The following is a 71,805-nucleotide window of genomic DNA, read 5'->3' on the forward strand; positions in this document are numbered from 1 at the left end:
GTTTCCAGCGTCCAAATGTCCGCATCAGGGATGTATCCCTCCTCACCGGGGCTCTGACCAAACTCAGATCCAAAGCCCGCTGCGTAGAGGAGGGAGTCATCCAGCAGCCAGTGGGAGTAGTAGGTGAGTTTGAAGAGCCCGGCTGTGGACCACGTGACATAAACGCACTGCAGTTGCCGACAGTCCGTCAGTCCTGCGCCTGCGCTCACCGCCCGCCTCACCACGACCTTCAGACACTCTAGTCCCAGGATCTGCAGACCCCTCCGGGTCAGAGCCCAGAAAGAGTGCCTGGGATACAAACTGCTGGGCCCTTGAACACGAGCCTGAAATCTCTGGAAGGAACACAGGGGGCCTCCTAGGAGAGCAGGGAAGAAGAGCAAGTAGCTGAAATAGGGCAGAGCCTTCCACAGACGCTCAGACAAACAGCTCTTGTTCCTGACGCCTCCTGCTGCTGCTGCCGCCACTTTCCCCTCACGAATGTCCAGAGACAGGGATGTGACCCTCTGGGTCAAGAGCATGAGGGAAGAAAGAGTGATGCAGAACCTGAAAGAGATTTTTTTTTTTAATGTAAAAACACTCCACATTTACTTTATCCCCTTGCAGTGCCTCACACAAGACCCAATGGCAGGGACTTCCCTAGTGGTCCAGTGGCTAAGACTCCACGCTCCCAATGCAGGGGGCCCGGGTTTGATCCCTGGTCAGGGAACTAGATCCCGCACGCATGCTGCAACTAAGAGTCTGCATGCCGCAACTAAAGATCCCGCGTTCCACAACTAAGACCTAGCCCAGCCAAATAAATAAATATTAAAGAAAAAAAAGAAAAAGACCCAGTGGCAAATGGGTGGCTCTAAACAATTAAGACCAATCTCATGGCCTGCAGTTCCCCCACAAAGACTCTTGGATTAATCCAGAACCACAGGCTCCTCTGAGCAGGATGGAAAGGTAAATGGAGAAATGAATCATTAGAGAGGCAAATAAAAGAATGACAAGGAATATTACGGTGAAACGTTGATTACAGTATTTCTAAGAATACCTTATAAAGATTAGGATGGAGGATCAGGGAGAAATTTGTCACAGAAGAAACAAGACCTTAGTTCTGTTTGGTCTTAGTTCTTCCTATAGAGACTATAGGAATTTGGAGATTTGGACTATGAACCGGTCCCTGACTGCAAGATTCTGAAGGCTTTGGGATTCGGGCTGAGGAAGAGTGAGTCAAGCTAGAGGTTCAGGGTGTATGCTGAGTCATTAGCAATTTGAGGTGTGTTCTTAACCAATCACCTGACCTGTTCCTTCTTCACCATCACACAGTAGAGAAGATCCTGCTGACCATGGAGAAAATTAATGAAAATTACAGTGGCACACTCTACAATCAGGAACACTGTCCTGTGGGGAGAAAATGGCTCTGTTTCCCAACCGTTGCTGCTTCTGTGTCTGAGAACTTAAGAACAACGGACCTCCTTACTTGACCTATCAAACAGTAAGCGAAGTAGCCACCAAATGCCACTAACCCCTGTTCAGTCCTCTTCTGTTAAGGGCTGAATGTGTCCTCCCCCACCCCAAATTCATATGTTGGGGTCCTAACCTCCAGTACCTCAGAATGTGTGTATTTGGGGATGGGTCTTTAAGAGGTAATTAAGGTAAAATGAGGTCATGAGGGTGGGCCCTAACTCAAGATGACTGGTTTCCATATAAGAAGAGATAAGGACACAGACACACACAGAGGGAAGACCATGTGAAAGCAGAGGGAGAAGACGTTATCTACAAGCCAAGGAGAGAGGCCTCAGGAGAAGCTGAACCTGCCAACACTTTGATCTTGGACTTCCAGCCTCCAGAGGAAATAAATGTTCGCTGTTGAAGCCACCCTGTCTGCAGTACTTTGTATGAGAACCAGAGCAAACTAACACATCTTCCCGCTTCAGCTCAGGTTCAGCCTCCCTCCCGTCCAGCCAGATTCTGTTCAACTTGCTCCTCCAGCCCCTGTCGGGTCCGGGCTTCTTCCCGAAATCCTAAGTCGCCACATCCCAGTCAGTACTCCCCACTCCCTATGCACCCACCATCTCGCCTCTTCTTCAGAGAAGCAAGCCCTGGAGCATTTGGTGAAAACAGTCAGAATAAAGAATAGGATTCTGGGTGTGGGAGGGATGGCAGAGTAAGGCAACCAATGGCAGCTAGAATCAGAGAGGTGACCCCCTCGACAGGTCACCGCTCCAGTTCACCGAGCGACCATGAAGCCGGGCCAATGGTGATCACAGCGAGAGCCAGGAACAACAGGCTTCAGGATGGCAAAGATGCCTGTTTCCCTCTAATCCTGATGATCTCACTGACTCAGGAAAACACGTCCCTAGACTGTAATTAGCGCCCTATTTTTTTTTTTCCTGGATTGAGTGACTTCCCTTTTTCTGGGGGATGGAAGAGCTGAGTGTCAGTGAAAGTAGAACTCTTGCAGAGCAGGTGTGCGGGAAGGCAGCAAAGGTTTACGGTAGATTTATACCTTTCCTGTCCTACTGAAACAGCGGGGAGGCTGCCGGCTATGTGTCTAAACTGCCTACACTGAGGTGTGTGTACTGTGCTTAGTCACCTGCAGACCGGCCTCATCTGTAGGCCCTGGGACTCCTGGTTCACCCCCTTTCTCGGGCACAATGTGAATTACAGCTAGTGCCAGGCACTGTGCCATGCAGGCAGCACATGGTAGTTATTAGGAGATTAGTCATACAATTACACTTATATTCATTCATTAACTCTAACCTAAGAGGCTTGCAAGATAGGTATTGCTATCCCCCCAACACACACTTACACACACCCTTTATTTCAGAAAAAGACATTGAGGCTGAGAGAGGTTGACTGACTCACTCAAGATCACACTGCTGAGATGTGGAAGAATTTGGATTCAAACTCAATGCCCAGGTCCTCCCCACCAGCACCCCGGTGCAAGCAAACCCTGGTGGGCTCCGTAGGAACACAGGAACGGGCTGCTTTACCTCGTGGAAGGAGCTTCTTGCAGATAATACTCTGTATAGTGCAGACCCAGGTGGCACAGCGTCTGCCAGCTCATCTGAAAGAGGAAAGTCAGCCTGTGGACGTCCTGGGGGCCCAGCGAGTGGATCAGGACCACGGTGCACAGAGCGGGGATGAAGACCAGCACAGCGAAGGAACCCATGGCGGCTACTGCCAGGGCTCCTCCTCCCGCCAGGAGGAACAGGTACCTGGAACACAGAACGCCTTGGAGCAGTGCGACAGATGAGTCACTTCCCGTGGCAGCCCATCTGTGGAACCCAATGGAGGTGGGCGCCCCCTCACCCCTACAGAAGTCACACTGTTGTCACTCTGAAGTATTCCTCCTGTTCTTCTGAAGGAGAGAAACATGGAGGGTAGAGGCAGAGTCCATTTGTAAACCACTTCTGCAGGAGACAAATCTTAATTTCTACCTCTGGGACCCTGGGCACCCCTCTATGATGTCTGCCAGGCCAGTGGGGAGACACCTGCCCCCAACAATCCTGTGGGGACCGGTCTGGAATGCTTCCCAATAGGGCCACACGCAGCCCTGCGCTTGCTGCCCTACCAAAGTGATGGGAATCTAGGATCCAGGATCTAGAAGAACTCTAGACATCTCATACAGATGAGTCTCTTCCCCTTTCCACAGAGCTGAACCCCCTGGCCCTCAATGCCTCCCTTTGATAAGTGTTTGAAAACTCAATTACAAAGTCTTTAAGTGTATCGTTTAATAATTTTTGTCATCTGCATACATAGTTTAGCCTATTCTCCAAATTCATACAAATAAAATCATACAGTATTTGCTTATTTGAGTAAAGCTTCTATCATTAGTATAATATTTTGTTTTTTTAATTTATTGAAGTGTAGTTGATTTACAATGTTTCAGGTGTACAGCAAAGTGATTCAGTTATACATATGTATATTCTTTTTCAGATTTTTTTCTATCATAGGTTATTATAAGATATTGAGTGTAGTTCCCTGTGCTATACAGTAGGTTCTTGTTGTCTGTTTTATATATAGTAGTGTGTATATGTTAATCCCAAACTCCTAATTTATCTCTACCCCCTCCCCAGCTATCCCTTTGGTAACCATAAGTTTGTTTACTATGTCTGTGAGTCTATTGTCTATTTCTGTTTTGGAAATAAGTTCATTTGTATCATTTTTTAGATTCTACATATAAGTGATACCATGATATTTGTCTTTATATCTGCCCTTAATCCTTTCTACTGCACTTTAAGTTCTCATGACTTGGTGCTTTTTGTAATGTTGTAAATACCTACATCAATGAAGTGGTTTGTGGAGCATGCCTCCTTTGGAAGCCAGCGGATGCCCTCTGGATCTGCAGAGGCACCAGAGTTCCCATATTATGAGGACTTGGCTCTTCTTTCCACAGTATATGGAGATTTGTTTGTTTTTTCCTTTTAACTGGTGCCTAGTTAATAAATCTGAGCAAAGAGGCCAGAAAAAAAATCTGAAACAGGGACTGAGTGGTCAGGGACAGGAAAAGTGAATGAATCTCTATGTCACAGGGCGTAGATCATGGCTCCTTGGCCTGTGACGCACACGCCTTTGCAAGAATTTCTTTCTTTCTTGAGGGAGATGGCAGGTGCTTCAGTGTGCGAGGCTCTATTCCACAGGCCCTGGCCATTCCTGAGCTGCAGCCTATGCTTGGAATGACTCCTCCTCTACCCGCCCAAGCCTTCGCCTCCCTGCCATCGGAAAATAGGGGAGAACACTTACTCCTTACACAGCAGACGTGAAGCATGAAAGAGTGCTCTTCCCCAAAGCAACTGCCCTGGGGATTTGTAAACATTATTATGTCTACACATGTACAATGCAGGATGCATGATTTTTTGGAGTGCTTATTTTATTCTGGGCATTGGGCTAATAATTCCTTTATATGAAATATCTTCATTTAATCCTTAAAACAATCCCATGACGTAGGCATTATTATTTCCATTTTACAGATGAACTCAGAGAGTTTATTCACATACACAAGGACACTCAGGAAGTGAGGGACCAGGACTCACCAGGCTAACTCCCAAAGCCAGCAATCTTAACCTATGGGAATTAGCCCTTATTTTTGCACTTGTTTTGCTTTATTGTTTGTGATTCTTTCTCAATAGGAAACTTTTTTTTTTAACAACTGCTTCCCTCGTCTCCTAAACAAAGGTAAAGCGCCATCAACCAGTTGTGAAGATGTAATAACCTACCATAGTTTAATCGAACTCAGCCATCCTGGTTGCTAGAAACAGCTAGATTTTACTTACAAATCCCCAATATATAAAAATCCTAGTTTCCAAAATAAGTGAATTATTAAGAGGTAGAACTTTGGCAATGGATTTTCACTTTACAAAAGGATATTCCATAAAACCTTTTTTTAAAAATAGGGACTGTCTCTAATGTATTGAATTTACTAGGTATAAAAAAATCATTTCAATCAAGTTATCAAATCTCTAGTGACAGTAATTTCGGATCCCAGGTAGAGATGAAACTAATGGAACAAAATTTATTTTGACTTTTTTCATTTCTCTGAGAAATCATACAAAGGCATCAAAAAAATCACATAGTTGTATATTTAATAAAATTTAATTTTATTGAAAATGATAGAATTCCATGAAATTAAGACTGTTCAAGAACATCTGGGGCATATGGTTGATTTATAGATGCATCTATTTGGGGAATTCCTATATCACCCCAACATCCATCTCTCCCCCATTTACTTTCATCCTTTTCCCACTTAATGTGACCCTATCAAACTTTGGCTGAGTCAATGCAGACATGATGTCAATTTCCAGTTCCGATTCACTCTATTAGACATAATCATGATCAAGCAATCAATAATCGGTGGCAGTGATGATAACTTAAAAACAACCAGTGTAATTAGTATTTAATATTCACATCTGCACTCCAACCTGGGCTTTTTGATCTACTATAGTATTCATAGATGTAAGAGCAAAATTAGCCATCAAACCTACCTGGCATGAGTGGAAAATGAATCCATAATGCAGAGATAATTAAACAGAAGTGCAAAAGGAAAAGCAGCCCCTTGATAAAGTGATACAGGATGGAGGAAGAACAGCTGAAGCCAATCCATCATGAACTGGAACAAAAGATACTGTCCTTTCCAGAATCCTTAACTGATGCTTTCCTGGAAGTCTCAACCAGGTTCTCTCTGATCTTTTTATACGGTTTAGGGAGGCCTGGCTGAGCAAAAGGCAAACAAAAGCACTGGAGATAAGCAGTATAAAAGTTGGCTTTCTGATAAAGGGAACTCACTATAGAAACCAAAACGCATCTGGTGCTAGATTACCTAGTAAGGATATGTATGAAAAGCATTGCTTTCAGAAGTTCTGGTTTTGTTTATATACTGCAGTATTTGCCTTTCCAGTCATCTGACTTTCATATTCTTCTCACTAAGTAAATGGAAAATCTCATTTTCCAATTGTGGACAGTCAACTCACCCGATTGGGGAGGGGGAGCGAGAACACGAACTGTGAGGAAGGGAGGCGGGTCCCCCTCCCAACCATTTCCTCCTTAGGCTCTTTATACTATTTCCTTATGCTATTTCTTTTTTTTTTTAATAGTACCTAGTCATCACCCTTTATATACCTATTTCTTGATTAGTTTATTGCCCGTCTCCTTGCTACAATGTGAGCTCTGCAAGGGAGGAACTTTGTTTGGTTTATTGCTGTACCCCCCTACACATAGAACAGTGCTGGGTGCGTATGATGTACTCAGTAAGTACTTGTTAAAATTTGAAAGGTTTTAAGGAAGCTAAAGTGTGGAGAGGAACATTTAAAGAGAAGCTCTTCTTTAGGGTGTGGACAAGAAATCCAAGAGACACTGCCTACAAGCAAGACAAGAACAAGAGGCCATTTCTTGGCGGGTAGAGGTCCATCTACTGAGCCCAGAGCATTACAACGCCATCCCAGACCAGCTACTTTTCATCTCTGAAGGCACATGCAAGAGCAAGCAGCCTTAAATAAGGGATGGGAGAGTATAACCTGATTCAAAAGCATCTTAAGGGCAAGGACCCCCTGTTAGTGGGAGACAGCTCTGCACAGAAGAGAAAACATGAAAGAAAGCCTCCAATTAGCTAGGGAACTCTGAGCAAATCAGTCACCTCTCTGAGACTGAACACCTTCATCTTAAAATTCGATATAATAATGCCAGTTATTCAGCAGAATTGTTGTGTTGTCTTCAACAGAACTGTTATGAAGATTAGATAACGTATGTAAAAGCATGGAGGATAAAGCTGGTTGGTTGAATGTAGTTGAAGGTAACACAATTGAATAATAAAAATGATGAGAATTATTGGGCTACCATTTCATTTATTTATTATTTTTTAAAATAAATTTATTTATTTATTTATTTTTGGCTGTGTTGGGTTTTTTTTGTTGTTGCTGCTCGCCGGCTTTCTCTAGTTGCAGCGAGCGGGGGCTACTCTTCGTTGCGGTGCGCAGGCTTCTCATTGCAGTGGCTTCTCTTGTTGCAGAGCACGTGCTCTAGGTGCGCGGGCTTCAGTAGTTGTGGTGCATGGGCTTAGTTGCTCCGCGGCACGTGGGATCGTCCCGGACCAGGGCTCGAACCCGTGTCCCCTGCATTGGCAGGCAGATTCTTAACCACTGCACCAGCAGGGAAGTCCCTGGGCTACCATTTTATGACAGACCTGTGCTAAGCACTTGGAATAGAAGGATGAATAAGATACGGTTCCTGCCCTCAAGTAGCTCTGAATCTACTAGGGAGAAGGAAATGGCAACAAATACTTGCATTAAAGAACTATAGGTGCAGTATACCACTGGCACACTGTAGTGGACAAATAAAGAAGCAATCATCTGCAGAGATAAGGAATTTTTAAAATGCAGGGGAAGTGGAGAAGGGGGAATGCTTAAATTGGCTCTGGAAGGATGTTTCCAAACAGATGGATAGTTTATTCCAGGCCACAGATGGCACAAAGACCTAGACAAACAGTAGAGCAATTAATGGGAGAAAAGGGCTCCCTAAACAATGAATAAGCTCACATCATAGTAAACATATTAAAATGCAACCACAACCCCCATTAAATATACTTGCTAGGTTCAGAAGAATTGAGTTGCACTTAATTTGTTACAGAAAAGGTTATGCTTTTTGTCATTGAATTAAATATTTATTAATTCTTACTTGTACTTTTTGCATTTTGGAATCAGCACATTTTATTTGCAGGTCTCAAACATTTTATAGGTTCCCCGAAAGGCTTATAGGCCCTAGACACTGTAGCTAATATTGATAAAATGGTCCTTTTTACAAGCTTGCCATGATGGTTAATTTTGTGTCAACTCAGGCTATGCTGCCCAGCTCTTTGGTCATCACCAGTCTAAATATTGCAGTGAAGGTATTTTTAAGATGAAATTAACATTTAAATCAGTAGACTTTTAGTAAAACATATTACCATTCAAAATGTGGGGGGTGGACTTCCCTGGTGGCACAGTGGTTAAGAATCCTCCTGCCAATGCAAGGGACACGGGTTCGAGCCCTGGTCCGGGAAGATCCCACGTGCTGAGGAGCAACTAAGCCCATGCGTCATAACTACTGAACCTGCACTCTAGAGCCCGCGAGCCACAACTACTGAGCCCACGTGCTGCCACTACTGAAGCCCGCACACCTAGAGCCCGTGCACCGCAACAAAGAGTAGCCCCCGCTCGCCGCAACTAGAGAAAGCCCGCGTACAGCAACGAAGACCCAACACAGCCAAAAATAAATAAATAAAATAAACAAAATGTGGGTGGGCCTCATCCAATCAGCTGAAGGCCTTAAGAGCAAAGACTGAGGTTTCCCCCCCGCAGAAAGCAATTCTGCCTCATAGAAACCCTGCCTGAATTTCCCACTTGTAGATTGCAAGATCAACTTCTTCCAGCCTGGGGGTCTACATAACCACATGAGCCAGTTCCTTAAAATAAATGTGTGTCTCCCACGGCTTCTGTTTCTCTGGAGAACCCTAGCACCCATGCCATAGAGGTCTTTTTTTTTTTTTTTAACATCTTTATTGGAGTTTAATTGCTTTACAATGGTGTGTTAGTTTCTGCTGTGTAACAAAGTGAATCAGCTATACATATACATATATCCCCATATCTCCTCCCTCTTGCGTCTCCCTCCCACCCTCCCTATCCCACCCCTCTAGGTGGTCACAGAGCACCGAGCTGATCTCCCTGTGCTACGCAGCTGCTTCCCACTAGCTATCTATTTTACATTTGGTAGTGTATATATGTCCATGCTGCTCTCTCACTTCGTCCCAGCTTACCCTTCCCACTCCCCGTGTCCTCAAGTCCATTCTCTACATCTGCATCTTTATTCCTGTCCTGCCCCTAGGTTCTTCAGAACCTTTTTTTTTAGATTCCTTATATATGTGTTAGCATACGGTATTTGTTTTTCTCTTTCTGACTTACTTCACTCTGTATGACAGACTCTAGGTCCATCCACCTCACTACAAATAACTCAATTTCGTTTCTTTTTATGGCTGAGTAATATTCCATTGTATATATGTGCCACATCTTCTTTATCCATTCATCTGTTGATGGACACTTAGGTTGCTTCCATGTCCTGGCTATTGTAAATAGAGCTGCAATGAACATTGTGGTACATGACTCTCTTTTTTTTTTAATTTATTTATTTATTTTTGGCTGTGTTGGGTCTTCATTTCTGTGCAAGGGCTTTCTCTAGTTGCGGCGAGCGGGGGCCACTCTTCATTGCTGTGCGCGGGCCTCTCACTGTCGTGGCCTCTCTTGTTGCGGAGCACAGGCTCCAGACACACAGGCTCAGTAGTTGTGGCTCACGGGCCCAGTTGCTCCGCGGCATGTGGGATCTTCCCAGACCAGGGCTCGAACCCGTGTCCCCTGCATTGGCAGGCGGATTCTCAACCACTGCGCCACCAGGGAAGCCCCATGACTCTCTTTGAATTATGGTTTTCTCAGGGTATATGCCCAGTAGTGGGATTGCTGGGTCGTATGGTAGTTCTATTTTTAGTTTTTTAAGGAACCGCCATACTGTTCTGTATAGTGGCTGTATCAATTTACTTTCCCACCAACAGTGCAAGAGGGTTCCCTTTTCTCCACACCCTCTCCAGCATTTACTGTTTGTAGATTTTTTGATGATGGCCATTCTGACTGGGCCATGGAAGTCTTTCAAATTAATTTAGACAGACATTGCTTAAAAATGAATAGGTGTTTACATGCTTGGAGACAACAGGATGTTCTAAATTCATCCATATATTTATTCAACAATTTTTTTTTGAGTATCAACTATGTGTCAGGTACTGTGGTCAGTGAGTAAAGAGTAGGGACAAACTCATATGGCCTTACTTTCATGGAACTTAGTCTTTGGGGGAGGTAGTAAAAGAAGTACAGCTGGTGATGGATGCTATCCTTATCCCTTGGAGATAACCAACAGTATAGCAAGAGTGACCTATTTTTAAAAAATTTTTATTTTATATTGGACTATAGTTGATTTACAATGTTTTGCTAGTTTCAGGTGTACAGCAAAGTGAACTATTTCTGACTCAGTGGTCAGAGAGGGCTTCTCTGAGAATGAAGGTCAGTTTCTTGTATCAGCTGAGCTGGGCTATAGTTCTCAGTTATTCAGTCAAACGCCAGTCTAGGTAATGTAGTGAAAGTATTTTGTACATGTGATTAAATGCCATAACCAGCTGGTTTTAAGGAATGGAGATTATCCTAGATAATCTGGGTGGGCTCGATTCAATCAGTTAAAAGGCCTTGGGGCAGAGCTGGAGCTTCCTGAAGAAATTCCACCTGTAGACAGGGCTTCACTCCATGTGTTGGAGTTCCGGACTGCCCTGAAGATTTCTCACCTGCCTAGCCAGCCCCACAATCACGCTGACCAATTCCCTGCAATAAATCTCTTATTATCTCCTAGTGGTTCTGTTCCTGTGGTCGAACCCTGGCTGATACGCCCAGTATATGACATCTGAGACTAGAGTCAGAAGCGGGGGCGGGGCAGAGGGCAGGTGGAAGCTGTTTGGGTCTGAGATTCAGCCTGGCTTCCTTGAGAATGAAAGTGTGATTAGATAAAGAGGAAGAGAACATGAAATTAAAGAAGAGAGAACTGGGCAGGGGCTGGATTTTAAAAGGAATGGGAAGTAAAATAATTGAATTCGGTTTTTTTTTTTTAATTTATTTTATTTATTTAGTTTTGGCTGTGTTGGGTGTTCGTTTCTGTGCGCCAGCTTTCTCTAGTTGCGGTGAGCGGGGGCTACTCTTTGTTGCGGTGCGCAGGCTTCTCATTGCGGTGGCTTCTTGTTGCAGAGCACGGGCTCTAGGCACGCGGGCTTCCGTACTTGTGGCTCGCGGGCTCTAGAGCGCAGGCTCAGTAGTTGTGGCGTACGGGCTTAGTTGCTCTGCGGCATGTGGGATCTTCCCGGACCAGGGCTCGAACCCGTGTCCCCTGCATTGGCAGGCGGATTCTTAACCACTGCGCCACCAGGGAAGCCCTGAATTTGGTTTTTAAAGGATGATTTTAGCTACAGGAGAGGGGCTTGGATGGGGGTGTGATTTCAGAGGTCAAGGGTGGAAGGGGCAGACTACAGGGGGAGATTAGAGAGGTGGCAGAGTAAATGATGCAAAGTGTAAGAATGAGATGTAGGAACAGCAGAACTTGCCGGTGAAGTATGTATGGAGAGGTGAGGACTGCCAAGGATGACTGTTGAGTTTCCTGCTTGAGCAACTGGGTGAATGGCGGACTCCTTTACTGAGACAGAGATCAAATGACCAACTTGGAACCTCTGGAGAGAGGGCAAGGGCGTAAATCAAAAGCTCTGTTCCGGACATTTTAGGTTTCATAAGACCTTGAGGCACCCAAGTGGACACGTCAAGTAGGCAATCGAATAATCAGCTCAGCAAGGAGGACAGAATTAGAGATATTAACCTGAGACCGACAGCAGGTAGAGGGTGCTTAATTTATGGGAATAACGAGCTCACACTGAAAGGGAAAAGGGCCCAGGGTTTAGCAGTAGGATGCTTAAGGAAAGGAGACTGAGAATGAACAGTGGGGTATAATGAGGTTACAATGACGTGCGTTGGATCAAACTAAACGGCTGTTTTAAATCCGAGTCCATCGATCCCCGGATTGCGCTAAAACCAGATGGTGGCCACGCACCGCCCCCTGGCACAAGCCCGATTACACCTGCGAAGTGGAACCTTAAACCAGAGCCGGCCCCGCCCCCGGCCCCGCCCCCGCGAGCAGTCCCAGGCTCCGCCCCTTCCCGATCCTGCCAGGCTCTGCAATCGCTCGTAGAGATCGTCGCTTTGCCCAGGCGGTTGTGTAGATCCAACTGGAGGTCAGGCCCAAACCATGGCGGAAAAGACTCAAAAAAGGTGGGTCGCTGTCTGAGAAAAGCCTGTTCTGTCCTCTCCGCAGGGGTGGAACCTGTACCTGGTCGCCTGTGGTGCGGACTTAGATGGTGTCTTATCCCGGGCGCCCGGCTTAGACGGTTCCTAAGGCCCGGACCTGGGCGTCCGCGGAGGGAGGGGGCGACGGAGTAGTAGTAGAGCGGCCCGGGAAGGTATACGGAATGGGGCGGGGAAGCTTCTGGTTCTCGGTTCCTCCGCGACCTCTCCGGCTCTCCTCCGCCACGCGCCTGCGCGGAAGCGGTCTCGGGCGGGGCTGCGAGGGGAGGAGGGTGTTGCCCCCCGCCCCGGACACGGAGGAACCGTCCTCTTCCTTTCCGCTGCCCTCGGGGCCCCTGTAGCTGCTGTGTCCCCGACACACACGGGAGTGCCGGCCGCTCCCCAGTCCCTTCCTTCCTGTCGTGGGCGCTGGGTGTTTGTGTAGACGGGCTCCAGGGAGGCCGCGCCTGGACCAGAACTAGCTGCTTTGTAGACGCGTGGGGACAGGCCCTGGGGCTGCTTCTCCAGTGGTCTTACTGGCTGGGCACTCTGGGTGGAAAGGAGCGGCTGGAATGGGGACACGCTTAAGTTAAACTGTTTCCCACAGCAGCAGTGTTGAGCACCCTCTGGTGACTCCCTCTGAAAAAGAAAACTGACCGACCTTGTTTTGGGTGCCATAAATTAACATTTAGGTTTTTCTTCTCTTTAGGCAGGTAATTGTAATCTTTTTCATAAGATAAAGAGGAAAGATCTGCTAGGAATATTATGCACAGTGTATAGTAGTGTGCAGTGGAGATGAAGGTGGTGTTGATTGTTGTTTTAATAGGTAGGTCTTTGGCTAGGCCTTCTCCCAGCTGCCTGTTTCCCCGTCCGCCCCATCACTCCAAGGTACAGTGAGGTCTACGTGGAGATGTTCGGACCACGTTTTAATTGATCTAGCGGTGAGTTTAATTATTCCTGCCTCACAAAGTGTGCTGATTGTAACACACACTACCTGGAGCCTCTTCCTTGTGCATAAAACTGAAGACAGGGCGTTTTTGAGTCTCACCTGTTCTCGCTTGCCCAGGATAAGTTAAACGTTAGATAATACTTTTTTCATAAAAAAATCATAGCGAGAGAGGCTGAGGGAATGGAAAACTGGGTTGGGAAATCACGTCTAAAATGAGATGTTTTATAGAGGTTAATTTATTTGTCCAGGGCTTAATAAAATTGCTTTTTTAAACACACAAACCAACTTGAAAAAACATTTACAAATGTTGATACATTCAAGGGCAGCATCATTCAGCTGTCACAGAAAGAATATCCAAAATGACAGGATGTTTCCAGGAAACTTTCAGCTAACAGAAAAGAGATGACTGGTGTTAGGATAATGATGTCCCAGAAATGAACTTTGCTTCAAGACATTTAAAGTCTCTGGGCTTCAGTTTCCTCATCTAGAAAATGAGAGGTTTGGACCATTTTCTGTTTTCTGCTTCACGTCACTGAAGTTTTTTCTTTCTTCTATTCAGTAGAAAGGTTTTATATTTTCTGTGATTTCAGCAGACAAGTGACACGTAGTAACCCAGATGGATCATTTTAAAATTTTATTAACTTGTTCCTTGTAGAAAGTCAGTGCCTGTCAAAATGATGGGAGCAGACATAGCTGTGTCTAATCTCAACAACATTTCTTGAAGATAGACCCAGGGATTATTAGTTTTTGGTTTGATATTCTTTTTACTTAGAGCTTTAAAAATACTTTGTGGTAGGAAGGTTTGTTCACCGAAATTTATAGAAGAAAAATTCTTGCACGTCTTTTTTTAGTTTTTCACATCAGTAAGGAAGTGGTGATTTTTAAAAATATTTATTTTTGGTGTTACTTTTCATTTATATTAGGGAATATTTGGGAGGATTCTGGAATATGAATGATGGAGAAACATATTAAAGGGTTTGTACCCTGCTGACTCTTCAGAGCTGTATTTCTGGTCTAGAACTCTCTCATGGCTCCAGATCTGGATATACTGGGTCTTTCTCCATGGATACCTCAAGCTGAGTTCATCTAAAATTTAACCAAATAACTTCATTTTTCATTTTCTTTCTTTTCTATGTACTGATGTTTTTCATATCTTCCCACAGATATGTCAAATGCCTCGTAAAATTTTTTTCCAAATGCTCATCACATAATCTTTGTTTTTTTTCTTTTTTCCTAGAAATCTTCCCTTTGAAGTCCTCTGTCAACTTTGCTCTCTAAGGCTGATGCACAGCTGTTATCCTGATGTTCCCTCTGTCCTTGCACGCTGGAGCCTGTTTCTAGAATCTGTCTTGTCTGTTGGTTTACTTTTATTTAGCTAAGTACATCCTTCATTAGCTTCCTAATAAAGAGTGCATAGGAGATATTTTTTTTTTTAGTCCTTGCAAGTCTAAAAATGTCTTTATTTTCCTTCCATAGTTGTTTGCTAGTTTGGCTGGATAAACAGCTCTAGGTTAAACATAGTTTTCACTCAGATTTCTGTAGCGATTATTTGCTGGTCTTGTAGTATCCAGTATTGCTCTTAAGAAATCTAATGCCATTCTGATTATTTCTTCCCCTCTGTGTGTGACTATTGCACCCCCCACCCCTGGAAACTTTTGAGGATCTTCTCTATAGTGTTCAAAAATTTTATGATAGTGGTACTTGGCATGGGTGTTTTGCATTCACTGAGTCCTTCCGGAGTGGAGATTGATGATAGCCTTATGTCCTGGGGAATTTTCTTGTATTATTCTTTCATAGTTTATTCTCCACCAATATCTCTATTTTCTCCTTTCAAAATTACTTTTATTGGGATTACTTTTATACTTCATGTATTGGTCCTCTAACCGTCCTGCCTTTTCTCTCTTTTTTTTTTTACATTTTGTTCTACTTTCTGGGAGAGCTCTTTTTTTAACCTCCATCCTTCTAGTGAATTTTAAATATTAGTCATGTGTTTTATTTCTAGGACCTCTTTCTTAGACTCTGTTCCTTTTTCATAGGCTTCTGTCTTGATTTATGCAGTAGTGTCTCATTTCTCTCAATTGTAAGGGTTGTGTGTTTTGAATGTTTTCTTCTACTATCTGAATTAACTGTGTTTCCTCAAACTATTTTTTCTTCCTGTTTGTTTTGGTTTTTTCCTTCTTAGTTGGAGGCTTTCCAGATGTATCTGATAATGGCCTTCTGTCCATTCTGTCGATTGTTAAGGATGAGAACAGCAGAGCTGGGAGCTCCAGGTATATGCATTAGGCTTGTCCTCTGATGTGTTTCAGGGTAGAGCAAGTCAGGCCGGAAGCTGAGCTTTTCATTGAAGAACTCAGGATGTCTGGTAGTTTCTGTAGAAAAGAATCATCTTCTTATCTCCTTGCTGCCTGAAATTGTGTATGAGGCCAGGAAGGCACATGGGGAAGGGGTGCTGGTGGTCTCACTGTTGCTGTGCCCGTCATTGTCACCTGGCTTTGGCCTGATATCTTAAGCGCAGCGCCTCATGGAGGGGCCGGTCATCACCCGGCTGTGCCCCTGAGGATGGGGACCGGGGGCAGACATCCGACTGCTTGGTTGCCTCACGTTTTCTCCCCTTCCCTAGTACCTAGTGCCTCCAGGCTAGGCCTCGCAGTGACTTTTCCTGCTGCTTACAGTCTTCCGAAAGTCTTGACATCTTTCATCTGCTGTTACCTCCTCTCCCTTGCTCTTCGGGAATAGTACTTCTTTTATTCCTTTACTGTTGTTTTAGTGGTATTTTGAAAGGAGAGATAAGTTGTCCATGTAGACCAGGGGTGGGCAAACTTTTTCTGTAAAAAGCTAGTATTACCTTATTTTTATTGTTGAGGAGTACATAGTGTTCCGGTAAGCTGGTGGCAATATTTTATTTCATTACCTCTCCCTCTTTATGCCTATCAAGGTTATTAACAATGTTTCACTGTTCTGAATAATATTATAATGACCACTTTGTGCATATATTTTCCTCCTATTGAATTCTTGATGATAGAAATCCAGAAATAGATTTCCTAGATCACACATTATGAATATTTTTATGATTCCTGATGCATATTGGTACAGTAATTTCAAAGAGGTGTCCTGATAGTGCCACCAGAAAAATCCTAGTGTCTCAGTTAAATTACAGCTGCACCATCATTGGATAGCTGTCATTAAAGGAAAAACAAAACACCATCACCCTGAACAAACTAATACGAGATAAGAAATGGACCAGAATGTAACCATATTGAATATTCCAAGTATTCACATTTATCTCATAACACAGCCTTTCATTTCTTCCCTCCATTGACTTGTGTCATGTTTCTGCTAGTACGATATCAAGCATCCTGGGTGTAATATGACACAGAACAGTTATGAACAGTGGTCTAGAAATATTCTAACCCATGCCATTGTGAATATGGTATAATCAGGTTATATTTGTGATAGCAGTTTATTGGAGACTGAAAGTAATGAGAAGTAATGCTAATGAAAAATAATAATTTTTTCCTTGGTTAAAGAGGATTGTTGCTGAAGCAGTGGGAGAAATGATTTGAAGATCAGAAAAACTGGTCTTAAAGGGAAACTAAGGAGTCTAAAGTTCATTAAATGATACAAGTTACATGAAAGTATTTTTAGATAAAATAAAGGGGGAGACTTGTAGGGATTATGATTTGAGGGGGACTTTTTCAGGAAAGTGGATAAAGTTTCACCCTGATCATGGAAACATATCCAGGACCTCTTTAGTACCTGGCCTTAAGAAAATTTGATCAGTTATTGATTGATTGGATAGGTAATGCATTTGTGTGATTCAAAATGCAAACAATTTAAAAAATGATATATAGGGCTTCCCTGGTGGCGCAGTGGTTGAGAATCTGCCTGCCAATGCAGGGGACACGGGTTCGAGCCCTGGTCTGGGAAGATCCCACATGCCGCGGAGCAACTAGGCCCGTGAGCCACAATTACTGAGCCTGCGCGTCTGGAGCCTGTGCTCCGCAACGAGAGGCGGCGATAGAGAGGCCCCCACTTGCCGCAACTAGAGAAAGCCCTCGCACAGAAACGAAGACCCAACACAGCCATAAATAAATAAATAAATAAATAAAATTTAGAAAAAAAAAAAAGAAACCAAGCCTCCTTAGTGCCCACCAGTGCTTAAAAAAAAAAAAAAAAAAAAATGATATATAATGAAAAAAATCTTCCATCTACCGTTGTGTCCCTGCTATCTAGCTCCTCTCTCTGAAGGCAGTGAGTATTGATTGTTTCTTACCTGTTCTTCCAGAGATAGTTTGGAAGTAGTCAAGAAAATACAAATATTAAGCAGTTACACACTAGTACTACTGTACAGGTTGCACCAGTTGTAAATGATGCTCAAAAGTCATTTCAGAAAAGCTGAATGTGCTAAACACTTAAGTATTTTATTAGAATGGTAAGGTTGTCTTGTTTAAGTTCATGTTGCATATGAAAATTTTCAGTCATCAAGGAGGACAAATTTTAAAAACATATGAAGCTGTTTCACAGTAAAACATTTGAAAAAATAAAACTGCAATAATATTTTTTAAAATCAAAGAAGTATCCAAAAAAGACATGAAAAACAAATAGAAAGTACCATTAAATTTGTTTATAGTATCTACTGTATGTTAAAAATAAGCAAGTAGGGACTTCCCTGGTGGCGCAGTGGTTAAGAACCCGCCTGCCAATGCAGGGGACATAGGTTCGAGCCCCGGTCTGGGAAGATCCTACATGCCACAGAGCAACTAAGCCCGTGCACCACAACTACTGAGCCTGCGCTCTAGAGCCCACAAGCCACAACTACTGAGCCCGAGTGCCACAACTACTGAAGCCCGCGCACCTAGAGAGAGCCCGTGCTCCGCAACAAGAGAATCCACTGCTATGAGAAGCCCAGGCACCGCAGTGAAGAGTAGCTCCCGCTCACGGCAACTAGAGAAAACCTGCGCTCAGCAACGAAGACCCAATACAGCCAAAGATAGATAAATAAATTAATTAAAAATAAATAAATAAGCAAGTATTTTCATACATGAATATTTATAGAACTTAATGATATTGATATGAGTGAATCATTGCACTCTACATTTCTGGTCCTTGCTGGTGGTGATATAAATATTTATTTAAATATAAATATGATATTTACTGAAATGAGAAAACAACTTTCTGGAAAATTTATAAATCAAGGCTGTAACATGCAAGTCAAGAAAACAACTGTTTTATATACCAGGTTTTAGTAATTTACTTGAAATGCAAAATTCATGTCTTAGAAGAAACTTTGATAGGTTTTGTTTATCTTGTAGAGCTAGAACATGACTAGGATGTCTGGTTTCATCACTCTTCTATTTAATATCATACTGGAAGTCTTAGCCAAGGCAATAAGGGAAGAAAAAGAAATAATATGAATACAAATTGGAAAAGAAGAAATAAAACTGTCCCTGTCCACAGATAACAAAATCGTTTACATGAAACTGGTTTACATGGAAAATCCCAGAGAATCTATAAAACTACTTGAACTAAGTGGATTTAGCAAGGTTGCAAGATACAAGGTCAATATACAAAATTATTGTATTCCTATAAACTTGAAATGAACAACTAGAAATAAAAATTTTGAAAAATCCACACAGACATAAAGTAAAAATATCTAAAATTGTATTGTTATTTCATAGAAACTGAGAGCAGATTTAACACCATGAATAATATCATTACTACTAAGAAAAATTATTAATGACTACGAGTTACTTAATGATTATCAGTTTAATGGGGAAGTCATTTGGTACAGTTCTTCATGTCAGCTCATGGCTCAGCTAGGGCAGCATTTAGCTAGATTCAGCTGTGTCTAACAAAAGATCACAGCAGAATATCAAAAACATTAATAAATTATTTGGAAATTACTAATTTTTTGAATAATTTGCACTACAATTTATATCACTTGATCAGCAGTTTTATCATATACATAGAGAATAAATAGGAATATTTGTAAATTTTGAATTTCTACGTTGATTTCTATATTAATATTACATTGCTGCACTGTTAAATATTTTGAATGAACATTCTTTTTCCTCTTTTTAACCAAAATACTGGCATGTTACTGTCCATCTTCTGGCTTTTTTTTTTTTTTTTTTTTTTTTATTTATTTTTGGCTGCATTGGGTCTTTGTTGTTGGATCTTCGTTGCTGCACACGGGCTTTCTCTAGTTGCAGAGAGCGGGGGCTACTCTTTGTTGCGGTGCGCGGGCTTCTCATTGTGGTGGCTTCTCTTGTTGCAGAGCTCAGGCTCGAGAGCACAGGCTTCAGTAGTTGTGGCACACAGGCTTAGTTGCTCCGCGGCATGTGGGATCTTCCTGGACCAGGGCTTGAACCCGTGTCCCCTGCATTGGCAGGTGGATTCTCAACCACTGCGCCACCAGGAAAGTCCCCATCTTCTGGCTTTGATTTTGTTGACTTAACAATGTAGCTTGGAGATCATTCCAACTCTTTACATACAGGATTATTCATTCTTTATTATGCTGTATATTAGTTCATAGTATACCATAATTTATTAACCAGTTCCCTACTAATGAATATCTAGATTGTTTTGAGCTTTTTGCTATTTAGAAACAATGTTGGTGTTAAAAGAGTCCAAAGCCTCTTTTCCTCTCAAGCATTTTAAGAACGCATGATAAATAATTTTAGCTCAGTGGATGGTGTGCCACCTGAGAAGTTTATAATATATTAAATCTTACAGTTTACTTTTCATTTTTCCTTCTATTTGTTTTAACCTTTTTCTCATTGCAGTGTCAGGACAGCTTCTATTACAGTATTTTTAAACTGTACACATGATGAATGTTACCTTTTTTTCCCTACAGTGTGAAGATTGCACCTGGAGCAGTTGTGTGCGTAGAGAGTGAAATCAGGGGTGATGTAACTATAGGTAAGAAAATAGCCTATTAGTGTTGTTTCTCAAGAATTGGTGTGATTTATTTCAGTGCTTTATAATTCATTAGGTATTATTTTCTATGTTTGACTGATGTCCTAATTTTATTGAGAAACAGTGTATTTCTCTAAGTGTTTAATATTTCTAAAAGAATTTAGTGTGATGGAGTCTATATTTAAACTAATGTCTGATAAACTAACAAGGCAATATAGTAAAGTCATTTTTTTATCTGAGAGACAGCTATTGTGTACCTACTATGTGCCAGGCACTGTGCTAGCACTAGGGACCCAGCAGTGAACACAGCAGACAAAGGTACTTCCTTCACAGAGCTTACATTCTATTAAGAGTGTAAACCACGGAGTCTGACAGACTTGGGGTAGCATCCTTGCTCTTAACCTGCTGAGTTACCTCTGGCATGTCACTTAACCTGTCTCATTTTCCCCATCTGTGTAATTGTGTGTATCAGAATTAGGTTCAACTGCTTGTAGTGGTGGCTTACACACTCAAAGCTTTACTCCCTTATGTAAAAAGCCCAGGGGTAGGCAATTCAGGGCCTGTCAGTTGATTGTCTGGGAGCTCCAGCCTTGCAGGCCAGGATGTGATGGCTAGAGCACGAAGAGTGATCTTGGATAAGAAAGGGGAGGAGCGGAGACAAAGGGTGTGCCTCCCAGTGCATCAGCTCCCCTTAAATAGTCTTCCTGAAAGTTCCACACAGTTTTTGCCTTGGTCTCGGTCTCATGGACACACTTAGCTACAGAGAAGGCTGGGAGATGTAGTCTGAACTGGACACATTGCTGCCCCCTTATTGGCTTCTGTTACAAGGCAAAGGGGAAGAATGGATATTCGGTGGTAGTTAGCAGCTTTTGTCACAGGCAAAATAGTAGTGCCTCCCTCAGAGGTTTTTTTTTTTTACCTCATAGGTTTTTGAAGGATTAAATAAAAGAATATTTGTGAAAGTCATTGCCCAATACCTAACAGATAGTAAGCACTCAATAAACGTTGGCTAATCACACTGTAAAATCAGTGTAGCCTTGTTAGAGGTGAAGTCCAACAATTTAAATCAACTGAACAATTTAACATGAGGCAGCTTGCTTATACGAACATGATTAAATTCCCCCAAATGCACATTTTAGCACATTCTAGTTCTTTTACATGTGTTTTCACTGGACATGGTGCCCTGGTAGCTTTATTAACGTGAGCCCATGCTTACTAGCCACTGTGTGTTGCTGGAGTAGAGCTTTCAGGGAACTAAGTACACTTTCAGAGAGAAGATATGCCTTGTTCCCTTATACTAACAATATCTGTAAAAGAAAAAAATTTTTTTTTAATTTTACTAAGTCTAAGCCTCCAGCCACTTCAGGCACCATGTCTTATAAAACCATGTCTTAAGACTGTGCCTGTATTGGGGACTTCCCTGGTGGCCCAGTGGTTAAGACTCTGCGCTCCCAATGCAGGGGGCCTGGGTTCGATCCCTGGTCAGGGAATTAGATCCCACATGCATGCCACAACTAAGGAGCCGGCAAGCCGCAACTGAGGAGCCCGCGAACCACAACTAAGGAGCCCACGAACCACAACTAAGGAGCCCGCCTGCTGCAACTAAGACCCGGCATAACCAAATAAATAAATAAATAAAGGAAATACAGAATTAAATTACTAAAAAAAAAAAAAAAAAGATCGTGCCAGTATTATGGGACATCATTAGGAATTTGCCAGGTTGGATTTATTTAATTACAATATTTTAAATTGACAGAATTTCAAAGTTTAGATGCTGGCTTTTTCTTTCCAGTGCTGTATTAACTCTTTGTTAACTCTTAAACCACTTGCAAATTTTTTATGAGGAGAAATTATTTTTTTTTTTTTTATAAATTTATTTATTTATTTATTTATTTCTCTTTAGCTGTGTTGGGTCTTCGTTTCTGTGCGAGGGCTTTCTCTAGTTGCGGCGAGCGGGGGCACTCTTCATTGCGGTGCGCGGGCCTCTCACTATCGCGGCCTCTCTTGTTGCGGAGCACAGGCTCCAGATGCGCAGGCTCAGTAGTTGTGGCTCACGGGCCCAGTTGCTCCGTGGCATGTGGGATCTTCCCAGACCAGGGCTCGAACCCGTGTCCCCTGCATTGGCAGGCAGATTCTCAACCACTGCACCACCAGGGAAGCCCGAGAAATTATTATAGTCACATGTTTATCAAAATGTTCCTAGGGAAGTCCCTCCTCTGCATTTTTATTCTAGTATTTTTATGGTTTTCTTCATGATTCGAGGAATAACATCTAATAGTATCCCACAAGGTATTCTATAATTAGAAGGAAAATAAGAATAAAATAATTACTTTCCCTCTCATTTCTACTTCTTCCTCACTTTAAACAGTAAGTGTTCAGTATCTACTGTGTAGTAGATATATAGATGGTATGAATGTCTCTACAGGCATAAATGTACACACAGGTATACATATATGTTTGTGTGTGTGTGTGTGTTTCAGATTTGAAATAACAGTTCCTGTCCTTGCAAAGAATCCCTAGAATAGCAGTAAAGGCTTTATCCTGTGAAAAGGAGAGCTGGACCACTACATAGGACTGGGGCCTGGGGGTTTCAGGAATCAGCGCTCGCTTTTCTGTTCTCCCTCTGTCTTTCATTTCTTTGTGCTTCTCCCCTTTGTTTATCCCTTTCATCCTCCTGCCTTCTGTAAATGTTGAAATTATGTAAAGAAATACAGTATTTAAATCTACTTTCCATGTAAGCTGATTACCATCTGATCATGCACAACTTTGATGGTTAAAATATAAAATGATTGTTCAACACAGATTTTCAGTGACGGATTGTAGCATAAGAAATGGTAATTTTTTTAAAACTAGTGATTTGATGTTTATCATAGAATGGATCTAAGTTAATATTTGTTAGGTTTATTTTTGACCCAGTTTTTTAGACCCAGTTTTTTAGAAGGAGTTTGCCTTCCAGAGCTGGGGACACGGGTTCGATCCCTGGTCGGGGAACTAGGATCCCACAGGCCTTGGGGCAATTAGGCCCACACGCCGCAGCTCTTGAGCCCGTGCCCAAACTAGAGAGAAGCCCATGTTCCACAGCTAAGACCTGATGCAGCCCAAAAATATAAATAAATAAATATTTTGAAAGAAAATTAAGGAAAAGATTCAGAAGTGATATAGTTACCCAGTGTTCTATGTTACACAATTCTTATCTCATTTTCATTGTGCCTGTTTCTTATCTCTAATTTTATATATAAATATCGAAATTTTCCAGTATTGGTATTTAGTCATTTCTATCATGTTATATTTGGTATAAAATTAACTCTTATCTTTTGGTACTATTAATTCATTTTTCTGATGTAATACATCAGATTAAAAAAGCTCCTGGGAGATATAAAGTTAAATCAAAGCTGAGAGTAGAGATAAGTTATCTGATTAAATCTCACTCTCCCTACCATGTTTTTTTAAAATTATTTTTAGTGTTGTGGTTTTTTTTTTTGGGGGGGTGGGGGTGGAATTTTCTTCTTACGGAAACTTTTATTTTCTTATTTATTTTTAATAATTTTTATTGGAGTATAGTTGATTTACAATGTTGTGTTAGTTTCTGCTGGATAGCAAAGTGAATCAGTTATACATACACATCTATCCATTCCTTTTTAGATTCTTTTCCCATATAGGTCATTACAGAGTACCGAGTAGAGCTCCCTGTGCTATACAGTAGGTCCTTATTAGTTGTCTATTTTATATATAGTGGTATGTATATGTCAGTTCTGATCTCCCAGCTTATCCCTCCCCCTCCCTTTTCCCCCTGGTAACTGTAAGTTTGTTTTTTACATCTGTGATTCTATTTCTGTTTTGTAAGTAAGTTCATTTGTACCATTTTTTTAGATTTCACATATAAGCAATATATGATATTTGTCTTTGTCTGAATTACTTCACTTAGTATGATAATCTCTAGGTCCTTCCATGTTGCTGCAAATGGCATTATCTTATTCTTTCTTATGTCTGAGTAATATTCCATTGTATGTATATACCACATCTTCTTTATCCATTCCTCTGTCAATGGACTATTTTTCAACATACGGCTGTTTTTGTTTTTGCTTAATTTATCAGAATAACTAATGTAAGTCTTCTGTTACAGTATGAGATTTGAGCACTTAATAAGCTCTGTTTTCTGGCTTAAGTGGCAGTAAATTTAAGTGTAGTTTAATTAATAGATTTTTCAGGATGTTTTACATAACTTTTCATTCCCTCATCAGTTTTACTCTTACCAAATTATTCCATTCTGAAATATTTGCGGAGGAAAGTAATTTTTTCCTTTGCTATGTTTCAGTTAGTAGAATTTTAAACCTGATCTTCTGTTTTCCTAGAAAATCAGGTATTTGGTTTATCAAAGAAACTAGTCCGAAGCTTTGAAGTATTGTCCTTAACCAGAAACTCTATGGCTGTGGCTCTGCAGGAGCCTGACTCTTTCATTACAGGCAGCTAGGAAACAGACCTTGCGAAAAATAACAGCACTCTCGTTAATTATAATTTGGGTAAATAAGGTTTCATAGTATGAAGCCTGTTTTTAATTAGATTGCCTTGATTCATGGGCCATGCGTTATTTCCTGAAAATGTTGTTTTGAAAGCTGAAAGACATTTCAGAAAGGTAGCTCTGAGCACAGTCCTGTAGTCCTGTTATAGGGTGAAGGCAGACTCCTGGGGTTAGGACAGGGCTTGGTGGGACATCGTAATGTGAAGGCAGAACCGAGTACAGTGGCAAAGCTTTGTGATGGAAGCACTTTGTCCCACTTATTCTGTTGTTCTTTCCATTAGAGTTTTTAATATAAACTTCCCTTTTATTGTGGAAATCTTTTTTTTTAATTGAGGTAACATTGGTTTATAACATTATGTAAGTTTCATATGTACATTATATGGAAATCTTTTTCAATAAAGCAGAACAGTGGCTGTGACTTGAGAAATTCCTCGAATATAAAGCAGTTCTTAAACGTACTTCAGCTTACAGGTCAAAGGAATTGTTTTCATTTTCAAAAGAGACCTTGTGGCTTTTGGAGCTATTTATTGACATATGAAAATGTCCACAAAGATTGCTTTCTGTGGCAAAGATAGACAGGAAAAATGCCCTTTACTAAATGAGGGGAATGGAAATTTGATGCAAGGAATGTCTTTCTGGCTGGGTTGCGTCAAGCCCGGCCAACCATTTAGAAAAATAATTCATCAGCCAGTGAGGCAGCTCCAACTCTAGACACACTTATCCAAACAAGGAGATAAGCCAAATAGGGTTTCAGCACATTTGGTAAGAAAATATACAAACTGCCCTGCCAGAAAGAGCGCCAAGAAAGTTCACAGCAGCCTTTTAAAAAAAAACTTTCCATGGTGACAGATTTTAATTGTTAAAGCATTTTAACCTCAAGACCCTTCAGCTTGGTTTGAATTCAGACCCATTCTAGGTAAAAATGCCTCTTGCGTGCAGAAAAGTACGGAGCAGACTGTGCTCACATTCCAGTGTCTTGGACTAGTGCTCAGGTTGCGGGCTGTCTGGTGCCGACCTCCAGCGCTGCGCAGAGACAAAGCCTCACTCACCTAAGTCAGAAAGTTCCTTTAAGGAGTTCACCAAACTTAAGTCTTAGCAGTCACGTATTCTGCGGTTCATATACACATACTAACCTCTCTAGTCTCTGCCCAAAAAAGACCTACAAGAAGTTAAGGGAATCTATTCAGTTTATTGTCACCCATGACCTTGCTGTTAACATCACAACTTGAAGTAGATAGTTTCACCTTTCAAGTCATTTCAGCCCTGAACTCCAAGACTTGTAGTTTGGCAGTGCGGCCACCAGGTGGAGGTGTTGTCCTAAACACAGGTCTCACAGCAGCTGCTCACAGGTCTCATATAATGCTTTATATCCCAGGGCAAGGCCATTAGATTTATAACCAGTTTTCCAGTTACTTACTAACAAACTTATTAATAATGATAAAAACAATAACAATAATAAACACCTGGCTAAAATAGCCCCAGCATTATTTTTAAATATTGTGTAAGAAGACATGGGATTTGGGATTATTTAATTCTTAAAAATTTGTGCTCATCTCTTTGGGTTTCTTTTGTATAATTAACATGTATTATATTATTTTTGAAAGGGAAAGATAAAAATACCAATTGTTTTCAAAGCTGTACTTTAGAGGAACTTTTTTAAAGAAGCACAGGTCCCAGTGGTACTTTTGCCTTATTAGCCCTTTCTCAGGTAGCTTCTTGCAAGGCTGCTTGTTGTCAAAAGCTGCAGCCTGAGTACCAGCAGAATATCTAGTGCCTCTGGCTACTTATCTAGCTGTGGCAAAGGATCTGCTTTCTGTCACAGTCATGACGATCTCTTCCTCCTGTCAGATTTTTAATGCTAGCAATGGAAAATTATTAATTTTATTAATTATTAATCTTTTTCACTATCTTACAGTATGGTGAAGAATTTTCCTCCCTGGTTAAAAAGAGCTTTTACCCCAGTACCTGAGTATCAGGGAAGTAAAGCACTCCCTTTTCTTCTGTTTCTCAGACCAGAAGGAGTTATTTTATTTACTGTGATAAAGTTCTTAGCTCTTAGTGTCAGGAAGTGATGAACTTCCCATTTTGAAGAACTGTGATCTCCTTTTCAAACATTATTTTATATAATCCACACTTCAGCCCAGTGAGGTAGGTTATCATACTCATCTTTTTATAGATGAGAAAACTGAGGCATTTGAGAGATTAAGCACATAGCCTTTAAGTGATAAAGGCCAGAGCCTGGACTTTCTAGACAAGGGGCGGGGTGCTAGCTGCGGCTTTAATTATAAAGAACCTAAAATAGAAAGATCGTGTCCCTTTATCATAGAATATTTTGACGTAAAATGTAAATCTGGTATTGTGCAAACTACAGATTTAAATTGGTTCACATGGCTGGAAGACCTGTAAGAAATTTCTCATTTCAAAGGAATCCAGTGTTTGTTTCAACAATGTTTTAGCACCTCTCCCCAAAAGTGGTAACTTCTAAATGCCCCTTATTAAGGGATTGGTTAAATAAATTATGGTATATTCATATGATGTGAAATAATATTCAGCCATTAAAAAGAATAGCCAGCTAGATGTACTTATATGGAAAAATCACCATGACTTATGAGGTGAAAAAGCAAATTGCAGAATAAATACTATTCCTTGTTTTTTTGAAAAAGTATGTACTTGTAATTCGTATCTTTTCTCCTTTATTTTTTAACTTTCTAATGAAATATATTTTATATGCAGTGATATTTACAGATTTTAAATATATTGTAGTACTTAAGTCTGGAATAATATACTGCAAATTTTTAAGAATAGTTACCTCTAGGGAATGGGATTAGCAAGAGGAGAGAGGATCTTTCACTTTTGGCTTTGAGGTTTTTCTAATGAGTATGTATTCCTTTTATAAATGTGTGTGTGTGTGTGTGTGTGTGTTTAACAAAGGAAAAAGGCACACGTGGTCACAGTCATGGTCGCCTTGAGAAGCTTCCCAGGGCTCTCAGTGATCCCATCTTCTATTCTGAAATCTCCTATCCTGAACAGGAGAATTCGCCAGGGAAATTGTACTTTAGCAGCTGAGAATTTGGGGAGCCAGAGGTGACAGAAGTAACAAAGCCACTCTCTGTGCATCCTTTGACTTGGGCCCCACCCTCTTTATCAATCCCCAGCTCTTCATTGTTAGGGGAAAAAATAAGCTGCACCGAGATTCCTTCCAATTCTCTGGGCACCTGGAATGCCTCTTTATTTAATACATTTTTGAGCAAGCATGTTAAGTATTCCCAATTTTTAAGATAAACAAGCTCAAAAGGGCAAATATAGCACACATTCCTTTTTGTTTCCCTGTAACATACAGCCCTGCCTGTCACAAGCAGATAATGATTACTGAATAAATTAACAAGTTATTAATATACTTTATTAAACCAATAGAATAGTGAATTTCATGGACAGTGCCATCTGACTCCCCTCCTACTTTCTGTCAGCACTTCTGCCCACCCTCTCGTACTTTCAGAGTCAGTTACTTCCTGTCCGCGTGTTTACAGATAAAAATGGCCTTGGTATGGGTGGGGGGGGGGGCGGGTGTTGGAGGGAGAGGCTGCCGTGAGAGATTCTGTTTTCTCATTGGTGGTTTCATTATCACCCAAATGCTAGGCCTTTGGGTAAATAAAGCAGGGGGAGGGGATGTTACCGGGTTTAGGCAGTGCAGTGCCTCCTCCACCCCGACCGACAATGGGCTTGATGAGAGCCCTTCCTGCCCCTCGACTTGAGGTTGGAGTCACTGCCTCAGGTCTCCCTTTATCAGAGACGTAGGACTCCAGTAACCATGCTTGGCTCCTTCCTCTGCCTGCCGTTGCCCCTTTCAACTGGTTAAAATCACATCCTAGACCAGTAGGGATGGTGACAGAGTAACAAAGCTAAGGTTAGTCTCCATATTTTCTAACTCTCATCTCACCCATATTTCCTCTTAATCCCTTAATAAGAGGACTAATTCTGGGCTTCCCTGGTGGCGCAGTGGTTAAGAATCTGCCTGCCAACGAAGGGGACACAGGTTCGAGCCCTGGTCCGGGAAGATCCCACATGCCGCGTAGCAACTAAGCCCATGTGCCACAACTACTGAGCCTGTGCTCTAGAGCCTGTGAGCCACAACTACCGAAGCCCACATGCCATAACTACTGAAGCCCACCCACCTAGAGCCGTGCTCCGCAGCAAGAGAAGCCACCGCAATGAGAAGCCCACGCACCACAACAAAGAGTAGCCCCCGCTCACTACAACTAGAGAAAGCCCGCGCACAGCAACGAAGACCCAACGCAGCCAAAAATAAATTAATTAAAATAAATTAATTAATTAGCTAATTAATATTTTTTTAAAGGACTAATTCTGTAATGCACTAGCATAAGAAAGCACCAACATTGTAAGCAAAGAGAGCCTTACCTTTATGAGGGAAAGGAAGGAAGGGAATTAATTTTTATTGCTGGCTACGTGTCAGAATACGATGTCTGCAAACATTATTTCATCTACTTCTTAAAACAGCCCTGCAAGACTGGTATTATCACCGCCCCCATTTCACTGCTGAGATAACAGAGGCTTCAGAACAGAGGGTGAGCGAGGGCTGTCCAGCTCCAAAGCGTGTGCTGTCTCCATTCACCTCGGCTTGAGATTTGGCACGAACGGCAGTGATAACATTTGTAACGTGCCTAGTCTGGTGCCTGGCACCTACTTTAGGAAACGTTCCTCCCAACAGCCTCCTTGGAAGCGCAGCCTTCGAAAGTAATGTCTTTTCACCATACTTTTAACAGGACCCAGGACAGTGATCCACCCTAAAGCACGAATCATTGCAGAAGCCGGGCCCATAGTGATCGGCGAAGGTAACCTAATAGAAGAACAGGCGCTCATCATAAATGCGTGAGTGAGACTCTTACAGATGCTCTGAATCAGGTGCCACAGACAGTGTTTCCATTCATTTCAGCCCTATCTGAACCTTTTACAACTGACATCTGGAAAGCCCACTATTTGAGAACTAGGGAAACACTAAGCATCTTTTTCTTTTTTTTTAAATTAATTAATTAATTAATTTATTTTTAACATCTTTATTGGAGTATAATTGCTTTACAATGGTGTGTTAGTTTCTGCTTTATAACAAAGTGAATCAGCTATACATATACATATATCCCCATATCTCCTCCCTCTTGCGTCTCCCTCCCACCCTCCCTATCCCACCCCTCTAGGTGGTCACAAAGCACCGAGCTGATCTCCCTGTGCTATGCGGCTGCTTCCCATTAGCTATCTGTTTTACATTTGGTAGTGTATATATGTCAATGCTACTCTCTCACTTCATCCCAGCTTACCCTTCCCCCTCCCCGTGTCCTCAAGTCCATTCTCTATGGCTGCGTCTTTATTCCTGTCTTGCCCCTAGGTTCTTCAGAACCTTTTTTTTTTTTTTAGATTCCATATATATGTGTTAGCATATGGTATTTGTTTTTCTCTTTCTGACTTACTTCACTCTGTATGACAGACTATGTCCATCCACCTCACTACAAATAACTCAATTTCATTTCTCTTTATGGCTGAGTAATATTCCATTGTATATGTGTGCCACATCTTCTTTATCCATTCATCTTAAGCATCTTTTTCAACACAAGTAATTAGTAACTGAGGAAACCAAAGACCAGAGGGGTAAAGAGACTGGTCCAAGGTGAGATAGCTCGTAGGTGGATGACCAGAATCTCCGAGTCTCGGTCTGATAATCTTCCCCTTACGTATGACAGCCTCTTCTGTTCCTTAAGCAAACATTTCCTGAGGACACCCCCAATGGCCCAGTGCTGTGCTCACTGCCTCAAATAGTCTTTTGGTTGGATGTCTTGGTTCTGGCTGCAATGTTATTACTCATACCTAGACATGTGAACTTAAATCTGATATATATTTTCATATGCTTTGGGGGGTAACACTCAGAATTATATTTGAAAAATTGGGGGTCCTAGAGGCAATTTTTAAACTTTATAAAATATTAGAACATGTACATGATCTTAGTGAACTAGACTATAATACCTATGAAATTTTTATAAGCATTTGTAAAGCTTTCTAGGTAAAATTTTGGCAGGAAATTCAAGCTTATACCTAATTTATAGCAACAGTGTATGGAATTTTTAATAAAGACCTTGGGAAAATACTTAACTGTGATAAAGAGATTGATTTCTCTTAATGCTTACTTAGGATTTGGGAGTTTCTTACTATATTAAGCAGTTTCTTTTTAAAATATATTTTGGCACCTTTAGTGTAAGTCAATTAACAACAGTTAGATTCTGCAGTAACTCAGCTGTCAGAGATAAAGCACTGTTTTTAAATGGCTTTTTCCTCTTAGACCACAAACATTTTATGTTCTAAATGTTTCAGCTATCCACCTAACAGCATAAAATGATTATTTTATGTGAATATCTGTTTACATTTCACAATCTTGAATGATTATTAAGAAAGGAAATTTTTCAAGTTAGGCATGATTTTGATTCCATTTCAACAAGCCGAAAGTCCTAGCCAGCATCTTTTCTACCTTGTCCTGGGAAAGGCACACTGGGCTTTGAGTTTAAAAAATAAACAAAGAAAGGCTGACTTTCTGTACACACCTATGACTTCTTTACATTTCAGTAGTTCTTTTTCAACTCAGAATAAAGTCTTCTGCAGCATAGAGGATAAATAATTCACTTGGATTAAGAAATTACTTACATCATTACATATATTAAGCTTGATGGAGGTAAAATTGAGAGAATGAACCCAAATTCTAAAACAGCAGAATTGCTTATTGCATTGTTGACTTGTTGATAATTTGTCTCTTCTTTTTATAGTCACCCTGAAAATATCACTCCTGATGCCGAAGATCCAGAGCCCAAACCTATGATCATTGGCACCAATAATGTGTTTGAAGTTGGCTGTTGTATCCTTTGCCATAATTTAAGATAAATCATTTCCAGCTGTCTTTTGGTACCTAAGTCTCCTCTGTAGAAATTGTTGTAATTTATCTATCAAATACTTACATTTTATATATATATAATTATTTTTAACACATAATATAATTGTATATAATATATGTTATATATTATGTAATTTATATTATGTGTATATATAAATATATATAAACTATGTTTTTAGGACTAGGCCATCCAGCTCTTTGAAAAGACTTATTTACAGTATATCAAAAAAATTATCCCCTCTGTTCCATTGAATAACCCGAGTAAAAGAAGTATGCTGTTTTCAGGTGTGCGTGCATGCACACACAAACTCACACTCACCTTTAGGAACCATCTTGCTCCTGTTGCTACATCTTGTTGGCAGGTACAGTGACTGAGTGGCCGTAGACATGAAACAGAGTAATCTTGGCTTCAATCCTGGTTTAAGAACCACGCTCTGTCCATTTGATTCCTATATAGTTTTAGGTTGACAGTATGCTGTTGTCTGATACAAGGAAATGGTGGATGGAGATGAAAATATTTCATTCTTTGCATTTTTCCCCCCAAGTGTCACCAGTGCCTTTGCTGATTTCATACTCTAAAAAGATAGTAAAATCTTTTCAAGATGTCAGTGAAACATTATTTTATAATAGAAAGTACTTGAAGGAGAAAATCTAAAGGTTTAACAATAGCAAAATATTTGAATAAATTAAGCTGTAAGCATAAAATGGACCACTAGAACCATTAAGCAGTCATTTACAATTATGTTTTTAAAGATTTTTGATGGTATGGGATAAGGCTTGCAAATGGAAGTGAACCAAATAAAGCGAGCTACAGACGTTTGTACGGTTTGATTTTGTACAGTTTGATTTCCAGTTATATAAAGGGAATTATGTATATTTACATAAAGATATATCAAGCCATTAACAGTGCTACCCTTAAGTGATTGGGTGTTAGTTTTCATTTTCTTAATTGTGAAAATATGTTACTCATAATTTTCATTTTCTTAAAACAATTGTGAAAATATGTTACTCATAAAATCGGGGTATAAGGTGCTCATTTCTTTAAAAATATAGAAGACATTTATTTATACTTGAGATATTTCTACATAAAGATTAAAACTTTACTTGCAGACTGCCCTGGGCAAGGAGTTCTGGCCAGGCCAGCCTGCGTGGCCGGCCCCATGCCTCTGTCTCTGCCCCAATGCAGGATAAGGACAGAGTGAATTAGTAGGGAAGAAAGATGAACATATTCACAATGTCTACTTAACTCTGGCTTACAGATTCCCAAGCCATGAAAATAGGAGATAATAATGTTATTGAATCAAAAGGTAAGTTATGTTTGGAACTTTATTGTGAAAACTGCTTATCTCCTTTCTCTTTGTGGTGTTCCAGAAAACAGCCTAAGTACAGACCACGGCAAAGTGGTGTGCTTGGAAGGAAGGCATGGTTGGAAGTGGGCTAACACAGCTGTGAGACGAATTCTTTGCCTTTAAGGAACCTAATCTAGTAATGTGTTTCATACATTAAATTAAAATTCTAGCTATGTACATTTAAATCAGGATTGAGTTAAACCATAAACTTCAGGTGAAAGATTTGAAAAAGATTTCTCCAAAAAACTAGTGTCTGACTTCCCTGGTGGCTCAATGGTTAAGAATCCGCCTGCCAGTGCAGGGGACACAGGTTCGAGCCCTGGTCTGGGAAGATCCCACATGCCGCTGAGCAACTAAGCCCGCAAGCCACAACTACTGAGCCCACATGCCACAACTACTAAAGCATGCATGCCTAGAGCCCATGCTCCACAACAAGAGAAGCCACCACAATGAGAAGCCCATGCACCACAGCAAAGAGTAGCCCCTGCTCGCCACAACTAGAGAAAGCCCGCGCACAGCAACAAAAACCCAACGCAGCCAAACATAAATAAATAAATAAATAATTTTTAAAAACCAAAAAAAACTTCCTTCCTTTAAAAAAAAAAAAAAAACTAGAGTCAGTGGTAATTTAGTTGATTAACGTTATTGTAGAATTAAAGAAAAAAAATTAGTTTCTCTAGCAGTTTGCTTTCTTGAATTTCAGGACTGCTTTCCCCTAGCCCATCAGAAACAAATGTAAGCTACTTTATCATAGGTGGGGCTAGGCGGGGGCCATGTAAGTCACCATCACTGCTGGGAAGCAGCTCCAAGAGCTTGTCCAGAAAGAACCAGAGTGATAAGACTTTTTTAGAATAGTGCCTTTCCTTTCTTGGTCTTGATTGGCATGAAAGAAAATGCTTTCTTTTTTTAAAAAAAAATAAAATTAGGCTTTTTGTTAATCTGCTTAATGCTTTTTATTTAATTTGGATTACCAATTATGATGATGATTCCCACTGTCATTTTCTATTTGTTGTATACTTACTATGTGTCAAACCTGTGCTTGACACTTTACATTTACTATCTCATTTATTCCTTACAGCGAACTATGAAGTGGGATGGTCTCCATTTTATAGATGAACTTGCTCAGAGAATTTACAGTGACTTGCCCAAGATTGCACAGATAGCAGCAGAGCTCTGTTTTGAATGCACTTGATACTAGTCTGGTGCCTGCCTCTGCGCTGTACAAACTCTGGACTAAAGTGATTTCTTAATATTTTTTTAAGGGCAGTTTGTATTTTTAGACTTGCATCATCTTAGGAAAAAAAATAGTGTTCTAGTCATTGAATGTCTTACATGGTAGTTCTCTCTGTGTCTTTCCTACAGCGTATGTAGGCAGAAACGTAATATTGACAAGTGGTTGCATCATCGGGGCCTGTTGCAACCTGAACACGTTTGAAGTCATCCCTGAGAACACAGTGATTTATGGCGCAGACTGCCTTCGTCGGGTGCAGACTGAGCGACCACAGGTACTAGAACCTCTCTTTTAAAAAGAGTCTTTTCTAGGGCTGCTAATTTTCCCAAAATACCACATAATTGTTTTAATGGAGCAGCAAGTCAGCTGTTTAAAAAGCAAATAATTAAAATAAAACATGAGAGAAACATTCCTAAAACTATAATTTCTTTGTAATTATTGAGTCGTTAATATCAGAAATATGTCCAGAGATGACAATGACACATTGATTATGGGAAAAGAAAATCCAGGGATGTTATTCCTAGTCTTATGTATTTTCACTGGAGGTGCATCACCAAGCCTTACAAACTACATGGATTTGCTCCTAAAAATACCAACCTTGGAGGGTAAGGAATGAACCTACCAAATTTATACTGAATAGCCAACTTGGGTTCATCTATTAGTTTACTAACATAGATGCCTTGAAAATAAACACAGCTCGTGAATATGCAGGTATATTTAGATATTTTCCTGTCTTATGAGAAATTGTCTCCTCCTAATAACCAAGAATAATGGGAAGTATGTATTTGGAGTTTCACATTAGAGTAGGAGATAAGTAAGATAGGGCATTTAAGACTTCCTTTGGACAGAAGACATTCTGATTGAAGTTTGGAGCCTCACTCTTTGGCACACTCAGTATATTACCCAGCCTCCTTCCCTTTCCGCAAAGAAAGTATTTTTCAAGACATTTAGCACTTTTGGTTCTTAGCCATATTTTATCAGAAATTAAAATTCCAGTTCTTTCTGGGTTATTGTAATTCTGTAATGTTTGGCTTTTATTATTATTACTATTATTATAAGCAAGTATTACCTCTGTAGACCAAAAAGGAAATAAGAACAAATCCAGTATTTTTTCACTATCTTTCTGCATAACAGCAAAACGATTGAAGAGGGAGAAATGAAGCTGGAGTTGGGTTAAGGGAGATTAGAATTAAGTGAGCAAGAATATCTGAAGTTTAATACATAATGGTATGTATGCAACACTGTTTTCCATTATCTTGCTGATCGTAAGGATAATGTAGAGGTCCTTATTACAAAGGATTCACCCAGACTTTTGGAAACAAAGTTCTTAGGGCAAGGACCTAAAAAGTCCATAATTTTCACAAGTACTCCAAGTGAGATTTACAGTGAGGGGAGTTTGAGCAAAGCTGGTATGTGAAGAGTGAAGATCAGGTGAGTATCACAGCTGTGTGCTCTGTAGGTCGTGTAGAAAGCAGTGTACTCCGGGTATTTTACTTGTGTTGTCTACTATAATTGGAACTTTTTCAATTCTTAGAGGCCAAGGTGAAATCTACGAAAGCAAGGTTGAAAACTGATTAACATATATTTTTATATGTAAAATTTTTTGGCTTTTTCTTATTACCAAACTTAATGTATGTTCATTGTAAATTGAAAATACAGAAGCAAAAATAAGTCAGTGAATGGGATCCACTGCAGGGGGCACAGGTTCGATCCCTGGATCCCTGGTCACGGAACTAAGATCCTGCATGCTGCGCAACAGGACCAAAAAAGAAAAGTCAGTGAAAATCACCTGTAATCCCATGACATAGTGATAATCATTTCTACCTGATACTCTTTGCTTTCTGCTGGTCAGTTCTTAATTCTCTTATCTTTTTAGCCCCAGACACTACAGCTGGATTTCCTGATGAAAATCTTGCCAAACTACCATCACCTAAAGAAGACTATGAAAGGAAGCTCAACTCCAGTTAAGAACTAAGAACAATATATGATATCAAGATAACATTTGTCTTTGACCACTGTCTTTTGAAAGAGCCACAGTGTTTATGCACTCTTAGCAGTCTGCAGAATAATATGTGTTGACTTTATCTTGTAAAATTGAGTTAGAGAGGAAAGAAATGGGTTTTCATTGTAACTGTCCTCTATAATTTATATAAAATGTATTATTTTCTAATGTCCTTGTCCCATTTCTGATAATTTACAGATTTCTTATTTTGTGTTGTTTTGTTATGTAAAATGTTGGCCATGAATTTTAGTTATATAAAAGACTACCTATGATAAGAAAGAACATATTGTTATGTATTTATATTCTAGCATTTACTAAACTAAATAAAAATGTTGATGACAGGACTTTCAGTGAATATACTTTAATCAATTTTTCTACTTGCATCAACTTTCCCAAAATAGCTCTTTTAATTTTTATTGTGTACTAGCTATATATTAAAGCTAATGTGGATTTGTAGCTGTTTAAAATTTCAGGTGAAATTTCAGCAGCTATTGAATTAATTTAGACTTCATTTTGTTTCCAAGAAAAAGATTTTTTTTCTTTTTTAGTAAAACAAAAGTAATCAGGGAAAGATGTATTCAGTAGAATACAAAATCAAAAAGAATGGTGTCTGATGAAAATGACAAGTAAAATGACCATTGAGTGGTATTCTTAGGTTTCTGAGAACAATGAAACTAGAAGAGATTTTGATATATTTATAAATGTATGAAATTATTTTGGCATATTACTGATCACTAATTATCGACCTTGTCATAATTCTATTTACCTAATTACATAATTGGCAAATTATTGAGGATTTTATTGTAATTCCAAGTTTTTTTAATAATTCAAGTGCATACATTTAATGGGACATACTTTTTAACTTTTGAATCAGTAGATGTTGATTAATACTAAGACATTAAATGCTAAAATATTTTCTCTTGGAACTTTTTTTTTCATTGAAGTATAGTTGATTTACAATGTTATGTTAGTTTCAGGTATACAGCAAAGTGATTCAGTTATACGTATATATGTATTCTTTTCAGATTCTTTTCCATTATAAGTTATTACAAGATTAATTTTTAATTGTGGATAGTAAAAAACTATTTTTGAATTTCTGAAACTGACTGGTACAAATTAGCCTTTGTTCCATTTGTGAACGACTTGATTTTGGTAAGAATATTCATGACTCAAGTTAGAAAACTGTACTACTACATATAGTGGTTTGAAAAAGGAGAACATCACATAAATGTCCTGTTTTTGATAACTGCTCTTTATTCATTTTTCAACCCCTGGTGATCAACTTACGATTTTGTTGATCATGAAAATTTCTAGATAAAAGATCAGAAATTACAAAACTGCCCTTGAAATGCAGTACCAGTTCTGAAATATTATCTCTGGACAGGCTCTGATATGCTAATAAATGCCCTGTGCTCCAAACTATACAGGTAGTATGAGAAGACAGCAGTGAGATCCCTCCTGAGGACTTGGTAATAAGATATCCCCAGAGAGTCAAACTAGTTTAATCATCATGTGAGAAAAGCCTCAACGTTTCCCAGGTACACTGTGGCTTTTAATCACTATTAACTCATTTGAGGAAAGAAAATGTCAATTTGCCAAGAGTTTAGAGGAACAAAATGTGACAGTGTGAATACAGTGTTAACCCACGGAGGGGAGGTGCTGAATCCAAGAGATGTGAGCCATTCAGTGACCAGAGGTATTCTCTACTTCCGGTAGTATCAGTTTATGAAGACTTGCTGTGGCTTGGGAAGAACATACCTCGAGACTTGCCACTTTGTCCTCTAAGTGCAAGCTTAACTGAGCCACCTTCTGATTGCCCATACGGACTCTAAGCTATCATTCAGGAAAAGGGGGAGCTCTGTATGAGAGCATCAGAATTCCATACTGCACATAGTAAACTTAGAGAAGCTTTCTGATTTATACATCAGTGTCGTGTGAATTTAGTTTGTGTAGTTCTGCCTCCATGTCTGTCAGTTTAGTCTGTGAGTTTTGAATATTCTAATAAAATAGTTTATGACCCTTCAGGACAGAGAATCAAAGCCCAGACAGTTTATTGCAGTCTTTACTCTTTGGGGCGTCTCCATAGCCAGGCCCCCAGCCTTCTCCTAGTAACAGCCTCTGTCTCACTGAGACCGCATTCAACACTCAAACTTCGGCACAGATATTCTAGGCAATTATGCTAATGGTAGGACAAACCCTAACATGCTGGTGACATAAAAAGTAGCAGCTAAGCAGGGGGAAGAAAGAAACCATTTTATCATCGCAATTTGGGGATAGTTCTTGGGTCAAGATGATGGGTTTTCACCAGGTGAAGTGTCAGGTCTAGAAAGGGTACTTTTTACCCTGCTGTCTACTTCATCCATTAACACAGACTGTAGTGGTTTATCTATGCAGTGTAGAAAATTACCCTAAAATATAGCAGCTTAGAACAACAAATGTGTATTATCTTCTTGCATGGTTTCTTCAGGTCAAATCTAGGAGTGGCTCAGCTGGTGGTCCTGGCTCAGTGCCCCTCATGACGTTTCACTCAAGCCAGACTGCAGTCATCTGAAGGCTCAACTGGGGCTGAAAGGTCCACTTCCAAGGTGGCTGCCTCACATGGCTGTCGGCAGGAGGCCTCAGCTCTGCACACGTGAGCCTCTCCACGTGGCTGCTGAGTGTCCTTGTGATGGGGCAGCTGGCTTCCCTCAGCTTCCTTCAGCTTCCTCCAGATCCAAGCGAGGAAAGACCTAGTCTCTAACGTTGCACACCACCACTTCTATTGCATTTTATCTGCTAGAAGCAGGTCACTAAGTCCATCTCACACTCAAGGGGGGGTGATTAGGCTCTCACCTTTTGAAGGGAGGAGCATCCAGGAACTTCTGTTCATGTTCTAAAGCTGCCAGCATACACACGCATCATTCCCACCTGGATTCCTCCCTAGTGCACCATCAGCATCTCTGAGGGGCCCCCATGCTGTGGGGAAGCTTTAGGAAGGACTGCTGTTTATTGATGGGCACACACATGACATCATTCAAGATCTTCATCGCATAACCTATAAACCCTGTCTTCTTAGACATTTAGATTACTTGTCCTAAATTTAGCATACATTTCATTAAGCATCAGTTTAACTTGTCCAGGCTTAATAGAAATTATTAGTAAAAATCTTGAAGGATAAGGATGTTGAATGAGAGAATGTTGAAAATCATACAGAAATGCTAAAGTATGTACTTAGTAAACTCACTGACATTTTAAAAATTTGCATGTATTTGTTAAACTTGTATAGAACCTATTACATGCCAGGCACTGTTTAAAAGAGTTTACACATAACTTATTAACTACACATTAACTTACTTAATACTCTTAATCAGGTAGGTAATCTTATTACCATTATTTTGCAGATGTGGAAACTGAGGCACAGAGAGGTTTAGTAATCATCCAAGGTCACTGAGCTGGTAAGTGGCATTTCAGTTCATAACCTTAACCCCATTCAATGCTGCCATTTGGAAGACTGGTTAAACCTTTTAAGATAGAGATTCCATAGCTTGGTGAGCTTCCTAAATGCTAGTTAGGAAAACAGCTGTGGATTTGTCTTGCTTAGTTTTTGTTTCTCTTAAAGTTTTTAAACCGCATGAGACAAAACAATAGGAAAATTTTAAAAGAATTGTTTGGTCTTCCCACTGAATTCAGTAAGAATTACCCAAAGAGGGATTCTCATGATAAGGCTACAGGTCATTCTGTGTAAAACTTTGAACTACTTCTGCTTATTATTACTAATTAAGTGTAGTGGTAAATTGTGGTGGTATTTTTATTGTTGTTTTTACTTATAAAAGTAATATAATTTCATTTTAGACATTAAGAGGGTAGAGAGGAAATACTTCTAATTTCATGGCCCACCCTAAATCACCACCACTTTTATCATTTCAGTGTCTACTTCTTAGTGTGCAATCCAACCACTAATGAAGGTAAATGAAGATAATTTAATCTTAGAACTTTATAATTCCACTGTAGGCCTGCTGTTTTATCACAGGAGGGAAACAGGATCATTTTTTTCCCCTTTTGGCTAGCAAATGGGTTCTCCTAGAGAATTTTATTATCCTTAGTAATCCAACCTATATTAAGGCTACTTTAAACATATTTTATTAAACATAAACTAGAAACAGTTCCTCGCCTGCCCCCTTCAAAGGGAGATAGATATATTTTAACATTTTAGAGAATTTACCAGGAGCAGAACCAGTGACGCTACACACATCCAAATGGGGGCTTGGGCACGGCATCTCCCTCAGAGAAGCATTGCTGGTCCCACCAGGGACCTAGCGAAGAAAGGTTTCTCAAATCTTTGTTAGCATCCCACAGAAAAGAGTTTCCACACTAACTTCATGTGAGTTTGAGGGCTAAGTCTCTGAATTTAGATGTTCTGTTTCTTAAACCAACTCCACTTTCCTGTGATTCAGACCTTTGAACCAGTCTCTGTTCTCTGTGAAAAATAGGACTGGTGCTCAAGGCCCACCCACTTTTTACAACTAGTAAATAAGCCAGTCCGTGATGGGCTAGTCACATTTGTCCCTGAGTTGTATGCTTTTCAAAGTCAGTCACTTGTTCCCAAACTTGTTTATGCAAGTTGTACTCAGTAATTACATAATTTAATTCAGTATTACCAAAATCAAACAAATATGAGTGTGAAGAGAGTCATAATCTCTCTGAAAATAAGTTGAATGCTTGCGAAAGACCTGATATCAGGAAAAAAAGATGCTGTGGAATTAGAAAGACCTGATATCAGGAAAACACATGTGTGGACAAAACAAATGTGAAAGTTTGGGTGGGAGGAAAGGATTGTCAAAATCTAGAAGAATTCTGCCGTCGGTTTGCTCCACGAGTGTTTTGAGTCCTCACTACACTGAAACTAAAATTGGCAAGGCTGCTTGCTGAGCTAATGGTCACCTTAGGTGCGGCCCCAGTCAGCAGACCCCACTCAAAGAAAAGGCCTTAGCCTGATATCAAAGGAATGATGGATGAATGGACTTGTATATGTTTTAAATTAAAAATAAAGTTAAAAGGATTTTTATTATAATTTTATGATTCCCCATTTTAACTGGCTTTTCTCTTTAACTGACCAATGACAGATCCTGACAACATAGGGGAAGAGAGCTGGCACAGTATAATATAACCAGGAGCTGCCAACCGTACACAGGTACGGAGAAATGAATTACCTGGACCTCAGTGCTTGCTAGTGACTTAAGTACATTTTGAAATGAATAACCTCATTTTTATAAAGATTACACAGAAGCCCTTATTTCTGGGTTAGATGTGCTTGATTTTTTTTTTTTTTTTTTAATCTTTTGGCCACACTGCACAGCATGTGGGATCTTAATTCCTCAACCAGGGATTGAACCCACACCCCCTGCACTGGCAGCGCAGAGTCTTAACCACTGGACTGCCAGAAAAGTCCCCTAGCTGTGCTTGATTTTAATATAGCGGATTTTTATAACTTAATTACCTATCATGTGCCTAAGCCTGCTGTCTGAAAGGATGGTTTCAGATCTTTCAGCTTATCCTGTAACTGTGCCTAAAATATGCTTCCGTTTTACTTAAGGCTGGCATAATTGTAGATGTGTGATATATATTGCTTAAATGCTTACAGCCCAAAAGCGAAGGCTGCAACTTTATATTTACTCCTGTAGTTAGTGAACCTCTGCTGTCATGCTCAATATATTTTTTAACTGGGGAAAATGACCCACACCTGATCCCGTACGCTGTCAGCCTTTATATTTTAACTTTATCATAATGCAGTAAGAAAAATTAGAAAGCTCTGTACTGAATTATAGATAAATTATTAAAGTGTGTTTGTGCTGGACGACAGAAAATCAAGTGCATTTGAGTTTTGAATATTGAAATAAGAAGGGGGAAAAGTCATGCTGTAAATGACATTTTGCTTAAATCACCTTCCTCTTTCTGCAGTATACAAGGGCCCCTTCCCTATATTTCAAGCTTTGCATAAAAGAAGAGCCGTATTAGATCAGGGTCAAGCATCCATCCCCGCTTCATCCTTCTGAGCAGATCTTCAAATTTTGTTCAGTTGTCTACCCAATCCACAAGTGAACCTCAGTCAGTCTGTGCAAATGAGTGTTTGCCCTTTCCCTGGTCCACAATTGCACATGTAACTTAAATTTGCTTAATTCAAGCTCAGGGAAGAACTTAGAGTTGGGGAGGAGATTTTCCTTCTGCCACAGGATGTGTATAGGGGAATAGGCTGCCTATTTGCTGCTGGCAGCCACCTTACCACCATGAGGGGAGGCAGCAGAATGGAAAGATAGGAAAAATATAGGTGTTCCAAGACATGGCTGAGCCTAACCGTAGAGCCTACCTAACCCTGAACTTGTTAGGGGAGACATTTTCTCATTGTCTTAGCTGGGGTTTCTATTACTTGCAGAAAATACAAAATTTTTCAAGAAATTTTGCCTCAATGTTTTTTTCTTTTTCTTTTTCTTTCCTTTTTTTTTTTGTGGTGAAGCAAGGTACAGCATTTATTTGCAGGACACAAAGCAAGGAGAATGGGCAGCATACGCTCAAAAGACCTGAACTCCCTGATGCTTTGGAGCAAGGGTTTGTTTAAGGCAGCATTAGGAGCGAGGGTCACGGGTACGTGATCAGCTCATGGACATTCTCCTGGTTGGTTGGTGGTGAGGTAACAGGGTGATGTTTTGGAAATCTTAATCATCAGTCTTCTGGTTCCAACCAGTCTGGGGTCTGCATGCTTTGTGGTCAGCATGTAGTCAACATCCTCCACTGGGTGGGGGTCTTAGTTTCTTAGTTTATGTCTGAAGCAAGTTCCTGAAGCAACACCTCACTGTGTACTGCGGACAGCAGGCAGGACATGGTGGCAGTCTTCCCGCCTCAATTTTTTGGTGGCCTGCTTTGCTCGTGTAGTTAGCACAAGCCTGGTTCATCTGTTGAGCAACCCAGCACTGCCTGCTGCTGCATGGGTGGCAGATTGAAGAGGGGCAAGAATGAATAAACAGGGCAGAAAAGAAACTTTGTTAACAAGAGATGATGGTAGCTTGGGATGTAGCAATAAAGGTATAGACAAGTGGAAAAACTAAAGAGAGATTTACGAGATAAAATTGATAAGATTCAGGGATGGACCAAATATTGGGGGGAGGGAGAGACAAGGTGCCGAGCCTGACCTGGGGTTCCCACTTTGTGTGAGTAGATGCATGTGGTCCACTCTGAGCTCCACAGGGCACAGCAAGAGGACAAGGTTGATGTGGAAGAGCAAGAATTGGGTGTTGGACACCTGCCTTTGAGATCACCAATTTAGATTTTTATAGAGCAGCTTGAGACATAATTTATCCTTTTAAAAGTGTATGATTCTGTGGTCTTTAATACATTCACAGAGTAATACGATCATCATGACTAATTTTTTTTTTAATATTTTCATCACTCCAAAAAGAAAAGCCCACGCCCATTAGCAGTCCTTCCTCCTTCCTCTTCACCTCTGGCCACCACTAATCAACTTTCAGTCTCTATGGATTTGCCTGTTCTAGACATTTTATGTAAATGGAATCATGTAATATGTGGTCTTCTGTGACTGGCTTCTTTCACTTAGCATAATGTTTTCAAGGTTCATGTAAGTAATAGCACGTATCAGTACTTCATTCCTTTTGATGGCTGAATAATATTCCAGTATATGGGTATACCTCATTTTGTTTATCCATTCATCAGTTGACAGACATTTGGGTTGCTTCTAGTTTTTTTTTTTTTTGCTATTATGAATAATGCTGGTATGAATATTTATGCACAAGTTTTTTTGTGTGACAAGTTTTTATTTCTCTTACACATACCTGGGAGTGGAGAAAAATTGCTGGGTCATATGGTAACTCTATGTTTAACTTTTTGAGGAACTACCAAACTGTATTCCAAAGTGGTTGCACCATTTTACCTTCCCATCAAAAACGAATGAGGATTCCAATTTTTCCACATCCTCACTAACACTTGTTAATATTTGTCTGTTTTATTTTAGCCATCCTAGTGGGTGTGAAGTAGTGGTATCTTATGGTTTTGATTTGCATTTCTTTGATGACTAATGATGTTTGGGGCACAGATCATGGCTGGCATGCAAAAAGTATTTTAGTAATTGAAAAAAGTATTTTCAATATTATAAAATGGTTTGTTTTTGTTTTTTTGTGTTTTTTTGGCCGGGCCACATGACATATGGGATCTTAGTTCCCCGAACAGGGGTTGAACCCTAGCCCCCTGCATTGGAAGTGTGGAGTCTTAACCACCAGACCAGCAGGGAAGTCCCATTATAAAATATTTTGATAAAATATACATCCAATAATTTAACAGATAATAACTGCATTGAACAGTACTAATTGAGCCATCAGGTAATGAACTAAAGTAAATTTACAGAGAAACAAGGGTTTTATCCTTTAGAAAGAAGCTTATACTCGAATTGGGAGGTATAATGAAAATAACACCTATATATGCACATTTATTAAGGCTCAAATCAAAACACTAATTACCTAAATACTTAACTTGTGGTCTGTGGATTATATGCAAACTGTGGGTTTTTTCCTAAAAAGATGGTCATGGTCCATAACTTCTGTGAATTTCTTAAAGAATTCTAACCACTACCACCCCCTGCAAAAGCTAAGAATGACTGCTCTAAAATTTTCATCGGGGAAAAAATGACTAATGCATTCTTAATGTCTGCTTCCGTTAACATTTCTTTCTCAATGTTAGTTACTGGTTAAGTTATGCATTTTGCTTTGGTTACCATTTTTTCTAGTCAAGGCTTTCTGGGTCACAAGATAAAGATATCACTTCAAACTAGTTTAAGCAAAAAGGACTTTATGGAAGGCTCTCGAGGTGACTAATGGAATCCAAGGGCATCCAGCCTGGCTGGGACCAACAGAGGACTGGCCCAGGAAGCCGGCAGCCAGCTTCCCTCGCTCGAGTTCTCTCAAATTATCCGCTCTGCTGATCTCTCAGCGAAGCAACCACCACTGCTCATGCATGCCCCTGACCCGGCGTGCCTGCCCTCACTCCCTAGTTTCCACGTCCTCCGTTCACTGCCCTGCAGGAATGACTAAATAGTGTCTCACAGCCCCAATTCAAAACTCTCGGGATTGAGACTCTTGTTAGTCCCACTGCTAATCCCATCAGCTCTAGCCAGGAAGGCAGCATCCTGTGGAGCAAGTGTGACTCTGCCCCTGGGTCTGAGCAGGGACAACTCTCAGGAAAGGGGAGCAGAGGCTGAGAGACACCCCATCTGCGTCTCCTGCTCCACTCAACTGAAAATGAATTTGCTTGTCCGTATGCCTGAATTTCAGGAACTTTTCATTTATGTGAGTCTCTAGAATCTGAAATGAAATACTCTCATTTCCTATGGAGATGATAATTAAGAAAGAAAACTTATTGATCTTTTAGATCAAAATCTCCATTATGTTATCTTTATTGCAAACCAAGCCTTGAGGGATTTGTGTCACTTCCCATATTATAGTTTCAGATCCTGGCCACCATCACCACCACTGCCACACACACCCACATACCCACTAGCTAAAAAGACAGGTGCCTCCTTGAATATTTAGCTTAAAAGTTGTCACGGTTGGCCTGTTGATTGATAGCAACCATCTGAAGAGGTGAATCCCAACCTGCAATGTTGCATATATATTTTATTTCACAAACTCTCTCCTGTTTCCAAGAGTGCTGTGAGATTTGTATGTGTTTTTTTTTTTAATGAATTTAAATGAATATTGCTTTGAGAATTAAGTTTGACCATTTTCCAGTACCCAGTAGGCTAATAATGGACGTGGAAGCCCCCCCTGGGGAATCTGTTCAACTGGACGCACGCAGGAGACCCACCCCATTATCCACCATTCACAGTAGTGGTGGCTGCCGACACTCCCTTCAGCTTCTGATTCCAGCCAGAGTCTTGCTGTCGTGGACTTCACGGGAGGGTCATCATCCCCCGATTAGTGAGGAAGTCTGGAAACCATCAGCTTGTTACCTGAAAACTGGGTTTGCCTCTTGTTGGGCATCGAGCCAAAAGACACAACCAAGCCAAAGATCAGGAGAAGGAAGGGTTTATTATTACGTGCAGCAAGTAAGGAGAACACTGGGGATCTTTCCCAAAGCAGTGTCTCTCTGAACCACAAAATTGGAGAAGTTTTAAGCTAAGTGTACATGCATATTCATGAAGGGGCTTGAGCAGAGGAGAATTCAGCATAGAATTGGGGCAAAGGTCAACAGAGTCCAAGCTTTAGTTGATTGAAGTCAGGAGGGTCAGGTCAGCACCGTCATTCCCTCCTCTACCTGCGGGGGAGCCTTAGTTCCTGCAGAACTCAAAGACACATTATTATGTATATCCCTTGAGGAAGAACTAGGACTCTGCTTTATCATTTCACTATTGTCTGACTGCCTTTTCTCTGTTCCTATATTCCTTTGTTCCCTTAGCATCATTAATTACTGAGACGTGTTCAAGGGCGAGCACTGTGGCCAGTGATCCCAGCCTTAGATCCCAAAATGGCTTAGGCCAAAATGGCTTCTTCTTATGTCAAGAAAGCCATTCCTGGTTCTCTTTCTCCCGGGATCCCCTAACCTATCTGCTTACAAGCTCATAGGTCCTCTACCTTGGCTGTACATCAGCCCTCCAGGCCAAACCTCATAGTCTCTGAAAAATTTAAAAGCTTTCCAGGTGACACACAACCCCCAAGGTTGAAGACTATCACATTTGATGGAATTTTCAGACAAAATGTGTGGCATAAATTGCAAAACAAAGGTGGGGTTGGGTTTTTTTGTTTTGTTTTCCCATATTTCAGTTTCATTATAAATATGTCTCATTCAGTACATAAAATTTGGGGGGGGAAAAAACATTCACAACCCCAAAATAAGGAGAAAACCACTGGTACCATTTAATCGTATTTTCTACTAATGTTTTCTATCCATATTTTTTATATAACTAAGGCCCCAGTGTAAATACACAAAGACTATTTGGTTTTATTTTGTACTACTTGGCACCGTAAGGAAGCATTTTCCAGGCAAGGCAGGCAGTATGGTTATCAGAAAATTAGAAGTAAAAATCCTCCCATCACTTTAAGGTCCATCCCTCCCACCCACCTTAGCCTCACTAGGTCAAAACAAGAACTCGCCAAAGTATTTAAAATGTTAGAACACAAAAACAGTTAGTCAAGACTTAACTGGTTTTACCTCAGAGCCTCACGGGATAAGGGCTCTTTTAATAACAAAGCTTCCATTTAGGGATACTGAATTGCCTTCTCCTTCAGAGTCTATGGGCCACTTGCTTTGATGTGCAGTTCCCTTTAAACCTTGCTTGTTAGGCACCTGGAAATTCCTGAGAAGATCTTTAAGTCAACAATACAGATTTTTGAGCCTTGACCTGACCTGATGTCCCCTCCCTGCCTTCCCGAAGCCTCTTCCAAAGGCAGTGTGCCTGGGGTGATAACGGGATCCCAGCCCCAGAGGGAGCATCCATCCCGACTTACCACCACCCAAGTGCCAGAAGGGAGCTGCCAGCTGGAGGTGGCTTTTCCTGCCCTTGAGTGAAAGTGTTCGTTGACCCCCTCAGACTTCTGACAGCTCCCCCCAAAACAGCTTGCCAAGGGCAGGAGTCCTTGTCAATGGGCACCTGTCCTTTCTGGAAATCTGTAAATTCTCTTTGAACGGTTTATATTTCAATTAGGTTACTGTGCATAATTACGGAGGGTGACTCACGGAGAAATGAAACAGCTTAGAGAAATGATCACATATATACTATATTTATATGCACACACACATGGACTGTCCATAAAGTACAAGTGTAAAGATTATGTGTACATGAAAACACATTATATTATAAAGGAGAGCAAGCCAGACTTCATTCTAGATGACAATCCACCCCACCTGTCCCTTATGATCCATGGGCAGGTGTGCAAATGACAGAGCCTCCCTCTGAAGCCCCACCAGACAGTACAGATCTTTCTCAACTTACAATGGGGTTACCTCCTGATACACCCATCATAAGTTGAAAATACCATAAGTTGAAAATGCATTTAATACACCTAACCTACAGAACATCATAGCTTTGCCTAGCCTACATTAAACATGCTCAGAACACTTACATTAGCTTACTGTTGGGCAAAATCATCTAACACAAAGCCTACTTTATAATAAAGTGTTGAATATCTCATGTCATTTATTGAATACTGTACTGAAAGTGGAAAACAGGATGGTTGTCTGGGTCCAGAATGACTTGTCAGTGAATTGATTGTTTACCCTCATGATTGCAGGGCTGACCCGAAGCTGAGACTCGCTGCCACTGCCCAGTGTCACTGGAGAGCATGCCGCCAGCCCAGGAAAAGATTAAACTTCAAAATTCGAAGTACAGTTTCTACTCACTGCATATCACTTTCACGCCATCCTAAAGTCAAAAAATTGTAAGTCAAACTAAGCTGGGGACCGTATTCTGTACTTGGTAACAGAGGAAAGGCCTTTGCCCCTGCAGAGCCCAAATCAAGGCTTTCCAACTTTGTTTGCATAAAATACCACTGTTTTACAAAGTAAACATGAGCAGAATAATTTAACAAGAATGGCTGTTGTCTTTCAGGTAAACCATAGATTCTTTAGAATTTGAGACAAACTAAAGCCTTCACAATCAATCACTCTCTAAAAAATCATTCCAAAAATGTATTTCATTCATCAGAATGCTGCCTTTTTCCAAAAGAAATTTGAAGTGGGTTAAGGTAAAGAATGTGTACACATTAAGATTAACAAAGTAGGGACTTCCCTGGTGGCACAGTGGTTAAGAATCCGCCTGCCAATGCAGGGGACACGGGTTCGAGCCCTGGTCCGGGAAGATCCCACATGCTGCGGAGCAACTAAGCCCGTGTGCCACAACTACTGAGCCTGTGCTCTAGAGCCCACAAGCCACAACTACTGAGCCCGTGTGCCACAACTACTGAAGCCCGCGTGCCTAGAGCCCGTGCTCCGCAACAAGAGAAGCCACCGCAATAAGACACCCACGTGCTGCAACGAAGAGTAGCCCCTGCTTGCCACAACTAGAGAAAGCCCGTGTGCAGCAACGAAGACCCAGCGCAGCCAAAAAAAAAAAAAAAAGATTAACAAAGTAGACAGGAACAGAGCAAGTGGGAAAATGAGGAGAAGCAGACATCCTAACCCCGAGAACTAGCTAACCACTGTGACTGACGGTCAGACTTGGCTTCAAGAGCAAGTATACAAGGCAGTTAGTAGGAAACCTGGAACATGATAAGGGCTAATAAGTCGTGGCCAGTATTATTATAATTCATAACCAGTATTACAGTTCTCAAATACCCATTTTACTTCGTTGCATGAAGTTGCAGCTACATTCATTTTTAAGGCTTTAAAATAATTTTGGAACAAGACGCCATTGGATTGGAATCTTCTGGTACAGTGCAGCACCAAGCTCACTGTTCTAACTCAGGATCATCTGAGCCTTGCATTTCAGCAATTAAAAAAGAATGATTGGGAACTCCCTGGCAGTCCAGTGGTTGGAACTCCGTGCTTCCCTGCAGGGAGCACGAGTTTGATCCTTGGCCGGGGAACTAAGATTCCACCAGCCAAGCAGCACGGCCAAAAAAAAAAAAAAAAAAGATTAAACTAGAAATGTCCTTTTCCCATACGTTTAGCTCTTCCATCTCTGACTGGAAAATTTGGAGGCAATAAGGTCCCCAATATTTTGGTCTGCAAAACATCTTCTGTGATTCTTGATAGCCATGACAAATAAGAAAAAAGAGTAAGTTCCATTGTTCCCATCACATATAATGGAAGGTTTCAACTATAATAAGACTCAAAAAATATTTCTAGTGCAGGTCAGAGAGACACAGAATCGAACCAAACAGGATTTTTCTGTTATCTGTCATCTGGATCTGAGATGATGCCCTCAAGAACCAACTTGTATAGCCAACGGCCCTAGTGCAGTCCCTGCGACTCTCCCAGAAATGCCTCACGTCGGGGTCGGGAGTGAGTGTCGCACTTTATACAGCAGACGGTGGCTGGCACCAGTGGCACCATTGCAGACATTAGGAAAACTAGCGGGTTCCACCTGGGCACAAAGGCCAAGTCTCTCTTCATATGCCCTCCTTTAGCTCTTCCTTTTTGCCTTCTGCCAAATCCTTAGGTGAGTCCATCCTAAGAGTCACCTGAGATGATACCAGAAGGAGGTTTATAAAAGCATTACCTCTCCCCAGGTATCTAGCACAGTGCATGGTGCACGCTCAGTAAGTAAATGAATGGGAACCAAACAACATCCAAACAAAAATGACCCTAATGGTTCCAGTTCAGTCCAGAAAAACAAAACAAAAAAACCCCACAGCATTTAAAGAAGAGAATGAGTCGTCAAATAAAATTGTCAAAATGAGACCCCCTAGATTTCACCCCATATGCAGCCTCCTCCTTCAGTCAGACCTGCCTGATGCCCCTTCATCTCTATGATCATCCATCTCTCCTCATCTGATCAGAAACTATCATCAGCTATTATTATTTAGCAATTCTGTCTTAATGAGGTTAAGAAGATTGGAGGTGAGAGGAGGGACAGCAGATGGAATATATTCTAGTTTCTGAATTGATAAGAAGAGAAAGGAGGCAACGTAGACATGGTCAATTTCCATCATTAATCAAATAGAAAATACTAATTTCCTGAAAAGAAAATTTGTGGGTTCAATGCCTCTTGACTTTTTCTTAAAAATATCTGCATTTGGTCCCCACCCACCAAGGTGAATGTAATTTTCTTGGATTTATCTCAGGCGAAAAACTACCCTATCTCGCTTCCTTCACAGTTAAGAACCTCTAAAAGCTACCTCCTGTGTATTGGAATTTTTATTTAACCAAAGGAATAAACATTAATACTAATATATGTGTTGTTTACACTGTGATTATGCAAAGTGGAGAAAGTAAAAGAACAATTTGACTTGTAGAGTCTTTACATCATTGTTAAATTCTCCAACCCTGTCCCATCACATCCCCACACTAAAAATCTTCAGAGGTGATTATCAAACTTCATACATGTATTTTAAAAAGTTTGTTTGCATGTATAGAACATGATTCCACCTGTGATGTGAGCCTAGATACACAAACCCTATTTCACTATTAGGATTGTTGTTTGTTTCTTTAAGTAAAATTTCCAGCTGACACATGGTAGTTGTTAGAGGTGCTTAACCATGAGGGCAGCAGCTGGCGGCCAGGATTAGAACACGCCACGCTGGTCTTCAGAGAGCGAGGGGAGAGCCTTTTTCCCCTGACTGCTGAGCGGCGGGACCTCCATCAATCAGCCCAACACCCAATCTCTCAGCTAACAATCGACAGAGTCTTAAGAAGTTTTTTCTTGCTTTTCTCCTGGAATGTTCCTACCACAAGATCAAAGCCACGCTCAGAAATATCACTACATGCTATCTACGCTGATTTTTTTTTTTTTTTTTCAGTGCAAAGCAAGGAAGAGTGGCGTTGGCCCAGTAGTCCAGAAGCTCTTAGCCAAGAGATGAGTGAAGGGAGGTTATAAGACCCTCCTTGTTTTACCTCTGATCCCAGAGGCTTGAGCCCCCAAAGGTCAAGATGGTGGCCTCCCTTAGAGCCATGAAAGATGGGCCCAGAGCAAACTAAGCTGGGCCTGGATGCAGAGAAGTTAGTACACGGTCAGGGCACGACAGTCCAGGTTGCTAGGGCTGACACCCCGTCCCCTGCCCTCCTCCCTGCCCCGCCCCATTCCCCTTGCTCCCGCTCTGCCTGCCTCCCCTCACTGGCTTTACTGGTTTTACTTGCCCTTTAGCCAGCCTGGTCCATCCCACAGCAGACTCCCAGCCTCTGCTCTCTCCTCGTCCTCTTCATACCCCAGTTTCCACTGGCACCTCCTCCTCGGCTGCTCCCTAAATGATGCTGCTCCTTGGGTTTCTGTCCGGGGCCCTCCGTGAGTCATTTCACCCACGCCCCTGGCTTCAGCTGCCTCCAGTCTGCTCATTGTGGCCCGGATTTCCAACCTGGCTATCACCTGATATCCAAGCTCCGGCCGTCTTCTGGAGAGCACCACCCGATGGCCTTCCAGTCCTGCATTCAACGTGTGCTTCCGCCCGACCAGCCTCCCAGAAGTGCCTCACGTGGGGGGATCTGGAGTGAGTCCCACTTGATTCCGCCCCAGTTTATGCAGTGGCTGGCACCAGTGGCACTATCGCAGACGTTAGGAAAACTAGCAGATTCCATCTGGGCACGAAGAACAAGTCTCTCTTCATGTGCCCTCCTTTAGCTCTTCCTTTTACCTTCTGCCAAATCCTCAGGCAACTCCATCCTTAGAGTCACCTGAGATGATACCAGTTTATGAAAGCATTACCTCTTCTCAGGTATCCAAGTGCATGGCTTTAAGGACCTATTCTCCCAAACTAGCAAACTTTCTGTCATACGTTATTCCTTCCTACACAGTCAGCAGCCAGCTCAGCTCAATTCTACATCCTAAGTATTCCGAGACACTGTCCCTTTCTCTCCGTCCCACCCACCGCCTGAAGCAGGCTTCATCACCTTCATCCTGTAACAGCTTCCAGATTGCTTTTCATCACTCCCCCGTCTCTAGTTATCTTCCCAAAACACAGAATCCACCACGCCTCCACACGCTCGATGACTTCCAGTCTCCAGGCACACCCCGTGTCTCCCGGCCCCAGCACCCCACCCCCCTGCATGCCGTTGGTCACACCGTCTCCTCAGCTCAGAATGCTCTTGTCTCTGCCTGTCAAACACCCACTTACCATTGAAAAGCCCAGGTCAGACACAAGCACCCCCAGTCCCTTGGGCAGGGTCAACAGCTCCATGGGCCTGTGGACCTACCTCCTGGAGCTCAGGGCTGTTCCCTTCCTCACCCACTACCTACCCGACTCCCAAGTGCGATGCTTCAACGGGCCAGGTGCTCAAAAATGCCTGCTGCTTTTGATTCCACCAGAAAAAGAAAGCTGGAAAGTCACAGATCGGTTTCCTAACAGTCTCATTACATTGTCATTCTCTCCTGTCCTCACAACAGATACTGCTTACATGAGAATCTAATCTGCTGGGTATTTATTGAAGTGACTTCTAGAAGCAAAGAACAAGCTCTTATGAGGAAACTCTCACCATGGAAGCCTGTTCGGGAGGTAACAGACACCCCCCGGGAGGGGTCAGTCTTTACCTGGACAACCCGGAGCATGGCAGGGGAGGGCAATGAAAGGAGGGAGAAGGAAAATTTGTTTCCGTTAAAAGGTACCAGTGCTGTAAAAACTCCCAGGGTTAGAACCCCTGTCCCCCTAACAGCATAAGAACTCCTCATATGTGTCTAGGTGTACAATTCTATTAGGCCGATAGAGAAGTAATGGACTTAATAAACTTCAAAGAGCAAATGACACTACGTGATGATCAGATAAGGAGTCTGGGGGTGGGCTGGCTCTGCTCTGCCCCCTCTCTGATCGGTCTCTCCCCCTCCCCGACTGCCGGCTTCCCCACTGGAGCCTGGCAGAGGCTGGATCATGGAAGGCCATGGAAGGCTGGGGAAAGGCTGGCAGGGGGCAGAGAGGCCAGTGAGGAAGAGACGGAAATGTCATTTGGCTTGTGGGACAGCAGGATAATGTGGCACCTTCTCTCCATCACTTTCTCCCCTGCTGGAATCTGGGCTCTGGTTGCCTCTCTCCTGGACTGCTTTCCCTGGTGACTAAGCTCAGTGTCCCACCGCCACCCGTGCCCGCCATCACTCTGGTCGCCAGGCTGCCACCAGAGCAGTGTCTCCAAGGGGCTAATGTAACCTTGTCTTTCCCTCGCTTCCCAGGGCCCTCTGCTATTACAGCATTAACCCACGTGCTTCCCAGTCCTAACCCCTGCCCCTCTTCACCTCCCATCCCAGTTGATGGGTCTCGGCAAGTCATCTGTTGCCTCTGGGTACTTACTGGCTCTGCCCTTCTCTTTGCTTGGAATCTCCTTTCCAAGATTTAGGTCAGGTGTCTTGTCTTCAAGGAAGATGTATATACGCCGTTGACCTAAAACAAATAGAGTGCCAGATATTTCTGCAACAAAGATGGGTTTATTTGGGACCAGCAGAGAATTGTGGAGGGGAGCAAGACGCCACCCCAAAACGCCTCTTTGTCAGGCAGATTATTTTGAGCTGAAAACAGTCAAGGCCCCAAAAACTCAGAATCTTTGACCTTCTCCCTAACTGCCTAAAAGAATTTGCGTAGCGGGCCTGTTCCCGGAATAGAGCTGTCAGCAGAGACGTCAGCAGAGCATGTGGGCTCCGTGTGGTGGGGGAAATGCCTAAGGATCAGGGTCCACACTGGGTTCCACTGCAAACATCTACCAGACATTTGCTTTTCCACCTCCATGTGCATTGCCTTCCTCCCCTTCCAAGTCCCAAACCACTACCCCCAACAGCCTTTTTTGTCTTTAGCTGAAGATGGTATTTCAGGTGAGGGCTTGGGTCATTTTCATGAGTTACTCAGTTTTCCTGGGTCTCTCCCACGTATACATGTTACTGAACTTTTGTTTGATTTTCTCTTGTTAATCTGTCTCATGTGCATTTAACTCTTAGACCAGGCAGAAGAACCTAGAGGGGCAGAGGAAAATTTCTTACTCCCCAGCAATTGCAGCTTGGGGTCTGCAGCCACGGTGAGCCAGGGGCAAGGGAAGGAGATTGCTTTTATGGGGCGGGGAGGAGAGAAGTTGGGGAGCTACAGTAAACAAAGAGTCTGTGGCTTTTCATTGGCTGAGTGCTTACCAGGAAAGGAGTCTTTCTCCTTCCTGGTGGGCTCTACTGTCATCACAGGGCCTGAGATCTCCCCTTTCTGGTCTCCCAACTCCATTTAAAATAAATTGAGGGGGACTTCCCTGGCGGTCCAGTGGTTAAGACTCCAAGCTTCCACTGCAGGGGGCACGGGTTAGCTCCCTGGTCCGGGAACTATGATCCCACATGGCACCCAGTGCCGCCAAAAAAAAAATAAATAAATTGAGGTTTCTATTTATTAATTTTTACAACATTGACACACACAGACACACTCAGACACACATATAGACACATTCAGACACACATACAGACACACACAGAGATACACACACACACTCCATACTGCACCATACTCTAAGACTGGGCTAAATCCCTTCCCCGGGCTCTCCTGGCACCTCATCCCAACCTCTGTTACTGAACTGACTAGCTTTTACTGACAAATCTGTCCTCCTATCTCGATGATAAACCCTTCCGGGTCAAAGACCATGTCCTTCGCAACTTTAGCACCCTGCTTTCCCCGCGCTCTATCTGGTTCAGAGTGGGCCGTCAATAAAGCTTTGCTAACTGAACCCAACCATAATTCAAGGCAGGCTGGAGGGACTGGGAAATGGAATGGCTTCCAGGGTGACCAAATGTAAAATTGATTCCCCTCTCCGAATCCCTGGGCAGACTGCAACCTTTACAGCAATGGACAGTATCACATACCCTCACCCTTCAAGTCTTATCCTTGCCCCTTAAAGCACACATAAAAATTGGACTCCTAAAACTCAGCCATTCGCTGTTGAATTCAAGGCCTTTCTCCAATTTGAGATATTCCACAGAAGAAATCGAGCCATTTCTAGGTAGCTGAAAGGAAACAGAAAAGAGACTTACTTAAAGCTTCATTCAGCTCTCACGTCATTTCCCATGTATCTCCTATATTAAAACCTTTTGAACGTGGAAGGTACATCTGATTACTCTTTCTATTTCCCACAGCTCCTAGCAGGACGCTTTGGATATGAATGGCAAAGCGCTGGAGGAGAAGACAGGATAGGATGGACGTGGGCCCTTTGGATTTGCCAGAGGAAAAAAATAACATGTAACTTGGAAATGTAATAAAACCTTCAAAAGTACGTGCCACAACCTACGTCCGTTGCAGGAATTCGGCTGTGTTTGTATCCGTTCCATGCAGTTTATGCACCTGAGTCGTCTGCTTACCTGTGTCACATCACGGCCACGAGCACAGGCTTTGGGACCACACAGCTCTGGGCGGAATCCCAATTCTGTCACCCACCAGCTGTCCACCCTGGGGCTCAGGGTCCTCACCTGTAAAGAGACAATAACACACCTCACAGGGAGGGTCCAGCACTCAGCTCGGTGCCAGGCACATAGGATGTGCTCTATAAACAGTCGCTATTGGATTGTTGTGGTTGTTATTGTTATGTGGGTCCTCAGTATATTTGAAATGAGAGCAGAGATTCTAAATTAGAGCCGGACACTATTCAAATATTGGTAGAGGTTTGGCAGTTTGGAGAGGTATAATGGGAGAGATCACACCTGAATATATGTAGAGACAAACAACAAATTAGTGAAGAAACTTGTTAAAACCTAAGACCGGCACTAAGCAGGGCGCTTCCTTGGCAAAACAGGGCAGGTGGGGAGGAGGGGGTCCAGCTCGGCCCACCACGTGGAACAGGAGAGGGAAGGCATGTCTGGCCACTGACAGAGTCTCGGGTCTCAAACCTCATTTAGGTCCCTGGTGGCAGCAAGTTCTCACCTGGAGAGGGGGAAGCAGCCCAGGAAATCCAGGGATCAGGCGATCCTGAGTCTGGATCTTAGATGCCTTGTCCAGAATTCCAACTGGAGCCACGCAGATGCCCTGTCCAGTGGTGATGAAGCCCTGGGCTTCTCTGAGGCTCTGGACACCCCATGGGATTGGCCGCCAACAGCTGGGACCACGATGGGAGCCCAGGGGTCAGCTGGGGGTCCAGGGTCCCTAAACCCACAGGTGTGGGGGGTGGTGCTTAAACTCTGTAATCCTTTCCTGCCTGAGCGCCAACTCAGGAACCTGCACTGAGGGGTGAGCATCAGTGAAGTCAGCGGCCCCAGCTCTGAGCAGCTGGTGGAGAAAGAGTCAGGAACATGGGACACAAGCCACACGTCCTGCCGAATTCAAATAGGTTGAATCATCCATCGTCAATGTTGGTCGACTTTTTTCCTCCCAGAAGCGTCTTTGTACCAAGGTACAGCTACCTAGCCCACTGACAGGCACATACCATTAACTTGCAGATATTTTTATTTATTTTTATTTTTTTAATTAAAAATTTTTTTATTTATCTATTTTGGCTGTACCTCACAGCTTGTGGGATCTTAGTTCCCCAACCAGGGATTGAACCCGGGCCCTCGGCAGTGAGAGCACAGAGTCCTAACCACTGGACCGCCAGGGCATTCCCTGCAGATATTTTATAATAACATCATCCATCATTTACATGGTGCTTTGCAGACTCCAAAGCACTTCCATAAAAACTGGGCTCACTTGTTCCTTAGAATAACCTGTGAGGTAGAAAGGGAGGTGATTTTTATCACCTGAGAGATTTTGATGCCTGAGAGAATTTGAGAAGATGTCATACAACACTTGACTTGGGTCTTGGAAGGAGGAATAGAAGTTTGCCAAGCACAGCTGAAAGGTTGCTTCTCTGGAAGTAACAGTTATTTGCCCCATTATATGGATGCCAGCTCATCTGCCCAGCCATTTTAATGCTGGGCTGAGAGCAGGGGCGACGTACTGCTTCCAATAGAATATCCTTGTGGGACCAGTGCCCTGGGACTCGCGTGTGACCTACAATCTCAGTTTTAATGTAACTCTTCCAAAGCAATTAAAAATACTTTACCCACAGATTGACGTTGAATTCCCTCCCCGTACCCAATTAAAAAATAATGATAACAGTCTTATTAGATCTAAAATAAGCCCAGATTAGAAACAGCCTGTTTAAAAATCAATAAACTTCTCTTAATCCCTGCAGTGGAAAAAGAAAGAGGCTCCTCTCTGTCTTCCCTAAAAAGTCAGTATTTACACAAAGCATTGCGTTGCCGGATTCGGAGACGCAGAGGTGCCCGAGCATTCACCCAGCTGCCTGCACCCCCTGAATCCTGCAAGACTTATTTGGCTATAACTAATCTTGGCTCTAGGCTTGCTTACATTTTTGGGTGACCCTTTTGCCTGGAATGCTTCTCAGTGTTCTCATTAGCGCTGTCTTCCCAGCCCCGGACCTCGCTCTCCTTTTGTTGCTATTACTGTCTGTCCTGCCATTAGTAATCTTGACTGCTCCCAGCAGCCAGGCTTGGCGTGCTCCGCATCACGCTGACACTGTTCCGGCACCAGACCCGGCCCGACTCCCCCTCCCTCAGCCTGTCCTCACAGCCAAGCACCTCTGCTGCCCTTCCTGTGTATTTACAGTTGGAGTTTTTGTTGTTGTTGTTCTTTTTCTAATTATAAAATATATTTTATGCTTCTTATAGAGAACTATAGAGAGAGATATCAAGAAAACCCTCATGATCTACCCTCAGAGTCAGACACCGCTATTTTTCTAGCATAATCCTTACTTAAAATATATTTTATTGTATGTTTCATTCAGAAAGTAATATAGGGAGTTCCCTGGCGGTCTAGTGGTTAGGATTGGGCACTTTCACTGCCGTGGCCCAGGTTCAGTCCTTGGTCAGGAAACGAAGATCCTGCAAGCCGTGTGGAACAGCCAAAATAAAAACGAACCAACAAATAAATAATTTTTTTAAAAGTAAGATATCTCTTGATATGATGTGATGAGAATGGCACTTAACTTTTGTGGTCTTTTCCCCCAAAATTCATAACCTCAGTCTAGTCATGAGGGAAAACTTCAGACAAACCCAAACTGAGGGACACTACAGAATATCTGACCGGGACTCCTCAAAACTGTCAAGGTCATCAAAAACAAGGAAAGCCTAAGAAAATGTCACAGTCTAGAGGAGCCTAGGGAGACACGATCACTAAACATAATGTGGTGTCCTGGATGGGCTCCTGGAACAGGAAAATGACATTAGATTAAAAACTTTAAAAATCCCATTAAAGAATGGACGTTGGTTAATAAAAATGGTTAATTGTGACAAATAAGTTAACAATAGAGGAAACTGGGTACTTGACATATGGGAACTCTCTGTATTATCTTTGTAACTTTTCTGTAAATCTAAACCTATTTTCAAATTTAAAGTTTATTTTTTTCTTCCAGTTTTATTGAGATATAATTGACATTCAGCACTGTATAAGTTTAAGGTGTACAGCATAATGATTTTACTTACATACATCATGAAATAATTATCACAATAAGTTAGTGACCATTCATCATCTCATATAGATACAAAAGAAAAAGAAAATTGTTTTTCCTTGTGATGAGAACTCAGGATGTACTCTCCTAACAAGGTTCATATAGAACAACTTTCATATATAACATACAGCAGGGTTAATTATATTAATCATATACTACATTACATCCCTAGTACTTATTTATCATATAGCTGAAGTTTGTACCTTTTGATCATTTTCATCCATGTTTTGGGAAAAAAAATTCGGACAACATGGAAGTGTGTAAAACAAAAGGCAATAGCTCCCTGCTTCCATCTCCCCACCTCACGGTTGGCACCAGCCTTATTTTCTGGAAATACTTTCTCTTTATTGCAATGTCGAGCTCACGCCGCAGTGCAGTTCTGAATCCTGGCTTTGTTGTTTAGCGTTACAGCATGAGCATTTTCCCATGTCCTTAAGAGCTCTTCTTAAAGACAATTTTATAGGTTGTGTAACATTCATTGCACTGTTTTCTTGCCTAAGGTAGCGGTGATCCAGCCCTTATGTTTCCAGGAGATTTGCTTTCATTACCCATGTTTTAGAGTTTCCTCCTGCAAAGAACTACTCCCCTGCTTTCTCCAAGCAACAAGGAAGACAGCAAAATCTTCAGACTCTCCTGGGACCTTCAGAAAACTTGTTTAGTCCAACATGTTTCAGCAGAGTTCGGGTTTCAAGACTTTCTTTTTCATGATCTCTTCTTTTGCCTTTATTTCTCACGATGTAGGGATTTATAATCCACTGGGGATAACCCAGGCACTGTCATGGCTGATGACTAAAATGTGGACTGTTTGGGCATTAATGTACAAGATTGAATAGCGTCCCTTCCAAATTCAGATCCACCTGGAACCCCAGAACAAGACCTCATTTCAAAGCAGGGTCTTTGCAGATGCAATTCAGTAAGATGAGGTCATACTAGATTAAGGTGTGCCCTCAATCCAATCACTGGTGTCCTTATAAGAAAGCCACGTGAAGACAAAGAGATACACAGAGAGGAGAATGCCGCGTGAGGGCGGAGACAGATTGGAGGGATGCGTCTACAAGCCAAGGAACGCCAGGGACTGCTGGCAGCCACTGGGAGAGAGGCCTGGGACGGATGCTCCTCGGAGCCCCCAGGGAGGAACGAACCCTGCTGATACCTTCATTTGGGACTTCTAGTCTCCGCAACGGTAAGAGAGTAAATTTCTGTTGTTTTAAGGCACCCAGGTGCTGGTGTTTTTTACAGCAGTGCTTGCAAACTAATTACAGCAGGCTGTGGCCTCAGAGGGCCAGGGGTATGGGCAGAGCTCTGGCACTCGAGTCGGGGGAAGGGACAGTGGTTCTCGCTGTGAGGGGCAGTGAGGTATTGGGGGGGGGGAAAATCCAGAGAGATCACAGGTGTCAGGCATTGAGCAAAGGTCTAATTGAAACACAGATGTTCTGTGTCATTGCCTTTCTCCACCATCCTCCCCACCTGATGGCCATTTCTTTCTGGTCAGACAGAAAGAGGCCCACAAAAGTCCCTTTCCTCCCTTATATCTGCATCCATAATATTTCTAGAAGATGTAAGTAGTTGTCTGCCAGAATATGCCTTAAATATCAATACACAAAGCCTCCAGGTTGCAAACCAGTTCATTTCAAAGCTTTGGCTACAACAAAATAAATTACTTCAGCACTTCGTTTCTTATACATTATTTATAGTGAATTTGCTTTGACAGCACACACACACCTTAACCGTGATCGCTCTATGGATTTTCCACTTTTTCTAAATTGAGCTTATATTACTCTCATAAAGAAAACATTTTTATAAAACCTCCTTTAAAAGAGTGGTGTTGTATCTGCCGTAAAAAACTGATTGCTGATGGAGAGATTCTCCTCAGATAAGAGGCTGAGGCTCAAGGTTGGCGGGGAAAATGTGAGTGGGATGCTGTCAACAACTTTTCAATGTGCGAGACCTGGGGACCTCTCAGGGGTCCGGGGAGCAACTGTCTTTACGGGGCTAGGAGCTGCCAGGAGGTCCTGAGGGGGGTGTGTGATGAGGAATAAACTCCTCCTGAGGGGCTGGGGTAGGGGTGGTGCTGGAGCGCAGAGTCTTGAAGGAGCTTGATGACTTTTCCTACAACTATGGGGTCAGAATGGCAGGAGGAAATACATCTCAGTCTCTCCCTGGGCTGCTGTGAATGAAAACGCGGAGGGAGAGGGAGGTTGGTGGGCAGGAGAGAAAGCTCCTGTGGTTCACCGCAGGAAGGCGGGCCACACCTGCCGAGAGGCACCTTCGTGTCCTCTGGAGGTCCCAGCATCATTTTACGTGTTGGTCATCGATTGCTGTGTAACTTCGAAACTGTCTTAACACAACGATACACGTTTATTACCTCGGAGTTAATGTGGGTAAGGACTTCAGGAGAGGAGTAGTGGTTGCTCGCCAGGCCCGGACCCAGAAGCCTCCCACTCAGGCCTGATTCTCCCCTACACCTCCCCGACCCTCTGAGTCTCCATCGGGGGGAGGTAGCTAGGGGCTATGGAGGCCCACCCGGGGCAATGCTAGCTTCAGATGCCGATCCACAGCCCTCTCAGCTCTGCAGCCTCATTGCTCTGAGCCCTCGGAAGGCTCAAGGGGCCTCCTCCCCGACCCCAAGCCCCCAGCTCTCCCCCCAGCCACACTGCTCACTAGGCCTCAGGGCAGAGATAGACACTTTGCTCTAGACAGAAATCGATCGTTCTCATTACCGGTCACTCTGAATCTTTAGAGTCGGTTCTGCCAGTCTTCTGCATCAGGGGGTTGCCAGCCCGAACAGAGGAGCCTCTCGCCGTGGCGGCGGTGGGGAGGTGAGGGATGTGGCCCGGTGTTGGGGTCACAGAGCCAGTGATGAGCTGAAGGCCTGGCCGATCCGGTGGAGCAGCCTCGGACCCCAGCAAGCCCGGCCCAGGAACAGTCTGGGAGGACGCCAAAGGAGCGGGACGTGGACCTGGAGGACTTATCCTGGCCCTGCTTCCCGCCCAGGTCTGAAAGCCTGGCCTCGGGAACGAGGGCCGACAGCTCCTTCCCCTCCTTTGTCTAGCAGCTGGAAGCAAGGAAAAGCACCTTTTCCGTGCACAGAGATGCATGGCCATCAAAACAGATTGCAACACTTTGGCAGAAAACTAAGGCCCATTTCTGCTGGAGCTGCCTGCTATTTGTAACTTAATTCGCTTAACTCCTACAGGAGTTCCCCGGACGCAAAAAAAAAAAACAACCCACAAAAAGCAGCTCTGCACAGTCCGCTCAGGGAAGGCCACCCTCTTGCTTCCAGTAGTGCTGAGTGCCTTTATTTTTGACACTCACACCACTGGGCTTCCCGATGGCAACCTGTGGAGGAGGAAGGCAGGTGCCCCAGTTAGACCTGCGCACTCGGGGTGGAGGATGGGAGTGGCTAGTTACCAGTTCATCAAGTATCTTAAAAACCATCTCAGAAACCGGCTCTTTTGTCGTCTGCAGTAGCCAGGACAAGAGTTATAAGGCAAGGGTGAGAGAATTGCTAGGAATGGGAAGGAGCCTACCATGTACTGTCTTCCCTTCAAGGCTTAACCTCGCCCTCCCCCCGCCCCTCCTCCAGGTACAGACCCTCTCCTAAGGCCCTCCTCCTTCACATCCCCCGTCCTGTGGTTTCCTAGACGCTTTTTATCTGGGCCAGTCATTCTGATGGTTAGTCATACGTTGTGTTAGAGATCTGTAGTGGCTTACAAAAACATAAAAAAGATTTTTAAAACTCAGGTATAATATTGGCACAGAGAAAAGCACAGTCTTATCCAGTTGCTAAAAGGGGGCCAGAAAGTTTCTCTAAGTCTCTTTCCGGAGGCCAAAGTTAAAGGGCAAAGGATCATTGCAGGGGCTGCACAGCGTCTTTAGGTGCAATCAGACTGGTTTTTAGGAATAGAACATCTTCTCTCAACACTGAGAACGGAGAAAAATCTCCCCAGCGGGTCCAGCCAAAGACCTCGGTGTACCGTCTCATCCGAGAAAATGGCTCATCTCTTACGACAGTGGGGGGTCTTGTTTGCTTGCTTGTTTGTTTGTTTTGGCCGCGTTGGGTCTCCGCTGCTGAGCGCGGGCTTCCTCTAGTTGCGGGGAGCGGGGGCTACTCTACATTGCGGTGCGCGGTGTGGGGTTTTTGGTTTGATTGTGGTTCTTTTTTTTTTTTTTTTAATCAAAATTACAAGTTGGCTCAAATAACTTACTCCTTTGGTAGAAATGAGAAAAGCGTAAGTCGATGCAAATGGACAAGAAAGAATTACAGAAGGAAGGAGAGGATGCAAGAGGCTTTTTTTTTTTTTTTCTTCATAAGAACAGATTGTTTTACTAAACCGTCAGCTGTTGTCCCTCCTTCCCAGTTGGGGGCTGTGACGGGGCCCTTGCTGCCGCCTTCCTGCATTTGCTCCTTAGCCCCCGCGCCATTTCCCTGGATGTTGCTAGGTTCCTTGTCCCTGTGCTCCAGGTTAGGGGCTCCTCTGGGGTCTGACTGTCGCCAGCCTCTTCCTCACCCTCCTCTATACATAAGACCTTAGGAAAGGGTGTGCTGGCCTCTGGTTCCGGAACTTCCGCACCCTTGTTTTGTCTTGCTCTCTTGTAGCAGCTGGTGGACGCTCTGCAGTTTCATGTGCAGAAACTCCTGCTGGGCTCCAGCCAGGGTAGTCACACGTTCAAAAAAGGGGGTCCAGCCGGGCCATCAGACTGTTCAGGTGTTGCTCTGTCTGGGCCAGCTGTTGTGTCAGCTGGGCCAGCTGTTGAAGAGGCATTTTTTGTAAACTTAAGAGCAAAGGACAGAAACGTTAAAAAAAAAAGAAACCTAAAATTTCCACACCAGGAACCATGTCTAAAGTTTGCTCCATCCCCACTACAGCACCCATCACACTGACTGGTCCAGAGTAGTTCCAAAAGGTTATTTATCACAAGGTGTTAGCCCTCTAATTTGTAACTTTCAGTATTTAACAACTGCTGCATCTCTTCTTCCCTGGAGTCACAGCCTGCGCTAGGCTGCAGTGTTCCAAATGGCCAGCAGGCGTCGCCAGCTAACACGATCCTGAGCAGCCAGAAAACGCAAAGTTCTTTCTCTCTACTTGAAAACTTTCCATGGAGCCTTAATGTGGGCAAAGTCCAAATTCCTATCCAGGACATCCCAGGCCCTTCAGATTTAATCCAATTCACTTTTTATGGCTTTAGTTCTTACCAATTCAGGCACCCATTCAATCAATCAGGAAAGGCTTATTGAACACTTGTTTTTTTATCAGGCGCTTTGCTGGGGCCTGGAAATAAAAAGATAACAGAGATTGCATCTCTGCTCTGGAGAAGCTCACTGCCTACCCCACCTAGGAAAGCAGTTTAGGGCTAAGCTGCTATGTTAAAGAGACATCTATCTACACTCACGTACACACACACAGTGGCTTAAAGGAAATTAAATTTATTTATTTCTCACACCAGAAACCAGAGTGGTCCAGGCTGGTCAGTTGGGGATCTGGCTGCTTCCCATCTTGTTGTGCGTCATCATCCGTAGGATGTTGTCCTTAGTTGCACTGTCAAAGCTGGGTCATGACAATATCCAAGCTTCAGCCTGGGAAAGGGGAAGAGAAAAAGAGGAGGGCAGGCGATTTCCTTTTAAGCAGGAAACACAGAAGCTGCACCAACCCTTTGATTCACATTCCAGGGCAGGGACCTAGTCATGTGGCCACATCTAGCTGCAAGGAAGGCTGGGAAATGTAGTCTTTATCTAGGCAGCAGCGTGCCCAGCTAGCAATAAGTTGCAACTACCAGTCTGGTCAGAAAGCATCTCTTTTTTTCATACAACCTAACTTTACTTTTAATGGATTTGTGAAATAATTTTTCTGTCTTCTACATTGCTGTCAATGGTAATTGCACTGTCAGGGTTTAGGGATGCCAGTTCATGAAATTTGTGGTGACTAATAGCAATTTACTATGCACACTTCATATTTGTGAGACATATCTATTACTGCCCATCAGAGATGATAGTCTTATCACAATGACAGCTGAGTTGATAAAATTCAGTGAAATGCAACTTAGAATCCAGTTTATTTTCTACTCATGAGAATATGACATTTGAGTCGGCTTCTTAAGGCTGGTCAGGTGGGAAAGGAGGAAGAACATTCTAGAATGTGACTAGCATCTGTAGAGGCCTGTAGTCATGGCAAGGCCAGCTCTATTGGTACGTTGGTTATTGGGTGCGGGTATGTGTGTGGGGAAGGAAGACAGGAGAGAAACTGAGAAAATAGAGTAGAATCAGATTGTGCTAAGCTTCTCACTCCAAACTAAGGAACTTGGATTTTACCTGGCAGAGTAGATGCTTGGGGGGTACTTCCCAGTCTAAGAGCCAAGGTCAGGTCCCAAACTTTCTGTCACTGTATGTGGGTGGGCTCCAGGCAGCCAGTGTACAGTACTTGACCTCACTGTCTCACTAACGAGACAGTGAGCGGAGATAATGTGGTAAGGGTGTGTGTGTGTTGCTTTGTTCTTGTTGGAAAAGACTCGTGTATGTTATGGAATCAATAGGAAGGATCCAGAAGCCAGAGGTTGAGAACAGGAGAGAGAAGGGATAATGGACAGTTTTATGTTCCTCCGAAGGACTCTTGGCGAAGATTCAAGGCAGGAATGAAGGACTTTGCTTTGTAGGAGGGACGGCATCCCTGCCATAATGAGAGAACACAGAGAAGAAAAGGCAGGCTTTCATCTGGTGTTAGGAAGAAGAGGGGGCAATTCTGTCTCAGCCATTTCTATTTCTCTGTATAGTAGGAGCACGATCACCTCCTGAGTGAAGAAATCCGAGGAGAGTAGAGAGGGCTCAAAACCACGCTTGTGAGGGTAAGAGAGTGAGTGGGCCAGCAAAACCTAGTAGTATTACTCAGTAGGTCATCAATTTACGCACGTGTTCAATCAACAAATATTCACTGAGATCAAGCAGAATGGCAGGCAGTGGGAAATGCAGAGATGAGTAAAACCCAGCAGCTGATGACAGGGCTTCCCTATACAGTTGTACAAGTTGTGCACTGCCCAAACATGCCAGTAAGGAAAGGAGCTTAAGCTGAAATCCAGTTGATGCTTCACTAGGCACGTCCCACAGCAAATGGGCTACATGTGCCCAGAGGGAGTGCCTTTATCAGTGAACTCAAAGGGCTAACGTGAAAGTTTGAGGCCCTGGTTAAGGGCTAGTTGCTTTAGGTCATGGGAGAGAAGAATGCACTGTAATTAAGAGAAGGCTCTGAGGGCACAGAGGGAAGAGTGACATGAACCAACCAATGCAGAGTGGGCAGGTCCTTGAGGGGATGAGACCAAAATCCTCTCACATAAAGTGAGCTTGGACATTCTCCTCTGACTCGGGGGGCCCCGGGGCCACCAGAGAGCAAGCAGGGGGAGCGGGCAGAGTGGGAGGGAAGGGGAGTCATTGACAGAGGTGAGGAAGCTCATTTCACCGTGTCGTCCTGTTTGGCTCTGAAAATATTTCTAGTGCATACATGCTCTCTCCCCATCAGGGACACCTAGTCAGGGCTGGACAGGTGAATCCACAGAGGAAGGGGGCACCAGGCCCCCCAAGTGTAGCTAAGCCTGGAGTGTTAGTATGCTAATTAGCAGCAGCCTTTCTCATCAGCCAGTGGCGATGGGCCACCAAGGTGGGGTCGCCGGTGGGGGCAGTTCTGCGCGGCAGTGAGTGTTTCTTTTCACGTTGAGGTTGTGTTGGTGAAGAGCAGGGCAAGGAAGAGGACAGGTTTGCCCCATGTTGCTTCTAACTCTGGAGGCTTTCTTTCCTTTCTGGATCCAGGGATTCTGCTCACATATTGAGTCCAGGACCCAAAACACCCTTGCTAGGCCTCTAGCATGCTGTGTTTTAGATATTTATAAATGATTAATAACATTACATAATTCACTTCATGGAGTAAAAACCCCTCACATTTGTTATCCAATTTGAGATGGGAGACGACTCGGTGAGTTGTGAAAGAGCCACGTCTCGGGGAAGGTGGCTGACTCGGCTGAGGTCACGGGCACGGTTGGTTAACCGGCAGAGCTAGGGTGCAAATCCCTGTCTGCCTGATTTCAGAATAACTTGCTCTTTTTTTACCCAGAGAAAGGGAATAGTAACACCTGCTTTATAGTTGTGAGAATTAAATGAGAAAATCAACACAAGGTGTCCAGCAGAACTCCCTGTGCATAATTCTACATTTTCACTCTCAGAAAGTCTTCTCTCTGTAACCGTAGTTACCTCTTCTCTCTGTAACCAAGAGTGACCAACCACTGCTACACCACAATACAGAGAACACAGGCTGGCTGGTCCTGGGCCGCAGACAGCCTGTGTGTCACTCTGTGTTATCACGTGGTGCCTGCCTGCTGTTCGGTGCTCAGAGATGGCCTCCTCAGGCCACCATGCTCCTCCTCTGTCTCCTTTCCCAGTAGAAACACAAAAGCTCCGTGAATGCGAAACAGCATTGTGGTCGTGATGGGGATAGGGTGGAGTTCTAAGGCCGTCATCAATTATTATCAAAAAACACTTCATCATTCCATTTTAACACGGTGCTTACCGGGCACAGTGCCAGAGACAACAGTCTAGGACAGACAATGGGACTAAGTAAAGGATGGGAGGAGCATCTCCCGCTATCTCTAACCCACCAGCTATAGGAAGTCCTTCTAGACACAATGGTTCTCAACCTCACCGGATACAACTCCCCCTTTTTATAATGAATACACTATATTATTATCATGAAATAAAGATGTAAACCACTATAACTTGCCTTTGATGGAGTATTGATGGGCGAGGACACAAGGGAGCCTTCTGGGTTGTTGGAAATATTCTATATATTGATTTGGGTGGTAGTTACATGGCTGTATTCATATATAAAAATTCATTGAACAAGGGATCTCTATTATTTTTTACAGATTTATATGAATCTATAATTATCTCTATTAAAATTTAAATTAAAAGCAAAATCCAGGTAAAGTTTTAAATGTGTATTTTGCCATAATTTTTTAAAAACGAGGTGTGTTTCACACCCATCAGATTGGCAGAAATGGAGAAGTTTAATAATATTGATTTCATCAAGGATGTGGAGAAAAGGGAAATTCTTCAGTGCTGCTAGGGGCATAAATTAGTACAAGGGCTATGGAGGACAGTTCAGTGTTACCTGCTAAGATTGGCAATGTAGATGCCCTGGGAGCCAGCAGTTCTACTCTCACACATGAATAAGAATATATGTACGAGACATTCTTTGAGATATGGTTAGTAATGGTACAATATTGAAAACAAAGTGTTCATCTGTTTTTTCTTTTATTTAAAAATAAAGGGAGGGACTTCCCTGGTGGTCCAGTGGCTAAGACTCCGAGCTCCCAATGCAGGGGGCCTGGGTTCGATCCCTGGTCCAGGAACTAGATCCCACATGCCACAACTAAGAGTTCATATGCCACAACTAAAGATCCCGCACGCTGTAACGAAGATCCCGCATGCCGCAACTAAGACTCGGTGCAGCCAAATAAATAAATAAATATTTTAAAAATAAATAAAGGGAATTCCCTGGCAGTCCAGTGGTTAAGATTTGGCGTTTTCACTGCTGTGGGCCCAGGTTCAATCCCTGCTCGGGGACTAAGATCTTGCAAGATGCACGGTGTGGCCAAAAATAAATAAATGAATAAATAAATAAAATTTTAAAAATAAAAAATACTGTGCAAAAGTCAACATGGAACAGGAAACATGGATGGAAGTGTTGAATTTGTTTCCGCGGTTTGAGGGACTGTGCAGTGCCCAACAGACACACACATACCATTAGCAAGTAATTGTGGTTATTTAAGAAGAAAATCAAAATATTATTTTTTTCTTAAAAAAAATCACATTTCCATGTTGCCTGTCAAAACTGTAGTAGACAGATGATGTACTAGGCCATTAACACATTTCTGTCTATTAAAAAACCTCTAGAGAAGCAAGCAGATGAGCCTTGGAGTTAGCTCAATGGTGCGGGTCAGTGCTTTGCTAATAATAAACACTGTTCTCAGAACTCTTGAAGACACTTAGGAAGGCACAGCCCTGAGGAGCCAGGGGTGACTGTTGAAAAATACCAATGCAACACTCAAGACTCAGGAAGTTAAGAGGTGATGTGGCACTGGCACAATTGTGGAACCAGGAATTGAACCCATCAATGTGGCAGTGTGGTAGCCATCCCCCAGGAATCCTAGTCCCCTGGTATTCATGCCCTTATGTGGTCCCCTCCCACAGTGAATCACAGCTGGTCCTGTGGGGCCAGTGGAATATGGTGAAAATGACATCATGTGGCTTTCAAGCCTAGATCATAAATGGTATCGCAGATTCCACTTTGGTCTCCTGGATCTCTGGGAGATCCATCCACCATGTTGTCAGGACGCTCAAGCAGCCCCATGGAGAGGTCCATAGAGAGAGGAATTGGGGCTCCCAGCTGCCAGTCAGCACCATCTTAGCTCAATGTATGAACCACAGTGAAAGTGAATCCTCTCACCAAACTGTATACATTACGTTCAGTTTTTTGTATACCAATTATACCTCAACAAAGCTGAATAAGGAAGGAAGGAAGGAAGGAAGGAAAAAAGAGAAAGAAAGGGTTAGTGTTTTCATTTTCTTTGGATACATACTCAGAAGTGGAATTGCTGGATTATATCGTAGTTCTAGTTTTAATTTTTTTGAGGAAACTCCATATTCTTTTCATAGTGGCTGCACCAATTTACATCCTCACCAACGGTGCACAATGGTTCCCTTTTCTCCACATCCTAGCCAACAATTGCTATTTCAAGTCTTTTAGGTAATAGCCATTCTAAAAGGTGTGAGGTGATAGCTCATTGTGGTTTTGATTTATATTTCCCTGATGATTAATGATGTAGAACATCTCTCATGTTCCTGTTGGCCATCTGTATGTATTTTTTGGAGAAATGTCTTTTCAGGTCTTCTGCTCATTTTTAAATCAGATTGTTTATTTTTTGCTATTGAGTTGTATGAATTCTTTATATATTTTGGACGTTAGCCCCTTATCAGATATATGATTTGCAAACATTTTCTCTCATTCAGTATGTTGCCTTTTCATTTTGTTGATGGTTTCCTTTGCTGTGCAGAAAATATTTAGTTTGGTGTAGTCCCACTTATTTTTGCTTTTGTTTCTTTTGCTTTGGACATCAGATTAAAAATATCATTGCCAAGACCTATGTCAAGGAGCTTACTGTCTATGTTTTCTTCTAAGATTGTTTTCAAATCTTATGTTCAAGTCTTTAATTCATTTTGAGTTAATTTTTTGTATAGTGTAAGATAATGGTCTAGTTTCATCCTTTTGCCTGTGGCTGTCCAATTTTCCCAGCACCATTTATTAAAGAGACCATCCTTTCCTCATTGTCTATTCTTGTATCCGTTATCATAAATTAATTGACCATACCTGTGTAGATTTATTTCTGGGCTCTCTATTCTGTTCCATTGATCTATATGTCTGTTTCTATGCCAACACCATACTGTTTTATTTATTTATTTATTTTTATTTATTTATATAAATTTATGTATTTTATTTATTTATTTTTGGCTGTGTTGGGTCTTCGTTGCTGCACACGGGCTTTCTCTAATTGCAGCAAGCGGGGGCTACTCTTCGTTGTGGTGCGCGGGCTTCTCATTGTGATGGGTTCTCTTGTTGCGGAGCACGGGCTCTAGGCACATGGGCTTCAGTAGTTGCAGCATGTGGGCTCAGTAGTTGTGGCTTGCGGGCTCTAGAGCGCAGGCTCAGTAGTTGTGGCACACGGGCTTAGTTGCTCTGCAGCATGTGGGATCTTCCCGGACCAGGGCTCGAACCCGTGTCCCCTGCATTGGCAGGCGGATTCTCAACCACTGCACCACCAGGGAAGCCCCACCATACTGTTTTAATTACTATAGCTTTGTAATATAGTTTTAAATCGTGGAGCATGATGACTCCAGGTTTGTTCTTCTTTCTCAAGATTGCTTTGGCTATTCAGGGTTTTTTTATGGTTCCATTCAAATTTTAGGATTGTTTTCTCTATTTCTGTGAAAAATGCCATTGGTATTTTTCTGAATTCTTGACTAATAGAAACTGTGAGAAATAATAAATGAGTACCATTGCTTAAAAAATTTCATTGAGCTGTACACTGATGATTTGTGTACTTTACCATATATAAGTGATACCACAATAACAAAGTTTTAAATTTAATAATCAACTTAATGCAGAATAATAATAGAATGTATTAATTATAACATAAAAGAAATAAAAGGAAAAATATGAACAGTGGTTTAATATAAAAATTCTTGGCCATTACAAATCCAGAAGACTTGATTAGTTGCTTAGAAAAATCATCTCCATATATGTGATAGCACAAATGTAAACTGACTCTAGTCTGTTGAACTGGTAACTTGGATACTACAAGCAGAACTGCCATTGGTGGCTTGATTTTTCCAAAATAGTAAATGTAGCAGATTAT

General features: G+C 42.3%; 2 protein-coding genes, 1 long non-coding RNA gene and 1 pseudogene across 4 annotated transcripts in view; 2 read left to right on the forward strand and 2 right to left on the reverse strand.

The window, feature by feature from the left end:
• MBOAT4 (membrane bound O-acyltransferase domain containing 4) overlaps positions 1-6,088 on the reverse strand; it is a 6,512-nt gene extending 424 nt beyond the window's left edge. The window contains exons 1-3 of the mRNA XM_061177468.1: positions 5,970-6,088; positions 2,979-3,203; positions 1-543 (exon numbers count right to left, since the gene is read on the reverse strand). The exon at positions 1-543 is cut by the window's left edge and continues 424 nt beyond it. Coding sequence (XP_061033451.1) covers positions 1-543; positions 2,979-3,203; positions 5,970-6,088 — 887 coding nt within the window. The remainder of the gene's footprint in view (positions 544-2,978; positions 3,204-5,969) is intronic.
• Positions 6,089-12,252: 6,164 nt separating this feature from the next.
• DCTN6 (dynactin subunit 6) lies at positions 12,253-36,593 on the forward strand. Its single transcript, XM_061177565.1, has 7 exons — positions 12,253-12,356; positions 20,174-20,238; positions 29,536-29,641; positions 31,576-31,664; positions 32,960-33,007; positions 34,412-34,554; positions 36,157-36,593. Exons 1-7 carry the CDS (start codon positions 12,334-12,336, stop codon positions 36,253-36,255), a joined length of 573 nt encoding a protein of 190 aa, XP_061033548.1. The 5' UTR covers positions 12,253-12,333; the 3' UTR covers positions 36,256-36,593.
• Positions 36,594-37,705: 1,112 nt separating this feature from the next.
• Positions 37,706-52,016, forward strand: LOC133081345 (uncharacterized). 2 transcript variants are annotated; one of them, XR_009698784.1, is made up of 5 exons: positions 37,706-37,820; positions 39,663-39,716; positions 41,385-41,452; positions 48,549-48,695; positions 51,717-52,016. It is a non-coding gene; the product is annotated as an uncharacterized LOC133081345 (long non-coding RNA). The 2 variants fall into 2 exon arrangements; XR_009698783.1 differs by lacking the exon at positions 41,385-41,452.
• A 10,059-nt stretch (positions 52,017-62,075) lies between these two features.
• LOC133081272 (coiled-coil domain-containing protein 107-like) lies at positions 62,076-67,851 on the reverse strand (annotated as a pseudogene).
• Between the last annotated feature and the right edge of the window lie 3,954 nt (positions 67,852-71,805).

The sequence above is a fragment of the Eubalaena glacialis genome, chromosome 20, assembly GCF_028564815.1.
Source record: "Eubalaena glacialis isolate mEubGla1 chromosome 20, mEubGla1.1.hap2.+ XY, whole genome shotgun sequence".
Classification (NCBI taxonomy): domain Eukaryota; kingdom Metazoa; phylum Chordata; class Mammalia; order Artiodactyla; family Balaenidae; genus Eubalaena; species Eubalaena glacialis.

What these genes read in the sequence shown, in the direction of transcription:
- DCTN6 (XM_061177565.1), top strand. Translation starts at nt 12,334, where the DNA reads ATGGCGGAAAAGACTCAAAAAAG. An exon ending in CAGGGGTGATGTAACTATAG is followed by an intron (nt 20,239 to 29,535) that starts GTAAGAAAATAG and finishes TACTTTTAACAG; the next exon opens with GACCCAGGACAGTGATCCAC. An exon ending in TGTGTTTGAAGTTGGCTGTT is followed by an intron (nt 31,665 to 32,959) that starts GTATCCTTTGCC and finishes TCTGGCTTACAG; the next exon opens with ATTCCCAAGCCATGAAAATA.